This window comes from Panthera pardus, unplaced genomic scaffold, assembly GCF_024362965.1.
Source record: "Panthera pardus isolate Hobbes unplaced genomic scaffold, ASM2436296v1 HiC_scaffold_24, whole genome shotgun sequence".
Taxonomy (NCBI): domain Eukaryota; kingdom Metazoa; phylum Chordata; class Mammalia; order Carnivora; family Felidae; genus Panthera; species Panthera pardus.
In genome coordinates, this window is record NW_026526810.1 from 54,974,108 (window position 1) to 55,036,909 (window position 62,802).

A 62,802-nucleotide genomic window follows, 5' to 3' on the forward strand; every position below is an offset into this window, starting at 1 on the left:
CACCAAAAACCATTAAATACCTAGGAATAAATCTAACCAAAGAGGTGAAAAATCTATACACTGAAAACTATAGAAAGCTGATGAAAGAAATTGAAGAAGACACAAAGAAATGGTAAAAGATTCCATGCTCCTGGATAGGAAGAACAAATATTGTTAAAATGTCGATGCTACCCAAAGCAATCTACATATTCAATGCGATCCCTATCAAAGTAACACCAGCATTCTTCACAGAGCTAGAACAAAGAATCCTAAAATTTGTATAGAACCAGAAAAGACCCTGAATAGCCAAAGCAATCTTGAAAAAGAAAACCCAAGCAGGAGGCATCACAATCCCAGACTTCAAGCTATACTACAAAGCTGTAATCATCAAGACAGTATAGTACTGGCAGAAGAACAGACACTCAGATCAAGGGAATAGAATAGAGAACCCAGAAATGGACCCACAAATGTATGGGCAACTAATCTTTGACAAAGCAGGAAAGAATATCCAACGGAATAAAGACAGTCTTTTCAAAAAGTGCTGCTGGGAAAACTGGACAGTGACATGCAGATAAATGAACCTGGACCACTTTCTTACACCATACACAAAAATAAACTCAAAGTGGATGAAAGACCTCAGTGTAAGACAGGAAGCCGTCAAAATCCTCCAGGAGAAAGCAGGCAAAAACCTCTTTGATCTTGCCTGCAGCAATTTCTTACTCAACACGTCTCTGGAGGCAAGGGAAACAAAAGCAAAAATGAACTACTGGGACCTCATCAAAATAAAAAGCTTCTGCACAGCGAAGGAAACAATCAGCAAAACTAAAAGGCAGCTGACAGAATGGGAGAAGATATTTGCAAATGACATATCAGATAAAGGGTTAGTATCCAAAATCTACAAAGAACTTATCAAACTCAACACCCAAAAAACAATCCAGTGAAGAAATGGGCAAAAGACATGTATAGCCACTTCTCCAAAGAAGACATCCAGATGGCCAACCGACACATGAAAAAATGCTCAACATCACTCATCAGGGAAATACAAATCAAAACCACAATAAGATACCACCTTACACCTGTCAGAATGGCTAACATTAAGAACTCAGGCAACAACAGATGTTGGCGAGGATGTGGAGAAAGAGGACCTCTTTTGTGTTGTTGGTGGGAATGCAAGCTGGTGCAGCTACTCTGGAAAACAGTATGGAGGTTCCTCAAAAAACTAAAAATAGAACTACCCTATGACCCAGCAATTGCACTACTAGGCATTTATCCACGGGATACAGGTGTGCTGTCTCGAAGGGACACATGCGCCCCCATGTTTATAGCAGTACTATCAACAATAGCCAAAGTATGGAACGAGCCCAAATGTCCATCGATGGATGAATGGATAAAGCAGATGTGGTATATATATATATACAATGGAGTATTACTCAGCAATCAAAAAGAATGAAATCTTGCCATTTGCAACTGCGTGGATGGAACTGGAGGGTACTATGCTAAGTGAAATTAGTCAGTCAGAGAAAGACAAAAATCATATGACTTCATTCATATGAGGGCTTTAAGAGACAAAACAGATGAACATAAGGGAAGGGAAACAAAAATAATATAAAAACAGGGAGGGGGACAAAACAAAAGAGACTCATAAATATGGAGAACAAACTGAGGGTTGCTGGAGGGTTTGTGGGAGGGGGGATGGGCTAAATGGGTAAGGGGCATTAAGGAATCTACTGAAATCAGTGCTTCACTATATACTAAATAATTTGGATGTAGATTTTAAAACATAAAAAATAAAGTTAAAATGTGAAAAAAATAAATAAAACGTTAAAAAAAATTTTACAAGAAAAAAAAAGAAAAAGCTTCATAACTTGGCTAATAGGGCCTGGGTCTCCTGTGAGAATAAGGAAAGTAGTCGCCTCCATTCCCATCTGAGCTGCTGAAGTACTTTAATTTGGGTAGCAAAGGGCTGCAATTTTCACAGACAAAACACCAACCCAGAGAATTGCCGAGGAGGTGAATTTCCTCAGGGAACCAAGAAAACTCAAAAGGCCTCGGCAACTGGGCTTCCCCTATCCGAGAAGGTGATGGCGGAAGGCGCTGTCCGCGCGCCAGGAATGCTCAGATGCGCGTGGAATCTACCTGCCCCAGGGAAGTTGGAGCCAAGGCCAAGTGACTGCCCTATATCCCGGCAACAAGTCCCGCCTACCTCTTTCTCTCACTCGGCCCCTCACTTCCTCACTTAGCCGAGCTCCCCTCAACCAATCGACGCACAGAACATCGTCAGGTTGGGCGGTGGTTGGAGGACTCCCGGATCCATCACTCGGAGACTCCGCCCCCCCATTTCTTCACAGCCTTCAGCGACGGAACTGAGCCGAGCGTTTGTGGGCTGCTGGGCAGGCGGTTGTGGTAGGTGAAGAGGGGCAGGGGTACCTACCGTTTTAGATCCATGGTCCGGTCCTATCCCGGGATACCACAGAGGAGCTTCGGGGCCTGACTCGTATTGCCCAGCCAGTTCTTGAGGTCAGAGTGACGGAGGCCCGGGTCTGGACACTGGCATTGCCGGCTCTGTTCTGGACTTCCTAGAGAGAAGGGGGGAGGACTGGGGCTCCGGTGCGAGCAAAGTTTTGGTCTGGGTGGGTTCAAGCGACTTCGGGATGGGAGTGGAGGTTCACTGGGACCCCGGCATCAATTTATCCAGAGCCTCTGTGACATTTCTGCCCCTTTTACTTCTGGGCCCTTGCGCTGGCTGGGCTCTCTCCTGGAATTATTTAGACCTTACCCCAGGCAGCCTTCCTAATCTCAAAGGTCCTTCCTGAAGGAGGGTGTCAGCCCAGGCTGTAAGACTAGATAGTTATGAAAGCCCCAGCAGCGAGGTATTGGATAAGAACATGGATTTTGGAGCGGCAGAGGTGTGGTTTCCAATCAAGGAATCACCATAGATGTCAGTAAGGTACCCTAGACTTTTGTTATCCTTCTGATCCTCAGTTTCTTCATCTGTAAACTGATGGAAATGCCTCTTCCAGTGTTTCTGACTATTAAAATAAGAACTTATAAAATAAGGTATATAGTCCAGTTTCTACATGTAATGAGCACATGGGGCTTTGCATATGACATTACTCTCTGACACTATTTTCCAAACAGCATTTTTATTATCCTCATGTCTATGGAACTGTGCAAGGCCTTTAGTTCATGTCCTACTGAAAACAGAATTTAATTGGCTGAGGACAGAGTGGTTGCATTTTGGAGATCTTTGGAGCAAAGTGCAGAATATTTGTCTCCACTGGAAATGTCCTAGACATTTCTTTGTGTGTGTGCGTATGTGTGTGTTAAAACACACATAATGTAAAAGGGCCCATTTTAACTGTTTAAAAAAATTATTTTTTAAAAAAATTATTTATTTACTTATTTAGGGAAAGGGAGAGTGAGAGGGGAGGAGGGAGAGAGACCAAATAGTCTCCATGCTCAGAGTGGAGCCCGACTTGGGGCTCAATCCCACGACTGTGAGATGGTGACCTGAGCTGAAATCAAGAGTTGGACACTTCACTGAGTGAGCCACCCAGTGCCCCTAAAATTTGTAAATTTTTATTTTTAGAGAGTGTGAGTGGGGGAGAGGGGCAGAGGGAGAGAGAATTCCAAGCAGGCTTTGTGCTGTCAGCTCTGAGCCCAATGGGAGGCTTGATCCCATGACTCTGGGATCAGGGACCTGAGCCGAAACGAAGAGCCAGACACTCCACTGACTGAGCCACCCAGGCGCCCCTCATTTTAACCATTTTTAGATGTACAATTCAGTGGCACTCACATGGGTGTGCAACCATCATGATTATCCATCTCTAGAACTTCCCACTGAAACTCTGTACCCATTAAACGTAACTCCCATTTCCCCCTCCCCCAACCCCCTGGCCACCACCATTCTCTTTTCTGTCTCTATGGATTTGACTGCACTAGGTACTTCTTACAAGTGGAATCACTTGATATTTGTCCTTTTGTGTCTGGCTTGAGAAATTTCATTTTTAAAAACAAACTTTATTATGAAAACAACTGGAATGCCGAGCCAGAAGAGGAACCCAATTGCCCTTTTGTCATCTTTATATCTATAACATAGGAATCTAATAAAAGACATTTTAAGTTTAGAGAAACTTCTTAAAAGCCTATTACCTTCCTTCAGTAGGGAAACAAATATCTCAGTACTGCATACTTATACTGTATCCTTAGAGCCAGTCCTTACAGTTCTGTTTTTCCAGCTCAGATTCCAAATGAAAATGTTTGAGAGTGTTGACTCTACAGCTACAAAATCTGGCCCTGATCTTTGGGCTGAAATCTGTTCCTGTCTGCCTAATCCTGATCAAGAAGATGGTGCCAACAATGCCTTTTCAGACTCCTTTATGGATTCTTACCCTGCAGGCACAGGCCAGAGGGAGGCCCCAGATTTTGCTGATCAGCCAGCTACAAAGCCTTGGGCTCCCTTGCAGGATTCAGAAGTGTATTTAGCATCTCTAGGTGAGTTAAATTACTTTATGTTTTTAATCATAAGCTGGTGGTTTTAAGGAAGCATGTTAAAGTTACATCAAACCTGTTTTTTTAACATGTATTTTTCTAATGTGTATTTATTTTTGAGAGAGAGAGGGAGACAGAGTGAGAGCAGGGGAGGGGCAGAGAGAGAGAGGGAGACACAGAATCCAAAGCAGGCTCCTGACTGTGGGCTGTCAGCATAGATCCCGACACGGGACTTGGGCTCGAACTCACAGACTGCGAGATCCTGACATGAACCGAAGTCAGATGTTTTGACTGAGTGAGCCACCCAGGCGCCCCTCAAACCTGGTTTCTAATCTTAATTATTATTATTATCATTTTGTATTATTATTTTATTTATTTATTTTTATTTATTTTAATGTTTACTTTTGAGAGAGAGAGAGACACAGAGTGTGAGCAGGGGAGGGGCAGAGAGAGAGAGAGAGAGAGAGAGAGAGAGAGAATCTGAAGCAAGCTCCAGGCTCTGAGCCATCAGCACACAGCCCTATCTGGAACTCAAACTCACAAACCGTGAGATCGTGACCTGAGCCGAAGTCGCTTAACCAACTGACCCACCCAGGTGCCCATTATCATAATTTTTTAATGTTTATTTATTTTTGTGAGAGAGATAGTGTGAGTAGGAGGAGGGACAGAGAAAGAGGAGAGAGAGAATCCCAAGCAGGCTCCGTGTTGTCAGCACTGTGCCGGACACAGGGCTCAATCTCATGAACTGTGAGATCATGACCTGAGCTGAAATCAAGAGTCAGCCGCTTAACTGACTGAGCCACCCAGTTTTCCCCCTTAATTAGTATTATTTTTAGTCCTCACCACATGTATTTGTCAGATATAATTCTAGGGGGTTTCAGGTTGGTTGTTGGGAAGGAGCACCCTTTTCCTTGTATATCCCTTAAAACTGTCTTTTTTTTTTTTTTTTTAATTTTTTTTTAACGTTTATTTATTTTTGAGACAGAGAGACAGAGCATGAACGGGGGAGGGTCAGAGAGAGAGGGAGACACAGAATCTGAAACAGGCTCCAGGCTCCGAGCGGTCAGCACAGAGCCCGACGCGGGGCTCGAACCCACGGACCGTGAGATCGTGACCTGAGCCGAAGTCAGCCACTCAACCGACTGAGCCACCCAGGCGCCCCTCCTTAAAACTGTCTTTGTTACCTCCTGCCTCCGACTGTATCATCTGAATTCTCCTTCATTTCTTGCCATTCTGTACAATCCTCTTGCCTACTATTGGTGGCCCATATATTCAGATAACTCAAAAGTGTCAAACATTATGCCATCCTGAAAGAAAAGGGCATGGCCCCAGAGCTGCATTTGGATTTCTGATGAAACTATTATATTGAAAAATTGTTGTACTAAAAAACTGTTGTATTAAATAGGTTGATTGTTGGAATGGGACCATGTTGACATAAAATTCATTCTACCTCTTGTTAGTTGTTTAATTTTGAAAATATTTCCTGAATACATCTTCTGTCCTGTGGCCTTAAGTATTAATATTTAGAGAGACTCCAAATACAGGAAAGAGATTCAGATTGTCCCATGCAAGGGGACAGAAAAATATCAGTCTAGGGCAGTGACTGCTTTAGAATTGTGGTATCCTTTTATTATTAAACACCCATGAGACTCATCTATGTCTCACAAAACCAAACCTAGGAATAATTATTTAAGAAAGGAAAGGCAATTCAGGAAGAAGCTTTTGAGGAAGGACAGAAAGAAGAGTCAGAATAGAGTTTACAGGATCTGTAAGAAAAAGATATGAGAGAAACACAAGAGGAATGATGGATAATAAGAAATATAAGGGTGTAATGTGAAATTTATCGGGAAGCCACCAACATTAGGATAGTAATACTTGCAGCCTGCAGCCCTGGCCAAGGTTGTTGACAATTGTGTTCTTTTTTTTTTTTTTTTTTTCGAGATAGAGGGCACAAGTGAGTGAGGGCAGAGAGAGAGAGAGAAGGAGAGGGAGAATCCTATCAGGGGCAAAGAGAGAGGGAGAGAGAAAGGGGCTCACCCGGGCTCATGTTTTACCCAAAGCCAGACTCGAGCTCACCTGATGTTGGACTCAAACTCACGAACTATGAGATCATGACCTGAGCCGAAGTCACAGGCTTAACGACTGAGTCACCCAGGCACCCCTCTTTTTTTTTTTTTTCAATGTTTATTTATTTATTATGAGAAAGAGAGAGTGGGGAAGGGGCAGAGAGAGAGGGAGAGAGAGCCTGACATAGGGCTCGATCCTACAAATTGTGAGATCGTGGCCTGAGCTGAAATCAAGAGTCAGATGCTTAACTGACTGAGCCACCCAGGCGTCCCACACAATTTTGTTCAGTGGTAGTCAGAATGATGATAAGGAGAAGAAGCAATCATCTGAGAAAGCTGGAGAACCACATCCTGCAGCTTGTTGGTACTCTGTGCCCAGGAGATGTAAGAAACTTTAATGGATTTGGTGATGATTTGATTGGTCAGGACTGGTTTTGGAAGTTAAAACTCCACTGATCTTTTCTAAAATCAGTTAAGAAGATGATTAAAGGGTTCCTGGCTGGCTCAGTCGGTAGAGCATGGGACTTTTGATCTGGGGGATTGTAAGTTTGGGCCCCATGTTGAGTGTAGAGAATACTTAAAAATAAAATCTTAAAAAAAAAAAAGATGATTAAAATTTCATTCTCTGAGGAAGACAGGAGCCATTTCTGTGCCTATGGCACAGTCTGGGAGACATTGGCAGGCAGACTTGGAGTATGCAGTGTATCTATTTCTACCTGCCCAACTTAGATCACAACCGATTAGGGACGCAGCACACTCAGAGAGGGGAAGACTTTGCCAGCCCAAAAGAGTACCTTCCACCTTGAGAACCAAGGCCAGATAATACATTGTTTTTATTGCCAAATAAACCTATATCAAAAAGAATCCACTAAGAGCACCAATTATAAAACCTTAGCCAGCTCATGGGGCACCTGGGTGGCTCAGTCAGTTAAGCGACTGACTACAGCTCAGTTCATGATCTCATGGTTTGTGACTTTGAGCCCCACGTCAGGCTCTGTACAGACAGCTCAGAACCTGGAGCCTGCTTCGGAATCTGTGTCTCCCTCTCTCTCTGCCCCTCCCCCACTCACACCCTGTCTGTCTGTCTGTCTCTCTCAAAAATAAATAAATATTTTTTTAAAAAGTATTAAAAAAAAAAACTTAGCCAGCTCAGTGTGAGATCTACATAATTCTTTTCACATCCTCAAGGAGGCAAAAACTCCTCAAATATTTAACTTTTATCAATTGCAGGTTTTTTACATGGGCGAACTCTTGGTGCTAACTTGCAGCAACAAAAGGTGGTTATTGCTTTGATCTGTGGATGGCAGATGATGTGGCCTGTTTAGAAATGAAAACAGAGGTGCCTGGGTGGTTCAGTTGGTTAAGTGACCAACTCTTGATTTCAGCTCAGGTCGCGATCTCACAGTTTGTGAGATAGAGCCCTGCATCAGGCTCTGAGCTGAGCCTGCCTGGGATTCTGTCTCCCTCTCTCTCCCTGCCCCTGCCCTGTTCTCTCTCTCTCTTTCAAAATAAATAAGTAAACATTAAAAAAAAAAAAAAAAAGTGAAAACAGGGGGCTCCAGACTAGCTTAGTCGGAGGAATATGTAACTCTTGATCTCGGGGTTATAATTTCAAACCCCACATTGGGTGTAGAGATTATTTAAAATAAATAAATAAAATTTTAAAAAGAAGAAATGAAAACAGGATTGCAAATCATAAAGTTTCTGTTTGGGTCTGGGCTTGATATTCCCCACTCCCCTCTCCAAAAGGCCATCATTGACACATTTATTATAGTTGAAGGCAAGACTGAATTAAGGCAGAAGGCAAATGGTGATACTGTTCCTTCTGTTCTTCAGTTGTTCAACAATTACACTTAAAATGCACAGAAGAATAAGTAAACATCTATCATCAGGAAGCCATGTAGACCATTCATTGGAATTAGAAGATGTTTGTTTTTATAAGGTCCCAACATCCAGGCCACAAGTTGAGTAACTGTAAAAAACGTTGGGAGATTTTCTTTTATGAAGAATTTAATCACACATAGAGATCTTCAAGGTCTCTGATTATTGAGTTCCCATCAAGTCAATTTTAGTGTCTAATGAACCATTGGATCTTTCATTATTTTCTCTAATTCTTTCTCCTGAGGTTTGGAAACTACTTCATGTCATTGTAACAAAAAGAAAAACCACTTACTCCTCAGAGAGACTATATTCAAGGAGTTGACACATGTCAAGCCAGGGAAAACAAGTAATTCCTTAGAGAGATACCTGCTGGCTTCTGTGATTTCAAAGAAGACATGCCACTGATTTATTTATGAGAGCCTATGGCTTTTTCCCTTTCTGGGGTTAAATGTTTCTTTGATACAATCCAGAGTTAAGACATTGTGAAGGAAAAAGAAAAATGTACATTTCCCTGTACATGTCCTCAGAAAAAATGAGCTCCTTTGCAGGGAGTGTGAATATACTCATCAGTGAGAGAATTTTTAAGTTGTCATGTTGCATTTTAGATTTAGTTTCATTTTATACTCACTTTCCTTGTTAACTTCTCATCTGTTTTTAGAGAAGAAACTGAGAAGAATCAAAGGTTTAAATCAGGAAGTAACTTCTAAGGACATGCTTCGAACCTTGGCCCAAGCCAAGAAGGAATGCTGGGATCGATTCCTCCAGGAGAAGTTAGCATCAGAGTTCTTTGTGGATGGATTTGATTCTGATGAGAGGTAATTGGTTCTCAGTCCAGTTCCAGGTGACAGTATTTCACTGAGGGCATTTCTCTTTCTCTAAAGAATTCAGGGAGAGTGACATTTGAGTCGAGATATTGGTTAATATCAACATCAGCTTTTCTGAGCTCAAAACTCATCCTTTTTTCAGGTTGCTCTCTTTGCTCTTGGTCCAGTAGCAGATTTTTGATAGTATTTTTGCAAAAAAGCAAATACCCCACCTACATCTTGATCACAGATTGGACAGAATTGAGGATAAAGCATTGTCTTCTTTTCCAAGTATGCAATGTACTTGAGAAAGTAGTAACCAATCATCAACTGGAACAGTATCTTACCTGTAACTCCCTATTGCCTTACAGAGTTTCTATCACCTTGTAGGCATTCAAATTTGTATAGACTGAATTTGTATAGCATGAATTTCCTAAGCATCTACTGTGTGAAGGCACTGTGCTTGATGCTATGGGGCTGGGGGTGCTGGGGCAGAGGGGAGATGTAAAGAAATTTTAGAGATCCCTTTTTTTTCCTTTGGTCCCCACAACTATTTGGAGAGAGATGACAAATATATATAAAGATGAACCTAACAAAATAAGGCAGCATAAGAAAAGAGCCGGGTGAGTGGAAGTGACAGAGCATGCTTTGGGAGTTGAGAGACCACTGAGCTCCCTGTGGGCTCTGGTGTTTGTGCCAGAGAAGAAGGCAGGACTTGAACAGTATCTTCGGGGGGTGGCGGATGCAGAGAGGAGGAGAGGGCATCCTGCCACAAAGAGCTGCATGGTGCCCAACACCCGGGAGAGTCGCTCTGCCACTTATTGGCTGTGTGTCCTTAAGGAAGTAACCTGTGTGTGCCTCAGTTTCCTGCTTTACAGAGCAGGAATAGTAACAGGAATATGTAATAGTAATATGCTTTCCAGGAATAGTAACTCTTACCTCTTGGGTTGTTATGAGGGTTAAATGAGTTACTGTGTATAAAGTGCTTAGAACAGACCTGGCCCCTGGTAAGTACTATATAAGTGTTAGCTATTATCATTGGTCTTGATGGAATTTTAAAGTTCAGTAAGAAATTATTCAAAAAAATGGGTGAGGGAAGTAAAAACCCGAATTTGAAACAAAAGGTCTTAGGGAAACATGACCTAAGTTTGCAACATACCATTAACGTTGATTTTAAAAAGCCCCATGATGTCAGATGAAGCTATGGCTGCTGAAATCATGGACAGTAGGGAAATAAAACTTGATAGTTACATTTTACTTTTTTTTCCAAGTTTGTTTATTTATTTTTGAGAGAGAGAGAGAGAGAGCGAGCGAGCATGGAAAGGGCAGAGAGACAGAGACAAAGAATCCCAAGCAGGCTCCTCACTGTTAACGAGTAGCCCAATGAACTCATGAGCTGTAAGATCATGACTTGAGCTGAAATCAGATGCTTAACCAGCTGAGCCACCCAGGCGCCCCTACATTTTGCTTTTTAATTTGCAAAGTGCTTTTACTTACATTATCTTAAATATTGCATTGGTGTGCCCTTAGATTCTTCAGAAATCATGTGGCATCTAAAGTCAGGCCAACTACCTACCCTCTGAGGGTTCAGAAAATAAAACACATGTTGCTTTTTTCTGTCTCTAAAGACTCAATCCCGTTGAGCCTTCAACTGCCCCAAACACAAAAGACTTGAAGATGTACACATTCCCAACACACTAATAACTTGGTATTCGATTCTTGCTCCCCTTGACGTTTGCCTCCTCTCCAATTCTGAGAAGAAAAGACAAAATTTTCTCCTATGTGATTCTCAAGTAGGAATTCTTTTTCTCTGAAATCAGATCAGCACCAAGGCTCAAGGTCATGTTTCTGTGTGTTTATCAATACCTAAAATGATATGATGTTCCCTTTTCTATAGAAGCAATTGAAACAATTCTATGAAAAGTGTTATAGATGAAGATTAAATGCCCCTGGAGTACCTTAGTCCCCTGAGCTGTGGGCACTTGTTCCCAAGCTCCATCTGTGGGAACACGTCTTTCTATCAGTGTTAGAACAAGCACACCAGAAATAGATTTGCATTTATTTGCAGACTTCAACATTTATGATTTAAACAGGGGCCATTTTGTAGTGGAATTGTGTGGTTCTTCATGTACGTGAAGGCCAGGTAGGTGACCCTCATCATGGCATGCTTTTGGTGCAGGAGTAATGGGCTGAGAAGTCCTATTGTCTACACCAGGATTCCCCCATTTTAGGTGTCTCAAATCTGCTGGTGATGGCTTTACTTCTTGGCTCCAGACTTTGGGCTATTTAAGAGCATAGAATAAGGTTTATATTATTTGTGGTCATTTGTAGTTTACCATGAGTATCTAATAAGCTTTAGAGTGGAGGATCTTGGGTAATTAAGGAAGGTGGGAGGGGGCACTTCCCCTCTCTGCACAGATGCAAAGGAAAAAAGAGCCCTCTGGCATAGTGGCTATTTCTTTGTGGGAGAAATTGCTGTGCAGATGTTTCCATCTCGAGGACTTGCTATAGGATGAAATAAACAAACAAAAAACCCACAAAAATGGTGCTTAGTGCAACTAAGTGCTGTAAGTATAATCGAGTCTCAGACTGCCTCAGGTATAGGAGATTTCAAGATGCTCCACTAATAATTTGGTATTTATTTGAACGTTTCCTCCCTCTGACAGTTTCTCTCCACTCCAGTTTTGAGGAAGAAAAGACAGGACTGAGACATAAGCTCTTCAGCTATTCTCGTCAAGCCTTCAGAGGCTCTGCATTTGAAGGGGCCTGGTGCTGCTTATAGCCAAAGTGCCCACTAGGGGGTAAATTATGCCGCCGAGCTGCCAGGATGCACAGCTGTCAGAGGAAGATCGGCGGCGTTCTCCCCGTTAGCAGTGAAAAACAATTGTAGGAAGAAATTGGTGGTGGGCGGGAAGGCAGCATTTGAGTAACTGAGATAATCATTAAGTGATTAATCAGCCAGGTCTGATGCGGCCACCCTTTTCTCCTGCTTTCTCCTAGCACCTTGGAACATTTCAAGAGGTGGCTCCAGCCAGATAAAGTAGCCATCAGTACAGAGGAGGTCCAGTATCTGATTCCTCCAGAGTCCCAGGTTGAGAAGCCAGTGGCCGGGGACCAGCCAGCAGCCGCGGAACAGTAAATTGTACACAAGCACGCCAAGCAGCTGTCTTGGGTCCAGAGGGAACAGCGGAGCAGCAAGGAGAAATCTAAGGAGGGAGGGTAGCCCACGCTCCCACTCAACAAAGCAAACAGCTGTGGGCCCCTGAGGACTGGCTTGGGGCTGGCATGTGTGACTGTCCTGGATAAAGTGACTGACCCAGCACATGCTGGATCAAAATACCGCTTTCCTCTGTGTCTCACACCTTGCCTGAGCCCTGTTGCTACAGGTGAGAAGTCTGCTAAGAATCTAGTGAAGGAGCAAGTATGAAAGTATTTGGAGAAACTGATATCCTTGTATAGAATATATAAGCTCAGTGAGCCATATTTTTGCTTGCCTTTTCTGGATGTTCCTGCCTGTATCCCAAGTATTTCTTTGGTTAATTGTCAGTGGTAAGTGAGGCCAAGGAGAATCAAATCTGCCTCCTTGGATCCACACCCCATGTGGGGCTCCTCTAAGTTTGTAATAAATATAGAGACTTTAGGAAAAGAGGCCGCACTTTTCCTTTGTCTGATTTGTTCCTTGTGGAGAAAAGGGACAACAGTGTGACAACTTGAGTGTTTGTGTGTATATGTATATTTTTTTATTTCATGCATGGTTTCTCCCCTAACTTCCTCTTGCACTTAAAAAGGGCCAAGCTTCAAATTAGACTTGTAAATTTGGTGTTGGTATTTGACACCCCTTCTGAATAGTTCCAAGCTTCTTGTGGCAGCTTTCCTGGCTGAGCCTGTGCTTCCCTGTTTATAGTGTTCATGTTCAGTCCGTGTTGTCTACATAAAGCTTTTCTGATGAGAATAGCTGTGTGTGTGGTGCTTTTGAACTGCTTCTCTCCCAGAGAGATGCTCCCAGTTAGTGGGGAGGTAAAGACAAGTATTTGACAATGCAGGAGACCTGAGAAACTTTGCAGCCTTCTATTTTTGACATGAGCCCTCTGACAAGCCAAACCTCACCTCGGTGCTCTTAGGGTAGGATTCTGTGGCCAGATTTCTGCAGCTCTGACTCCATGGAGCTTCTTCCCGGGTAACAGGTTTCAATTCCCTAATGATGGAACAGAGTGACCATAAAAATCTTCAGAAAACATGTGGTCATATCTAAATCAAGTATTTGCGCTGTCAAAGGATGGGAATCAACCAGATAATTCCATGTATTTGCTGAATTATATGAATTTAGGGGGAGGTGGCAATTTCCAGATATATTTTCCTTTTTTAAAATTGATAATGGGGGCACCTGGGTGGCCCAGTTGGTTGAGTGTCTCTTAATTTGGGCTGAGGCTGTGATCCCAGGGTGGTGGGATCAAGCCCTAGGTCTCTCTGTGCCCCCCTCCCCACCTCTAAAAATTAAAAGAAAAATTTGATTAATGGTATTAGCTTTATTCCTACTGCTTTTTAAAAAATGTTTACTTATTTTTGAGAGAGAGAGAGAGCGTGAGCAGGGGAGGGGCAGAGAGAGAGGGAGACAGAGAATCTGAAGCAGGCTCAGAGCTGTCAGCGCAGAGCCCGATGTGGGGCTAGAACTCAAGAACTGTGAGCTCATTATCTGAGCCAAAGTTGGACGCTTAACCGACTGAGCCACCCAGGTGCCCTCTACTGCTTTTTATTTTTATTTATTTTTAAATTTTTTTATTTTTTCCTCTACTGCTTTTTAATAGTAGGATACCTTTGACATAGAGAGCGACCGTCTGTGGTCCCCAAACACTTTGGGGAAGGCAGACACTGACAGTCACCTGGCCCTGGACTGAGCTTGCAAGTTTCTGTCTCTGCCTGGGGTTCAGGTGCTGGACCACACTTCCTACGGGGCCATCTGATGGCTCTCATTGGATAGATTTTTTTTTTTTTTTGAAGACTGAGTTTTCTTCTCCCTTCATGATAAACAAAAATGACTCTTTCTCAAGTAACAACAATTTAAGAAAAAAGCAATAAGGTCCCAAAAACACCCTCCTAAAGAGCAGTCAATCATCAGACAGAGAATGTATCTGCACCAGAAAATAGTGTTTTTGTAGTTCAGTCAAGATTCCAGCTTTGCCTTTTCCCTACCTCCCATTTCCTAAGAAACAGAAATTTTAGTATGAGAAGGTGGGAAACTGAGTTAGAGGAACTGAAATGGAGTTAGAGGAACTGCAGAACTGGAAGACTTTTAGCCCCACGTGAAAATCTGGGTGAGGTATGGGATGAAAGTCCTAGATCTTCAGCTGCCTGCTCACTTAACTCTTTAAAAAATTTTTTTACATTTATTTATTTTTGAGAGACAGAGCACAAGCGGGGAAGGGGCAGAGAGAGAAGGAGACACAGAATCTGAATCAGGCTCCAGGCTCTGAGCAAGCATTTAGCACAGAGCCCGACAAGGGGCTCAAACCCACGAACCATGAGATCATGACCTGAGCCGAAGTCAGTCACTTAACCAACTGAGCCACCCAGGCGCCCCTCACTTAACTCTTTAATAGAGGCAGATTTCCACAGAAGGGAGTTCAGCGAGTTGCAACTATGGTTTCTTTTCTTCTTCTTCTTTTTTTTTAAATTTTATTTTTGAAAGAATGAAAGCACAAGTGGGGGAGGGGCCAAGGATCCAAAGTGGGCTCCTCGCTGACAGCAGTGAGCCCAATGCAGGGCTTAAACTCAGGAGCCATGAGATTACAACCTGAGCCAAAGTTGGGCTCTCAACCAGCTGAGCCACCCAGGTGCCCCACAACTATGGTTTAGAGGAGGTGACAACCTGAGTGATGGCTCTTAAAACAAGTGAAGCACAATTTACCAAAAAATTTAAGTTTTTATTTATTTGTAATCTCTACACCCTATGTGGGGCTCAAACCCACGAACCCAAGTTCATCCTCCAACTGAGGATGCTCCTCCAGCTGAGCCAGCCAGGCACCCCATAGTGAAACCAAATTTGATACTAGCTTCCAAAGCTAGTTTTTTAATATAGACTTAACTTAGACTATTAAAATGGTACTAAATTTGAATCTAAGAGTCTCAGGTGCTATCTTTGTCTTGTGGCTTACTGTGTGATCACAAGTCAAATGATCTCTTTATATTCCAATTTTCTTTCAGAAATTGGACTAAATGTAGGAAAAATTCTACTGGCCAGAAACGCTGATCTTTTTTCTTTGACCCTGGAAATTTCCAAGGAACTCCAGTTAGCACTTCCTCAAATCAGATTTGAGTTGAGAGGGCTCCCTAAGTGAAACAGAGCAAACGGAGCAATATTTAATGCTAAACCACAGAGCCAAGGGAGGACAACTTTTGCCAATAGGGCAAAGCAGAAATGATGTGGCATACCCAAAGAAGGTTGGGTTAGAGCCAGGGAGGAAAGGTAAGTGACTGCCACACTGTTCTCTCCTGCCACATGGCACGCTCATCACCCAGGGCTTTGGTAGGATCAGGGCTGGAATGGCACAGGCTTGCATCCAGTACCTGTTCCAGAAATAGGCTCTGGATGTAGGGACAGCAAGTAAACAAACATCCCACCAGCTGTTGCTGAGGTGTGCCTCTCCCAGGCAGGCCTGCCCACCAGGACTGTTGCTGGAAAAGGGAAAACGCCCTGGGGCCACTCCCTGGCCCTGCCTTGGAGTGGCTCCCCAAGATTAAGAAAAGCTCCAGCCACATGAAACAGGCAATATTTTCCTGAAAATTCCAAACCATCCCAGCCAGCTTTGTCCCTACTTGAGTTATAAGATTCAAGACAGGACACTGCCATAGCAATCTTAGGTCTGTGGGAGAGTTGTTTACTTGAACCCAGAAGTGGGTTATCTCAGGCACGGATTCATTCACCTAGCCAATACTTGTTGAGACCCTGCACTGTGCACGGTGGTGAATAAAGCGAAACCACATCTTCCCACACAATGATGGAAGGAGAGAGATGGCCTAGCTAATTAGTGCTGTCATCACTGGTGCTGCGGAGTCAAGACGTAAGCACAGGGATCTTTAGAGCATGGGGAAGAAGATAGGAGAACCCTAGGCCAGTCAGGGTGGGAAGTAGGAGAGAGGCTGTGTTAGGGAAGCCGAGTCCAGAAAAATGAGTAGCAGTCAGACCATGAAAATAGAGGGAGAAGAACATGGGGACAGAGAAAAGTCCCAGAAGAGGAAAACAGCATGTACATCGGCCTAAAGGCAAAAGAAAGTTTGGAGACTAGAAAGTAGTTCAGTGTAGCTGGAGCATGAAGGACAAAGGAAGAAACATCCAAAGGTGAGGTTGGGAAATTAATAAACAAGGCCAGGTATCAAGGGCTTCCTAAGCCATGTTAAGGAGCTTGGGTTTTATTGTGGGGACAAGGAGATAATGGGTCATTTTAAGAGGGGTAGTGACAGGATCAGATTTGCATCTAGAAAGATGCAAGCTATGGTTGCCATGGGTATGACATGATTATACTGATTAGGGGAGCACAGATTCACACTTGGCAATGATATGTCTATATGAAATATGCAATTGATGACTTGTGGTCTTATTTTTATTTTCTAGCTTGATTTCTTTGAAGCTATTGTTTCACGATTACAGAACAAATAGAATCATGTTTGGCAGACCTCAGAGGTGGCCATATCAACATAACACGTCCCACCCTTTCATCTTAAAGTATGATGGGGACATGCCTCTCTTGGGATGTTGGGTCAGCACTCCCTCCCCTTGAACCTGGGTATGACTATGTAAGTGCCTTGCTAATCGAGTACAGCACAAATAATGTGACTTCTGAGGCTAGGTCATGAAAGCACTCCTCTCTCTCTCTCTCAACATGTTCCTTGGTAGTTCTGAGCCAACATAGAAGATGTTTGGCAACCTTGAGGACACCATACTATAGAAACGCCATGGAGAGACAGAGGGGCTGGCTCTCAGCAGTTTAGCCCCCAGCATGAATCTTCCCACCCAGGCATCAGACATGTGAGAGATTCAGATGATTTCAGACCCCAGCCTTCAAGCTACCCCAGTTGACACCAGGTGGAACAGAGACAAGCTGTCCCTGAGAAGCCCTGCAGATTTATGAACAAAATAAATGCCGTGGTTTAAGCCATTGGGTTTGGAGCTGGTTTGTTACACGACAATAGGTAACTGGCACACCATGACCTATGTTTCGGATTTTATGTAGCTAATTTCAGGTATTTTATTTTCCAGTCCCTTTTAGTTTCTAATGGTTACAGAATTTTAATACTTAATTCTGGATGCAGTATGGAGAGGAGCAAAATTGGATGCAGGGGCCAGCTGTGAGGTGACTGCGGTTGTCTAAGAAAGAGATGACTGACCTGAGGACTTTCATCTCCACTTAGGGTAGAGAATCCTGCAAGAAAATGCCACTCCCCTGCCCGGGGATGAGAAATAGCCGAATTATCTACAAAACCGTAGCTTTTCTTGAGTCTGCAGGAAGCTGAGGTCACAAGACAATGAAATAAAGCCTCTTCAAGGAGAGAGAGACACGCGTGAACAGTCTCAACTTTAGCAGAGCACGGAAGAAAGAGGTGGCCATCATACAAGTGGGTAAGAAGAAATCAACAAAAACTTTAACAAAAGCTAAAAGGCTACACATGGGCTAGTGTGTCCGTTTAGAATAGCTGGAGACTATTCCAGACACAGGAGAGTTTGTACTCACAGTGTTTTTCCAGAGGCCTCCCCGGAGGTTCAGAGAAAAACTGAGAGCTGGGCAGGAAATGGGAGAGGGCTTTCCTCCGTGGTGGTGCAAGCATGCAGAAGTTGATTAAGGCAGCTGCTTGGCAAAGGCAAAAAGCCTCAGCTGCTTCCAGAATCCCTCTCTTAAGCAAAAGCCTTAAGCTGCTAAGGAAGGGGCAACAGATTCTTGCTTTAGGGGGAGTAATGAAAGCAAAACTCACCTGCTTTGGGGTGAGGAGTAAAAACATTTCTGTCCTTCTTTGCCACAGGCAAAGATCCACTGCTCTGGTGAGGAAGAATGGAAGCAAAATCCCTCTATCCCAAAGGGAGAAGCGGGCAACTATGGGGCTGGGGATTCAAGCAAGGGTCTGCTCCGTTGGGGGAGCGGGCAAGAAACTGGCCACAAAAACCAACTGCAGATAGTAAGGCAGAATTTGGCTTTCTGAGGGAACAGGGGCAGAAATAATGAGAAAGCCTCACTCCTGACCTTGGGATGTGCCTGAGACTAAAGCTGAACCAGGATAACAGAGACACACGCCCTCAACCCACCCCCACTGCGTGTCTTGCCCCTCCAGGAGCCTGGCTCCACACGACAAGCAAGAGCACTCCACTGCTGGTGTAGGGCAGGCATGCAGGGATGGGTGAGGTCCATGGAGCAGGAACCCAGAAAAATCCTCTGACACACCAGTCCACACTCTAAGCAGCCCACTACTAGAGGGATTCAAAGCCTGTGATGCACTAAGGTAATGGTGGGAACAACATAGCCCAAACCCTGCCTGACCCCGACCTAAACAGACTCAACCCCTCAGACCAACAGAAGAGGCATGGCCACTTCCAGACATAAATACCATTTACCTCAGTCTCTACTGTTTACATGCGATGGGCATTCAATAAAAATTTATGACGCATATAAAGAAGAAAAAAACACAACAATCCATCGTTAAAAGTTACAGAAATCAGGGCACCTGGGTGGCTCAGTCGGTTAAGCGCCCGACTCTTGATTTTGGCTCAGGCCATGATCTCATGATTCATGAATTTGAGCCCCACGTGGGGCTCTGCGCTGGCTGTGCAGAGCCTGCTTGGGATTCTCTCTCTCTCCCTCTGTCTCTGCCCCTCCCCTGCTTGCTCTTTCTCTTTCTCTCTCTCAAAAAAAAAAAAAAAAAAAAGTTACAGAAATCAACAGAACCAGATTCACAGATGACACAGATTTTGGAGTTACCAGATAGGGACTTTAAAATAATAATAACTAATATGTGAAAAGGTCTAGTGGGAAAGGGTGGGCAACTTGCATGAACATTTGGGAGTCTTGGCAGAGACACAGAAACTATGAGAAAGTCCAATGCAAATGCTAGAAATAGGCACTCCTGGATGGCTCAGTCAGTATAGCATCCTACTCTTGATCCTAGGGTCGTGAGTTCAAGTTCCGTGTTGGGCACGGACCCTACTTAAAAAAAATGCTAGAAATAAAAAACGTGATATCAGAGATGAATTCCTTCAACAAGTTTTTCCATAGTAGGTACAGCTGAGGGGAGAAAAAAAACCAATGAACTTGAGAGAGGTCAGTAGAAACCATCCAAGCTGAAACACAAAGAGGAGCAAAAAGGAGTGGGAGTAAAAAAAGAAAACCAAGCTTCTAAGATCTGTGGGAAAATATCAATCAGTCTGATATACGTGTAATTTTAGTCCCAGAAAGAGCGAATGGCGCGGAAGAAATATTTGACGAGATAATGGTAATGAGAACGAGGATGTGGCTCTGAGCCTAGAGAGAAGTGGATAAAGGAAGCATTTGGAGGGGAAGAACCACTGGAACTCAGTATCCTAGTGGAATGAAGTGTGAGAGGGTAGGAGTGGAGCCTGACACCTGGGTTTGGCACGAGGGAGTGGGGGGTGGCTAGCAAGTGGTGTTGCTGTGCTCCTTGGATGCACCACACTGCCTCCTATAGGCTGGACTGGAGCGACAGGTGGGTGGGTCTCTGCTCCTTGAGGCCCCACCCTCCAGCTGGAGGCCATCTTAAGCGGTGGTACTTCCCACCATGAGTCAATGTGTGGCTGAGATATACTCATCTCCTGGCATTCTCCCCACCTCTTTTTCCCAAGTGCTACAGGTCACAGATTGTTCGGAAGTAAAGTTTTTCTCTTCCCAAACAGACAGACTCTTTGCTCCCTTCATGCTGACCTGATCCACTTTAAAAAATCAGTTATTTTGCAGATAAGCAGGGAGGGAGGAGGCAGAGATAGGTAAGAGGGATGGTACCTATGTGGGCATGCATGTGTGCACAGGTAAGGAGATGGGTTACTGAGCGTTTATCATCATTTTATTTTTTTCCTTTATTGTATTGAATTTATTATTATTATTTTTTAAATAGGCTCCATGCCCAACACGAGGCTTGAACTCATGACCCTGAGATCAAGAGTTGCATGCTCTATCTACTGAGCCAGATAGGCACCCTGAGTTTTGAGCATTTTAAAGAATAGAACCAGGGAGCCTGGGTGGCTCCATCAGTTGAGCATCTGACTCTTGATTTTGGTTCAGGTTGTGATCCCAGGGTTGTGGGATCAAGCCCCACATTGGGCTCCACACTGAGCGTAGAGTCTGCTTGCGATTCTCTTCCTCTCTCTCTCCCCCTCTCACATGCCCTTTCTCTCTCTTAAATAAATAAATAAATAAATAAATAAATAAATAAAGGACCACTTTTGGTTTTTTATCTTATGTCCTTTTTGGATGAGATTATCTATTATTTTGAGAGAGGGAGAGAGAGAGAATGAGTGGGAGAGGGGAAGAGAGAGAGGGAGACAGAATCCGAAGCAGGCTCCAGGCTCTGAGCTGTCAGCACAGAGCCGGATGCGGGGCTTGAACTCATGAACCATGAGATCATGACCTGAGCCAAAGTCGGCCGCTTAACCGACTGAGCTACCCAGGTGCCCCTGGATGAGATTATCAATTGGTATCTCAGCAGAATGCCAAGGTGCAGCATAGCCTTCAGCAGAGCATCTGATCAACTAAATCATGAGATCTGGGAGACAGGATGGAAGGTGTAGGCTAGATTAGAGTAAAGTAGCGTAAATTCTTAGTTGTTTGAAAAACCATCTAAAAAGTGTACTCATTGACTAATAAACTGACACGATGCTCATTTCTTGTTTGTTTCCTTTTCTTCTTCTTCTCCCCCTTCTCCCCTACCCCCTCCTCCCCTCCTCCTCCTCCTTCTTCTTCCTCCTCACTCTGCTGAGCTGAACATTTTTATTAATGATTTGGATAAGTGCATAGAAGACATCCTTACCAAAAGTGAGAGGATAGGTAATTGACTGACCAACAGAATCAGACTCTAAATTTTTGTAGACTGAAATGATGGGACAAAGTATGAAATCTAACAAGGATAAATATGAAGCCCTTCGTTTAACATTTAAAAAGTACACAATTAGAGGACACAAAAAGAATTGTGTATTAGTTTGTTCTAGTAACAGAAGACAGACTCAATCTAGATTAAACCATAAAGGGACATTGATTGATAAGGACAGAAGTAGAGTTGGTCTCAAGGTCATCTGGATCCAAATACTCAAGTAATATCTTCAATATCTTCTTTCTTTCACTCTTAACTTCTCTATTTCTTTGTGTGTAGGTATAGCAGATATAGACCTGGGAGTTCTGTACATCATCCCAGCTTAGCAAATCCAGCCCTTCTAACTCCATATAATAAACCCCAGGGAAGGATTCTGATTGGCCTGGCCTGAGTCACATGCTAATCATCAAACCAATTGCTGTGACCAGGGAAAGGACTGGCTTTCATTGGCTGAGCCTAGGTCATGGGCCAAAACCTATGGCTAGAGGCACAGGGTACCGTGGTTGGCAATCCCACCAGAACCATTTGAAAATGGGAAGTGAGAGAGAGTTGCTGTTACCTGAAGAAAAGCAAAAGGGATGCTGAGAAACCAAAACAACAGATATTCAATGTCTTTACAGTTCAGTTGAGTCAGTAGTGTTGTGTACCTGCCAAAGTTTATAATTCTAGGAATCAATAGTGGAAATGTACTTAGGGCTATAATAGTATAAAAATAAATTCTGCACTGGCCATACGACTCTGAAGTATCATTTGGGCACTATGAAAGAGGAACACTGACGAACTCACAGTGCCTGGAGTAGGGGTCCAGGGTAAGGAGGCCCAGAAGATCATCTCATTTGAAGAAAGGTCAAGGCAATAAAATTTGGCCTGGAAAGAGAAGATATGATAAACATGGTTGGCCTTAAAATATTTGGAGGAGTCTTGAGCAGAAAAATGAAACACTGACATACAAAGGACAAACTAGGACCACTGGGGGTAAGTTTCAGGGAGAGCAATCACAATTCAGTGTAAGGTAAACTTTCTAATAGCTGTCCAGTAATATATGTTCAATCAGGCATCAGAGATATTGTAAAGGGATTCCTTTATTTCATAGAAAGTTGGATCAGGTGACCCCTAAGGTCCTTTCCAGTTATGAAAGTCTATGGTTGTCCATCAGAGACCTACAGGTGCTTGCTGCTAATAAGTCAGCCCTGGACTCCGCAAAATCTTGGAGGAGGAGCTGTTGAGCTCTTTAGATGATAATAACCTCCTTAGATGATAATGACCTCTTCCAACAAACATCTGATTACTTACCAACAATCAGTCAGAGGCAGAGCTCTCCAACAATTCTTATCTTAGCCCAGCCATGTGGGACAGGCTTTTTGGCAGGGAAGATCACAGAAAGACAGCCCTTGTGCTATTTTATGTCTTCTGAACACATACCATCAGACAAGGTCTTGGATGTAGGCAGTTTATTTTAGGGGGTAGGCAAGAATAATGGAGCAAAGAGAATGAGATGGTAAAGGGTCTAGTGAGTGGTTCCTTGTGGGTAGTTAGGGCTCAGTCCCTCTGGGATCACTCTGAGGCGCATAAAAGATCACAGCTCAGAATTTCTCCCACTGAGCGATGGGGAAATTTGGCTATAATTCCATCAGTCCCCATCCCTCAGTGGTTGAGGTTTGTCTTTTGGGAGTGTTAATCTCCTACTGTGGTTGAGGTTTGTCTTTTGGGAGTGTTAATCTCCTACTACTTCTAGGCTGCCCTGCAGGGGCTGAGAAAAGCCTCCCACAGAGAAGGATGGTCTATTAGGATTCCTGGACCCAATTCCAACGGGGGTGGGTGGGGTTCTCACACACACAGCACCAAGCAATTCTCATACATCAGCAGGGTGTCCAAGAATTCAACTCAATTCGGACACTATCTTCCTGGAGATGGCATCAGATTCACAAGTTAAGGGTTCAGTCCCACAAAATTGCCTCCCACCCCCTATTTCAGATGCCAGTCCCCAGGCTGTTATTTGTTCTTCCGACCAACTGGCTACAGATTGGAGGTTTCAACTACCTCTTCCTTAGGTTCAATTAATTTACTAGGGTGGCTCACAGAACTCAGGGAAACACTTAACATTTATTTATCAGTTTATTAAAGGATGTGATAGTTAACAGTCAGATGAAGAGATACATAAGGTGAGGTATGAGGAAAAGGCACGAAGCTTCCATGCCCTCTCCAAGCACACCATTCTCCATAATCTTCATGTGTTCACCAACTCCAAAGCTCTCGCAACTCAGTCCTTTTGGGTTATTATGGAGGTTTCATTGCATAGTCATGATTGACTGAGTCATTGGCCATTGGCTGATTCAGTCTACAGTCTCCCCTCCCCAGAGGTTGGGGTGGAGGTGGGAGTAGGACTGAAAGTTCCAACACTCTAATCACAAAGTTGTTCCTCCTGGAAACCAGCCACTGCCTTTGGGTGGAGTCTATAAGTCAACTTCAGTAATTACAAGACACCCCTTTCACCTTTATGGCTGTGAAGTATTTTCAGGAACTGTGGATGAAGACCAAATATATCTGAGAAAGATACTTTGGTCATCTGAATGACTAAATATACATTTCTTACAAATCATTATATCATAAATGGGAAAGTGTGAACATGTCCTGGAACTGTCCATCACAGCCGCAGTTGGACATAGAGGTGGGCTGAAGGGATGTGGGGTAGGGCATCAACAACATCTGCCACAGTCCCTTTCCCATTCAGTCTGGGACCTATCTTCCAGGGACAGCATGGGACCTTTGATTTTCACATTCTAGCTTCTGTGGCCCAAGGAGTTCTCCAAGTTGGCTAATTCAGCATAGCCTTATCTGATGTCCACCCACAGCTATGTTGAGCTGAAGTCTCCCTTCTGGGCCAAGTTTCCTCACTGGGCTGTCTGCTCTGAGGCTACCAAGGCACTAGGCTCTCTAGGCTGCCACCTGTTCTAGTCTACACGCACATGTGAGCCTGGAACATGGTGACATTAGGGATACTGGTAGTACTGTTCATTCTACAATGGTCAAGGACAGAACTGGTTAGAGGCTGGATGGGCTCCAAGTTTCCTCTGCTTATGGGCTATTATTTCTTAAGAAGAAAAGGCTAAGAATGACTGAGAATTCAAAGACCCTGAGAGACCTCTCTCAAAGCCTTAGAGACACTTCTAAGATAGGAAATTAATGACCTAATGTTGGAGGCAAAATTCCTGGCCAGCCCTGGAGGACCAATCCTAGTTGGTCTGTGACTCTAGTTACTGCTCCTCTGGCCTCCTGGGTGAGCACTCCAAACACTCCCCTCCCCTATTCCTCTCACCCTCTTACCCCTGCATTCCTGACCGGTACTCAGTCTTTCCAGTCACCCCTTCTCTCCTCCTTCATATTAGTTAACTGCCCCCCACCCAGGGGCTCCGTCACCTCTGATGGTCATACTCAAACTCCCTAATTTTGCCTCATTTCTTACCATCCTACTCAGTTCTCTAATACACATTCCACCACCTGGGAGAAAGGAGGTTGAGCTGTAGGTATTTATGGTGAGTTTGGGGTGAAATGGAACCAAGGGCCTCCCTAAGGCAAGGAGGGACTGGGTGTGGGTGTGTGCTTGGCGGGGGGGTGGGGGTGGGGTTCAACTTCACCATTGTTAGCTTAGGGCAACACAAATGGATGGCAAATGTGACCCAGCCAGAGCAAGAGCCCAGCCAGCAAATCACCTGAGATCCCACCTGAGACCTTGGGGAGGTGAGACAAATACTGGATCTGAGCCTGGCTCAGGACAAGGCACTTTACTGGGATGGGAGCGAGGCAGTGTGGGCCAACTCCTGTCACACTTGTCCCCTTTCCCCTCTCTGCCTCGCTCAGGCCATCTCCATTACTCTTCAGTGGGGGCTTCTCTCACCCTTGTTGTCATGAGTCCCCTGTGCCTCTCTTTGTCTCTTTTCTTGTTTCTGTCTCAGACTCTGCTGTGCTTTGTTCATCATCCCTCAGTCCTGCATCACTGAGACCCTGTCACCATCTCACTTTTTTGCCTCTTCACATTCTCTGGGTCCCTAAATATGCCTTATTTCTCTTTGTCTCTGTCGGTGTGTGTGCCTCTGACTTGATCTGTTTTTCTATATCTGTCTGTCCATATTCCCAGAAGACCTATAACTCCAGAACAGCTGGCTGGAGTGGCTTTTCTGAGAATGGAGCCTGGGACAGCCACCCAACATGCTGAGTAGAGGTGGCTAAGGACATTTCCAGCCCAGGAGTCGTCATGGTAACAGCCAGGGCGGGCCAGGCAGGGGACGTGCAGAACCACGTGGGCTTGACCTTTCTGTGGTGTCACGTTTGAGCGGGAGCTGGGGAAAAACAGCAACAACTGCTTCCCTCTGGCCCAGCCCTGGGGCTTCCAGGCTGGGCTGAAAGGAGAGAGGGAGAGAGGAAGAGAGAACTGGGACAGCTGGCAACAGAGCGCGTGGACAGACGCGTTAGCCAGAGCCATCCAGAGAATCCGCTGGAGAGCGGGGCGAGCACAGGCACGCACACACAGCTCCGGGTCGTCACCGAGACTCCCATTGTGAACTGACCTGTGGAGGGCACCAGACATCACTGCTGCAGGCTCAGCTCGAGCTTCTCCAGCCTCCGCTCTGGGTAGGTGGTTAGTAAAGGTCAGTCCCCCACACTCAGAGCTCCCCTCCACACTCCTTCAGATCAAATGTCACTTTTTCCATATTGCAAAAGCCTCTGTTGCTCTAAAGAAAATATGCTAAAAGAAAAAGGAACCAAATGATTCTTTCAAAAATAGAAATATTATAAATGCAAAAGTCCAAAGAAAGATACTCAAAATAAAAGGCAATCCTCCCTCTACTTCCCCCAGCTCTGAAGTTCCCTCCACAGTCACTTCCCATGCCTGTCAAGTCAGGGGGGAGAGACGAGGCTGGGTCCCAGATCCACTTCTCTGACAAGGGCACAAGAAGGGAAGCCAGATATTTTGTTTCCCATGTGTGAAGGAGGCTTGGACTCACAGCCCTCCTCCCCGTCCAGATATACCCGTTCCACTCCTTACACCTTTCTCCTACAGGGCAGACATACAGGCACCGGGAAGAGGTGTCCACAGGTGTCCTGTTGACCCTGTGACCCCTTAAGGGAGAGGCAAGGGGTACAGGGCAGCCTCAGGTTAGCTCCGTAGAGAACACAGCTCACCTGTGGATCTCATTTCCAAACTTTTGAGCCATGGCCATGCAAGAGATCTCAAGCCTTTTGGGAAACACTGCCTTGGAAAACAAGACCACCAGCTCAGAATGAAAATGAAGCTTGTGAACTGAAAAATCTACATGCAGGAAAGTCATGAAGTGTGCACTCACCAGCCAAGAGGTGGCTGACTTAACACAGCCGCATTCCAGGCTCCTTTTATTCATCAGTCAGCCCAAAATACCCTTGGAGAACTTCATCATGTCACTCAGATAAGGAAAGGGGAAGTCTTTTGATTCTTGGCAGGAGAGGGGATGGCCATAACCCAGCAGTCATAAGCTACCATGCTTTGGGGTGCCTGAGTAGCTCAGTCGATTGAGCGTCTGACTCTTGATCTCAGCTTAGGTCTTGATCTCAGAGTTGTGAGTTCAAGCCCTTCATTGAGCTCTGTGCTGGGCATGAAGCCTACTTAAAAAAAAGTTAGCATGCTTCCAAAAGGCTATTTGAAATGAGTCCTGATTGTATATATTTGAAAGTGGTCACAATGTTACTGAAGATTCAGCATTTTTGAGGCTAACCTTTCTTTCTCTGACTCATAGGTTTACATGTTTGGGAAGTGGTTGACATAACCTCCCAGTTCTGCCCCTACAGAATCATCACTGAATACTTCTATCCCTTACCTGGGGACAGAGTAGGTTTTGGGGACCTTCAGGTACCTGTGACTCTTGAAGAAGTTGGCAGAGGACAGGAAGGAAAAGGGTAACCGCCGCCCCACATGAGGCCCAGGCTCCAGCCTAGCAACAGGCACCCCTCTCCCCTGGCTGCAGTTGCGTCCCTGTGTGAGCATGGGGCCTTTTCCTTCTGCCTAATCCCCTTCCCTCTAGCTCTGGCTTTTCTCCGTCAGCCCCTCAACTCACCCCTGATCCCTCTCCTGCTCAGCACCTGGGGCTGGGACAGCTCCCCACGGATTCTGATAGTCTGGGAGCATCTGTGCACCTGAAAGTGGTGTAAACTGGGGAATGTGAGTCAGACTGGCAATTGCTCCCACCAGGCCAGTGACCCCTAGAATCCATCCCTCCTCTCTCCACTCAAGCTATGCACCAGGTCTGCCTCACCGTCTGGATCTGAATGCTCACTGCACTAGGACAGGCCATCTGCTATTTCATGCCCATGCCTTCGCTGGCTCTGTTCCCTTTGCCAAAAAGCTCTTTTCTGGTGAATCTGTGTTCTGCTTCAAGACATGACTCGATTGCCACTATACAAGCAGAGCTATCCTCAATCTACCCAGGCTACTCTGTTTCCCTTAGAATTTGTTCTTACCACTATCATAGCAGTCATATCTCTCCACATCTGCCCCCTCTCTGGAGAGTATGCTGTCTGGAAGAGACTGGGTCATATGGATCTGTGGGTCTCCAGAACTTGGCTCAGTGTTGCTCACTCAGTATTTGTTATTGCTGTTGGTCCTCACCCAGAGTGGAGCCTTGGTCTAGGGTATGGGCCAGAGAAGGTCTCAGAAGCCTCCCCAGAAGCAATGGTATATCTGCATGGCAATGAATAGTGGGTGGCATGTATCATGCTGCCCCTACCTTGAGGGACCACAGTCCCATCCTGATGCAGGTCCTGTTGTGCCAGGCTGGTTGCAAAACAGGATACTTCTCACCTCTGACAAAAGCACAGCTTTGGCCCACTGGCGCCTCATGGGATAGAGAAGCAACACCTGGCCGGCATCTGGATGCTTCCTCCCCAGCTTTGGGCAGCTGAATCCTACAGTTATTCCCTCATTATTTGGCTTTACTGACTCCCCCTTGCTGCACTAAACAGAGCCCTGGAGAGTGGGCTCAGAGTGGGAAGAGAAGGCTGGAGGCATCCTTCGTGTCCTCCTCCCTCTCCCTCCTCCTGGCTGGCTGCAGCTGTGCTGTGTGATGGGGAGCTGAGCACAGTCTTAATTACCGCTCAGCCCTGCTCATTAGTGCCTCTGGAAGCCAGAGAAGCCCCGAGTTAGGACGTTGTGATCACAGTGGAGGCCAGGACCTCAGATTTCCCGGGTGATCACAAGTCCCATTTCTCAGGGATTGGGTCTGTGTAACTGGGGATCCCTTTTTGGGCCTCCAGAGGGAGACGCCCCTCTCTGGGATGGGAAATGGGCTGGAGATGGAGAGAAGAGAGGGAAAGCTAGGCCCCCACATGGGTTCTCGCTCGTGTGTGCACAGCATCATGGAGACAACATATGGTGGAATGTGTGAAACTCCAGTGCAATCAGAGAAAAATGAATACATGATTAAATAAACCAAATGTGCTCAAATTCAGCACATTGATGACTTACCCACCTTCTGGGGGACTTAAACAGGGGGCATTGTTCAGCCACTCTGTTTTTCTTTTCTTTTCTTTTTTTTTCTTTTTCTGCAGTGAAATGGAAAAAAGAACTGGAAAGTGCTGAATACTGAACAAAAGGGAACTGAGGGAAGGAGAGGAGGGGTGGACCCTGGAAATTATAAATGAATAGGCCTGCTACAATATCTGGGACAAGTCCTTCACAATACCAACTTGTAAACACCCTAGAAGATCGTATGAGAGAATACGCATGAAAGCACTTTTTGAACCGTAAAAGGCTTTAGAAATATAAGGTATTATTAGGTGATACTTCTGCTCAGTGCAGGCTATAAAATAGATGCTTCGGGGAGGCTGGAGATTTATGATAATGACTCATCACCCACAAAGTACTCGCACAATTTAGGCTGCATCATTTAATTAGTCATTGCCTCTCATATACACTACTGTGGAAGCCTTCTAAAGGGCCTCCCTACCTCCACCTTCTCGCTAGTTGCATATATCTTATATGCCACCACCAGCTTAACTTTCCTGAGGTGGAGCTCGGGTCAAATACTTGCAATGCTCCTCTTACCCACTTCATAGAGCCTGGGGACCTTGTCTTAGCAGTCAAGATCCTCCATACTCTGGTCCCACACGACTCTCCCAGCCTGATTCCCCTCCTTCCATCCTGGCAGATACAGACTTAGGGAGATCAAGTCACTTATCCAACACCACACAGACACTAAGCGGCAGATCCCAAGATCAAGCCATCAAACCCCAGACACTTGACTGCAAAACCATCGCTCTTTCTAGCCCCTCACCTTTTCCCTTTGATGGATACAGATGAATGAAGATCTTCCCACACACAGCTTTTTCTCTTCTTTGGAAACAATTTCCCCAGGACAAATTTCCAGGAGTTGGGATTACTAAGTCAAAAGACATTAATATTTTGGGGCGTCTGGATGGCTCAGTCAGCTAAACATCTGACTTCAGCTCAGGTCGTGATCTCAGAGTCCGTGGGTTCAAGTCCCACATGGGGCTCTGTGCTGACAGCTCAAAGCCTGGAGCCTGCTTCAGATTCTGTGTCTCCCTCTCTCTCTGTTTCTCCCTCTCTCTCAAAAATAAATAAATATTAAAAAAATAAATAAAATAGGGGCACCTGGGTGGCTCGGTCAGTTAAGCTTCCGAGCCCAGGTCATGATCTCACGGTCCGTTGAGTTCGAGCCCCGAGTCGGGCTATGTGCTGACAGCTCGGAGCCTGGAGCCTGTTTCGGATTCTGTGTCTCCCTCTCTCTCTGACCCTCCCCTGTTCATGCTCTGCCTCTCTGTCTCAAAAATAAATAAACGTTAGAAAAAATTAAAAAAAAATAAAATAAAAAACATGTTAGAGATAACAATACTTTAAAAAAAGACATCAATATTTTTATGGCTGCATGAATTGACATATGCCTGGCCAAAGGGCTGAGCTGATTTATATTTTAGCCAGTGATAAATACATACAGCTTTTACCAGACCCTACTTGCCACTGGGGGTAACCTTTGAATGACTTGCATATTAAATAAGGTATTTCTTTGTTTTAGTTTGAGTTTCTTTGACTATTGAGGTAGCATATTTTCCAATGATTCTGTTTCCTATTTGTACTTTACCTTATGCAGAGTGTGTGTTCATATCTGTGGCTCATATAATTATTAAAGTCTTTGTGTTTCCCAAGCTGCAGCTGGGGGTGGGGGTGGGGGTGGGGAAAGAAGAACAAGAAGAAGAAGAAGAAGAAGAGGAAAAGGCAGTCTTTAAGAGCAGATATGGTGGACTCTGTGACAAAAGAGCAGAGATCCCTAACTATAAAGGCAGGTAAATAAATTGTACATTGAATAAATCTGTAAAACAAAATTGAGGTCAAATGATTTGAAATACAGTCTGCAATTAAAGGGAGCATTTTGGAGAAGGCATTTCCTGGACTCAGTCAATACTTTTCCTGACCCTACCAGTGTGTCCTAACACTAACATTCACTACTTAATGTCCGAGTCATTTTGGTGACTACATATTTGTCCTGAAACAGCGATGCTTTATTTTTTTATGGTGTATTAAAGAGTACTTTATTTTCTGGGGCACCTGTGTGGTTCAGTTGGTTGAGCATCTGACTTTGGATCAGGTCATGATCTCACCATTCAAGGATTTGGGCCCCGTGTGGGGCTGTGTGCTGACAGCTCAGAGCCTGGATCCTGCTTCAGATTCTGTCTCCCTCTCTCTGCCCCTCCCCACACTCACACACTGTCTCTCCCTGTCTCTCTCAAAAATAAATAAACATTAAAAAAAAAAAGACTACTTTATTTTCTGACTAGGTAATGTATACACATGGTACAAAGGTCAAAAGATATAAAAAGATATGGAGTGAAAACAACATCTCCCTCTTCTCCTGCCTTCTAATCATCACGTTTCTTCCCCTGGGGATAGATGCTGTTTCCAACTCCTTGTGTATCCTTTAGGGACATTCTATGCATATATGAGCCTGTATGTGTATATTCTTAATAGAAATGATAGCATACGATACAGCACACAATATGTGCTGATCTGTGTTTTACTGTTTTGAGAACATTCCATATCAGTAGATAGAAAGTTTAAATACATTTTTAAAACTGGAATGTCAAGTGGGTGTGCTCTACTCTAAGAAAACCCAATAAACAAAAAATCTACATATGTAAGGCAAAATTTCAGGAAGTATTTACTTCACAAAAGAAGCTTCTATTTGCATAGAAATCCTCTGTTAGGCCAACCTCACATATTTCAGTTATGATTCATTTCATCGATAATATGTTTATGTATTTACACAGACACAGTCTATGAAAAACAAAGGCCATTTAACTTGGAAATTACTTACTAAGCAAATAAATTGTTAAAGATTATACTTTGGTCAAAATGATATCTCCTGCCCCGTCAGAAAGTGCGATTATATGTTTGAAAAAGTTGATTCTATGTAATTCTTGTATTAAAAAATTCACAAATGCAATAATTCTAAGTGTAATAATTCTACCTGTTCAGTTTGCAATTTGTTCGACAAACATCAACAGCATGACATGTAAAAGAAAAGGCTTTCAGTGTTAGCTGATGTGAGATGTGCAGTCCGGGGTCAACAGGGCCTCTCGGTGGCATCCAGCTCACCCAGGTCCTGCGTCCTAACATGGCACAAGACTGGACTTTTGTCCTGGATCACGTCAGATGGTTGGGGCATGCCCTACCAATATCCCCAACGTCTTCCAATCACCAACCACAGGGCTGGTGTCTATGGGTTTACTGAAAACTGTCCTGTGTTTTCAGCCCATGCCAGCTTTAGGGGTTTAAGTCTTAGGTGTTTACTACCTGTGTGTAAAGCAGCTTTTCTTGTTCGCTCTGACATTACTTTGGAGGAGCCAAACTGGCACTGTTTGTGGAATGAGCCATTGCCCACCCTGTCTGTGCTTGGAATGATCTTTTAAACTTTGATCTTATGTCTCCTTAGCATTGACTTTTTCAGACTTAGGGTCCCAGCTTTTCTTTTTAAAAAAATTTTCATTTAAAAAAAATTTTTTTAAACACTTATTCATTTTTGAGAGTGAGAGAGAGCACGAGCAGGGGAGGGGCAGAGAGAGAGGGAGACACAGAACCCAAAGCAGGTTCCAGGCTCTGAGCTGTCAGCACAGGGCCCGATGCGGGGCTCCAATTCATGGAGTATGAGATCATGACCTGAGCTAAAGTCAGATGCTTAACCGACTGAGCCACCCAGGCACCCCATGGGTCCTAGCTCTTCTAATGCCCACTTTCTAATTGTATAGTTAGAATGTATCCTAAAGGTAACTTTATTCCCTCATGTGTTCATTCATGTGGTATTCACTCTCTTCTCCAAACCTTTGCTCAAATGTTACTCCCTCAATGTGGCCTACCCTAATTACTCCATTGAAAATTAAAACACCCTCTCCTCCTGTAATCCCTTATTCTCCTTACCGTGCTCTCTTTTCCCATATTACTTAGCACCGACTAACATAACATATGCTTTTCTTATTTACTACGTATGTTTTTTATTGTACATCTTCTTCTCCTAGGATATAAGCTCCATTTTGTCTGTTGAATTGCTAAGGTGTCCCAAGAATCTAGAACGGTGCCTGGAGCACAGTAGGCCTTCCATAAATACAGTATGTGTTGAAAGAATAAATGACATGAACTTCTGCCATGAATGACCTCCATAGGGCCTAAGCACGTTGAGGCCTCCAAGGGTAAACCTGCTGTGAGCCCTACCCTCAAAGGGCCCATAGGCTAGCCTCAGTGTTGGGGACATGGAATTAATAACTACAGTACAAGATAGAAACTGCAGTACAGAAAAAGAGCCATGCAGTTAGAGGAGGAAGAAGGGGAGGCTTCAGTGGTGGAAGAGCCAAGGGAAGGCATGAGCAGAGGAGTCAGAGAGACTGGATTTGAATGCTGAATCTGCCCTGCGTGAGTGGGGTTGGCTTGTTATAAGCTCTGTACCCACAAGCTGGGGGTAAAAATATTTATCTTAGTGTGATTGTGAGGGGCAAATAAGATAAGTCCTGTGGTGGATAGCCCCTGGTACAAAGTTCATGATGAACTCAGATCAATGCCCTGCTTCCTCTGGAGTGTCCACCAATGGGAAAGCATAAATTATGACCTGTAATGGTATTTTGTAAGTCATTTAGATGATAGTTACCAGCACTGTGTAACAGCAGAGACAACAGTTTGCGACCGATGTCAAGTAAAAACAAACACACAAACAAAAAACAGACTACAAAATTGTCCATGATTACAACTGGGTACAAATAATTCAAAATTTACACAAAAATGAAGTCCATTCTTGGGCTAGTCAGGTGTGAATGAGAATTAATGTACTTAAGTATGCTTCTCTGAGTTTCATAATTCTACTTTTTTGTCACCATTTAATTTTGATACGGTTTCAAACTTACAGAAAAGTTGCATGGTATAAGTAATTTCCAAATACCTTTAATCCAGATGCACCATTTGCACGTGCGCTCTCTCTCTCTGCATATGTATACGCGTTACCTAAGAATAAAGACATTCTCTCACATGACCACAGGATAGATTTCTTACTGTTTTTACAAACAAAAGGGCAGAGAGACTGTACCTTCCTGAGATCCTGGGCCACATTCTCACTAGGCTCAGGATACAAGACTCTTCTCCGTAGTCTTCGGGCCTCTCACATCGGAAAACACCAGCCAGCTACCCAGTGGCAGAGCCCCCTTCACATGGCTGGCAGAGCAAGTGGTGCATTGTGCCCCCCTCCCCCAACCCTCAGGTCATGTCGGGGAGGGGCTGAGATGGTATCACCCTGAGGAGCCTCATTTAAACTAAAGGAGCCCTTTAGTTTGGGGACTAAAATCCTGATGGTGTAAGGCCACAGGGGTTTTTATGACCCCGGAAGTGTGTCCACTGAGCTGAGCTTCCCTGGGGGAACAAATGCACTCTCAAAGGAAAGACGCTGAGCTGCCCGCCGGCTCCCCACTTGGAGTCTGCTGAAAATATTTCTCCAAACCATTGAGTTCTGAGGACCAACCTACAAGTACTGGAGCCAGAAACGGTTAAACAAATCTGCCCTTGGAATTCCTAGGCGTAGAGCCACGGAAATACAAGGACTGTTTAAGTGGATGCTTTGTTTGGAGGAATGAAGTCTATGCTGAGGGCCCTGGGCAGTGACTAGCGCAGCGGCCAGCTGGGAGGGTGGAAGAGATTTCTCATGAGTTCGTGGACAAGGTCTGCACACATATCATCCGTTCATAAACGCCTCTGCCAGCACCAGGGTAACAGTCCTTTCCTCTCTTCCCCTGATGCCTTTGAGTTACTAGACTCAGGGGGGGTTCCTCTCTCCATATCTGTAGCCTCCACCTCATGCCCAGTCAGGACAAGTGCAGGCAGAACAGATCGCACACGCCGCAGCCCATGGGAAGGAATTTAGGACCATTCCAGACCACACAACTGGTCTGGTTCTGGCCTTGACACCCAGGTCAGTACTCAAACTCCTGGGTTAACAGTGGCCTTACCCTTGCTGTTCTTTCCTTCACCCTCAGGGGCCCCTTCCTCCCTGGCTCTGTTACTTGTTAACTTTGTGATTTGGAGAAATTGGCCTCTCTGGGTGTGTTTCCTCACCTGTAAATGAGATAATGGCATTTACCTTAGAGGGTGTGGTGGTAAGGGAGAAAACAGACCGTGGATATAAAAGTACACAATGAATCTGAGCAAGCGTCGGTAATAGCTGAAGCTCACCCATGAGAACAGCTAGAACTTGACCTTTCTTAATTTGTATCCCCGAAGTGCCCTGTGCTGAGGGTTGCAAGCTGCTCGGTCAGGATAAATGGCTGAGGCTGATAACTATCAAAAAGGTTATTGCCCATTTTCACCTATCAACTTGATAATATTAACTTCTAGACCACAGGGAGCAGAATCCTCTCATATACTAGTAGTAGGAGAATAAATGGACACAATCTTGTTACCTGGAAACAATTAGAAATATTCAGCACATTCTCTTTAATTAAGCAATTCTCCCCATAGGAGTCTACCAGAAATATTCACAAATATGCACAAGGTCACATGACAAAGGCACTCATTGTAGCATTATTTGTAATAGAAAAGTATACAGAGACCATCTGAATGCCCCCAATTAGGAAACTGGTTAAAGAAAGCATGGAGGGGGCGCCTGGGTGGCTCAGTCGGTTAAGCGGCCGACTTCGGCTCAGGTCATGATCTCACGGTCCGTGAGTTCGAGCCCTGTGTCGGGCTCTGTGCTGACCGCTCAGAGCCTGGAGCCTGTTTCAGATTCTGTGTCTCCCTCTCTCTCTGACCCTCCCCTGTTCATGCTCTGTCTCTCTCTGTCTCAAAAATAAATAAACGTTAAAAAAAAATTAAAAAAAAAAAAAAAGAAAAGAAATCATGGAGTTGTAATGCTGCCACGCTATCAGGCACCATGCAGCTGTTGAAAATAAGGACAGATCCCAAAGCAACCCACAGATTCAAGGCAATCCCTATCAAAATTCCAATGGCATTTTTCACAGAAATAGAAAAAATAATCCTAAAATCTGTGTAGAGCCATAAAAGACCCCAAATAGCCAAAGAAATCTTGAGAAAGAAGAATAAAAAGCTGGAAGCATCACACTTCTGATTTTAAACTATATTACAAGGTCATAGTAATCAAAACAGTATGATATTGACATAAAAACAGACACAGATCAGTGGAACAGAATAGAGAGTCCACAAATAAACCCATGCACATGAAGTTAATTAATTTATGACAAAGGAGCCAAGGATATACAATGGGGAAAGGGTAGTTTCTTCAATAAATGGTTCTGGGAAAACTGGACAGCTACATGCAAAAGAATGAAATTGGACCACTATCTTACACCATACACAAAAATCAACTCAAAATGGATTAAAGACTTGAATGTAAGACCTGAAGCCATAAAACTCCTGGAATAAAACATAGGCAGTAAGCTCCTTGACATCAGTCTTGGTCATGATTTTTTGAATATGACAGCAAAAGCAGAAGCAACAAAAGCAAAAATAAACACGTGGGGCTACATCACACTAAAAGGCTTCTGTACAGCAAAGGAAACCATCCACAAAATGAAAGGGCAACCCAGGTGATGAGAGAAAATATTTGCAAGTCATGTAACTGACAAGGGATTAACATCCAAAATATATAAAGAAATACAATTTAATAGCAAATAACAAACAAATATCATAAGATGGGCAGAGGAACTAAATAGACATTTTTCCAAAGAAGGCATACAAATGTCCAACAGGTACGTGAAAAGTGAGCACCCCACAGGTGCTCGCTATCACTAATCATCAGAAAAACGCAAATCAAAACCACAATAAGATACCTTACACCTGTCAGACTGGCTGTCATTCAAAAGACAAGAGACAACAAATGTGGGAGGGACGTAGAAAAGGGAACCCTTGTACACTGTTGACAGGAATGTAAATTGGTCCAGCCACTGTACCAGTACCAGGAAAACAGTACGGAGGTTCCTGAAAAAATTAAAAAATAGAACTACCATATGATCCAGAAATTCCATTTCTGGGTATATATCCAAAGGAAACAAAATCGCTATCTCAAAAGGATATCTGCACCCCCATTTTCATTGCAATGTCATTTACAACAGCCAAGACAAGGAAACTAAATGTCCATCAACAGATGAATGGATAAAAAACTGTGAGATATATATATATATATATATATATATATATATATATATATATACACACACAATGGAATATTATTCAGCCACAAAGAAGGAAGGAATTCCTGGCATTTGCAACAACATGAATGGATCTTGAGGGCATTAAGCTTAGTGAAATAAGAGAGAAAGAGAAAGACAAATATTGTATTATCTCACTTATATTTGAAATCTAAAAAAACAAACTCACAAAAATAGAGAAGGGATTGGTGGTTGCCAGAGCCAGTGGGTAAGAGAGTGGGGGAAATGGGGAAAGGGAATCAAAAGGTACAAACATCCAGTTTGTACCCAGCATGGTGGGTATAGTTAACAATAGCGTGTTGTATATTTGAAAGTTGTTAAGAGAGTAGATCTTAAAAGTTCTCATCATGGGGCGCCTGGGTGGCTCAGTCTGTTAAGCATCCAACTTTGGCTTAGGTCACAATCTCATGGCTTGTGGATTCTAGCCCTGTGTCAGGCTCTGTGCTAAGAGCTCAGAGCCTAGAGCCTGCTTCAGATTCTTGTCTCCCTCTCTCTCTGCCCCTCCCTCACTTGTTCTCTCTCTTTCACTCTCTCTCAAAAATAAAATAGGCATTTTAAAAAACTAAAAAAAATAGTTGTACCAATCTAATTCTTTCTACAGATCCACAGTATGAAGCAAAACTGAAAAATATGTTTTAACCCATTAGGGAGAAAGAGTCTATGACTTAAACTCATAACCCTGCTTATGTCTAATTCCCTAACCTTAGGAAATCTGTTCATTGCATCCCACCCAATAATGGTGATAGAAATAGCTAGAGGTACTTCGATCAATTCATATTTATCAGAGCACTAAATACATCAAAATGCTAAGTGTGTTAATGTTTTACAGTGATGAAAAAAATGACAGATCATTATGTATTGACACAGAAAGATTTTATGCTTTTAAGCAAAAACTGCAAGTTGCAGATTTTCAGCGATCTAAAAGTGCCTAGCATATAGGAGGTAATCAACGAATACTTGTTGAATTGAAAGAAAATGATCCCAGTCTGCTGAAAAGAAAAAAACTGACCACCCCAACCCACACTCGTAAACAAGTCCATATATTTTCATGTGCCTAAATAAAGTTCCGGAAGGACAGCAGCCACAGTCAGCTGTGTTTATCCCTGGGTACAAGCAGCTTTAACTTTGCCTGGCTCTGGTCTCCAGAGCCCACATCCCTTGAGGTGAGGTTGCAGTGGGCAACCCACATAGACACCAGGCAGCTCACTAGAGATGCCTTTGTAGGGGGTCTTCAGTTCTGCTCTCTCAGTGGGAAAGAACAGGAAAGCCCAACCTACTCCCAACCACTATTCGAGGTAACTACAGGATCAGGGGGAAAAAAGCTAAGGGCAAATGCCATTATTCGGGATGCTGTTTTATTTATACCTAAGCAGGGACACTAGAGTATGAACCCCCAGCGGCCTGGGTCTTGGGTGGGCCAGACATTATGAGTGGGTGGCTTCTAAGATTTGATGAACCCCCAAATTAAAATTCATCAAAATTAAAACTTAAAAGATTAAAAACTTTTGTGCCTCAAAAGAACACTATCCCGAAAGTAAGAAGACAACCTACAGAATAAGACAGAATATTTGCAAATCAGATGTCTGATAAAGGGGCTTATATTTAGGGTGTATAAAGAGCTCGTCCAACCCAACAATAAAACGGCAAATAATCCAACCAAAAAATGAGCAAAGGGTCTGAACAGACATTTCACCAAAGAAGATACACAAATGGTCCCGAGCCATCAGGGAAATACAACTCAAACCACAATGAGATACCACTTCACACTTAGTAGGAGGACTGTGACCAAAAAGACAGGTAACAAGTGTTTGGGACATGGAGAAATTGGAATCAACATATATTGCCCCTGGAAAATAGCTTGGTAGTTCCTCAAAACGTTGAACATCGAGTTACCTAGGTATATACCCCAGGGGAAAAATGAAACCATGTATCCACCCACACACAAAAACTTGCACACAAATGCTCATGGTAGCATTATTCATAATAACCCCAAAGTGGAAAGAACCTAAATACCCATCAGTTGATGAATGGATAAGTAAAAGTCCACACAATGGAATATTATTCAGCAATAGAAAGGACTTAACCACTGCTATATGTGACAACACGGATGAATCTTCAAAACATAATGCTAAGTCAGCCACTAAAGAGCATATGTTGTATGATTCCATTTACTGTATATGAAATTTCTGGAACAGGAAAATGTATGGAGACAGCAGAGCAGTGCTTGCTGCGGTCTGGGGAGGGAATGTGGGGGCAGGTGGGGAATGACTGCTAATTGATACAGTAGTATAATGACCGTGAAAATTGATGGGGGTGATGGTTGCAGAACTCTGTGAATATATTAAAACATTAATTTTTGCACTTTAAACAATTAGGCGAACTATAAAAAATTGTGCAAATGTCCACTTTTATAAATTATTAAATATGTTCTTAATTGGGAAATGATTTTATAAATACAGTTACATTATTGTTTTGTAGATAAAGCACTTTTTAAAAAAAGTCCACAGAGCATAACACAAAATGATACCATTATTCAATGCACTTCATACTGGTTAGGTCATTTGCTGAAATTATATCTGTATAGTGCATTGATCCTGCTTCAAAGGAAGGTATAGCAAGGATTTCCAGCATGATGAACAATGTGTGGACTGAAAAGCAGAAGAAAGTATGCATAGAATTGGGTATGAAGTAAATATTATGCTTTCTTCAACATTCTATCCATAATTGTTGTTTTGAAATAAAAGAACATATTCTAAATATTAACACACACCAAGAAAAATGACATAATCAGTAAAACATGCAGAATACATTCTTAACACATTCACACACACACACACACACACACACACACACACACACACACTCTGGCGGTCCTGTCACATCTAGAAACAACCAGGCAACTGTCTGTGGGGAGGCTTCCCGGTATCCCCAAGGAAAGAAACATTTCCTGACTTGCCATCGCCACTGCGGGAACTAGTTACACTCCTAACCCAGGTACAGAGTGGGGAGGAGACCCTGTATTCGCCAGATTGCCTTTCTTTTTTTGGGGAGTGCTCTTGTGTTTTTCAGGCTAAGAGGCTGAGACTGGGGTAAGGGAGGCAGAGGACACTCAGGGGTGCGATAGAGGGTGCTAAAGAGCCGCCCTCAGCGAGCAGCACTGCCACCTTGTGGCCTAGGATGGTCCCACCTCTGGGTGAGGCCCCAGGAACCCCCAGTGGGGATGCTTCATACTAGGTAGAAGAAAACATTGGGTAATTCAGTAACATCTCTTCAAACATGATTTTTATCTTCTTAACATAAAGACAATTCATGCTCGCTTTATAAATTCCAGAAAGTTGAAATAAGAAAAAATAAAAACTACCTGTAAATCCAACCTGGAGAGAGAATCAAGTTTGAGTACTTGGATGTATATTTTTCCAGTCTTTTTTTTTTTTAAACAAAAATTGGATTAGACAGTACATACCATTTTTCCTTTTTTTTTTTTTAACTTTATTTATTTATTTTGAAAGAGAGAGAGCACGAGTGAGCAGGGGAGGGGCAGAGAGAGAGAGGGAGAGAGAGAGAATCCCAAGCAGGCTCCGCAATGTCAGCTCAGAGTCCCATTTTGGGGCTGGAACTCAGGAACTGGGAGATCATGACCTGAGCTGAAATCAAGTGTTGTTAGCTTACCTGACCCAGCTACCCAGGCACCCCCATACCATTTTTTCATAAGCTAAATATATTGTACCAATATCTTTCTACTTGTTAAACATGGTTCTGCAATTTTTTTTTCTAATTAAGGAAAAAGAATGGGCTCCTATATACAAGTCATCCAGCCTCAAATATTGTCAACACATGGTTGATCTCACAACATTTTTGATGCCTGTGCTACATTCCTTTCTTTAGGTGACCGGGCCATAGTTTATCTAATCAACAATAAAGAGGTGAGCATTTAAATTATACAGTTTCTTCACCGATGTATTATTATACTGGCATGAACAACCCTGTTGCTGAATCTTTACAGGAGCCCATAGTTATTTTCTTGGGTAAATACCCAAGTTAAAGTTGTTATGAAGTTTGTAAGATTTCTCATATATTATCCAGACACTTTCCAGAAAAGCTGAATTAGGAGCCTTTTTTTTTAAGTCTATTTATTTATTTTGAGAGAGGGAGAGAGAGAGCAAGGGAAGGGGAGAGAGAGAGAGGGAGAGAGAGGATCCCAAGCAGGCTCCTCACTGTCAGCCCAGAGCCCAGTATGGGGCTTGAACTCACAAACTATGAGATCATGACCTGAGCTGAAATCAAGAGTCGGCTGCTTAACCTAATGAGCCACCCAGGTGCCCCTAGGAGCCTTTTTAAGTATATATAAAAAAAATTGAGGACCTTCTCCACATATAACAGTGAAGAGAAACTAGCAGAGAAAACTTAGAATAATAAAAATACTACAAATTCAGCAACATTTTAAAGGGAGTTTTAGTTTTATTAATCACAATTACACCTATATATTTTTCCTTCATATTTTTAATTTTCAAAAATCCAAAACCACCAAAAAGTTGAAATAGTACCATGAGCATCCCTAAACCTTCTATCAAGCATCAACAATTTTTAACATTTTACCACTTTGCTCTTTCTCGCTCTAGATGTATGAATGAATTTTCATGGAACCTTTCTTTAAGTTTTATTCACTAAATTATTTTATTTTATTTTATTTTAGAGAGAGAGCACACACAAGCAAGGGAGAGGGGCAGAGGGAGAGAGAGAATCTTAAACAGGCTCCACATTCAGCCCGGAGCGCCACACAGGGCTTGATCCCATGACTCTGGGGTCATGGCCTGAGCCGAAATCAAGTCAGATGCTCAACCAACTAAGCCACCCAGGCACCCCTAGAGCTTTATTTATTTAAGTAATCTCTGTACCCAAAGTGGGACTTGAACTCCCAGAGATCAAGAGTTGCATGGCCTACCCACTGAGCCAGACAGGCACCCCTTGCTGAACGTTTTGAAAGTAAATTGCAAACATCATGCCCCCTCCTCCCTAAATACATTAGCACGCATCTCCTAAAATAAGGGCATTCCCTTATATAATTACAGAACCATTATCATACCTAAGAAAACTAACAATAATTCCATATGTCATCTAATATTAGTTTACATGAAAATTTCCCCTATTGTCCCCAATTATAGTTTTGAAGAAAATCGGATTCGATCAAAGCTCATGAATTGTTGCAACGTTTAATCCAGATTAGTCACTCCTTTCTTTTTTCCAAGACAGTGTCCTTTTGTAGGCCAGCTTTCTTACAGAATGTTTCACATTCTGGATTTAGTGGTTGTTTCCTCATTGAGTTGTTCAACTTGTTCCTCTGTCCCCTGTGTTTTCTGCAAATTGGAAGTTCGGTCCAGAGGCCTTCTATAAAAGAGGTGTGCCATACTTAATTATATGGTGTCCTGATTGTACACTGTTCTTCCCTCTGAGGTACATGGCTTATATAGTACTCAAGTATTTGTTAGATAAATGAATAATTTGCTTGCATCCTTGTGCAGTGATTTTTAAGAGGCATTATATGGATCACTGGTGATCTTGAAGATATTTTCTCTTTTTTTTTAAGTTTATTTATTTATTTGAAAGAGACAGAGACAGCATGAGTGGAGGAGGGGCAGAGAAAGGGAAAGAGAAAATCCCAAGCAGTCTCCATGCTGCCAGCACAGAGCCCGACTTTGGGCTTGAACCCACGAAACTGGGAGATCATTACCTGAGTGGAAACCAAGGGTCAGATTCTTAACCGACTGAGCCACCCAGGCGCCCCTTGAAGATATTTTCAACAGACATGAGCAAATGAGGAAAACAGGGCTATGGAATGAGTTTTCCAAAAAGCCAATTTTATTTCATTTAAAAGACTTGCTAATTCACCTGACAAATTACTTACCAAATTCCAAAGGGAAAAATAGTAATTTAACAGTGGGGAAACACAGTTACCACCATTCTAACCAAGTGATCAAAATTAACATTTCTCCAAGTATGACAAACCAATGTCATGTGCCTCTTGATGTGATATACTGAGAAAGGACACATCACTTCTGTGGTATTCTTGGCAAAAACGCATTACCTGAATATAATCATGAGGAAACATCAAACTCCAACTAAGGGACATTCTACATAGTAACTGGCCTGTACTGAAAAAAAAAAAAAAAAAAAAAAAAAAAGCCAATATCATGAAAGACAAAGAAAGGCTGAGGAACTGCTCAGATTGAAGGAGACTAAAGAGACATGACAGCTAAATGCAATATGAGATTCTGGATGGGATCCTGAACCAGAGAAAACAATAGCTATTAGAAGGAGGAGGAGGGGAAGCAGGAGGAGGAGGAAGAGGGGGAGGAGAGAGAAAGGAAGAAGAGAAGGAGAGGGGGAGGAGAGGAGGAAGTGGAGAAGGAGGAGGAAGAGGGGGAGGAGAGAGAGAGGAGGAGGAGGAGGTGGGAGGGAGGAGAGGGCTGTAACAGCGGGGTGGGGAGGGACATTACTGGGACATCTGGCAAAATTGGAAGAAGGTACATAGATTAGATAATGGTATTGTATCAAAGATGCTAAATTTCCTGATTTTGATAATAGTACTGTGGTATTTCAGGGTTAAGAGGGGCCATATCTACAATTTACTTTCATATGGTTTAGGTAATACATTTATTGGTATAGAGACTTCTCTCTCTCTCTCTATTGGTGTGTGTGTGCCCGTGTGTGTAGAGAAAGAGAGAGAACAATAAACCAAATATGGCAGAATGTTAGTACTTTGTAAATCCGAGTGAAGGGTATATAGGAATTCATTGTACTATTCTTGCAATATTTCTGTAAGTTTGCAATCATTTCAAAACAAAAACTCAAAAAAATTGTTTTAAGTTTATTTATTTTGAGACAGAGAGAGAGAGAGAGAGAGAGAGAGAGAGAGAGAGGACAAGTGGAGGAGAGGCAGAGAGAAAGAGAGAGAGAGAATCCCAAGCAGGCTCCACACTGTCAGTGCAGAACCCCACATGGGGCTCAAGTTCACTATGAGATCACGACCTGAGCTGAGATCAAGAGTTGGCTTAACCGACTGAGCCACCCAGGTACCCCTCAAAAAAAAAAAACTTTTTAAAAAGCACAATGTTAGTAATGCATCTATGTCATTCCCATATTATTGGAATTAAAGTTTATGGATAAATGAAATGATGGTGATAGTAGATGGTACTTACTGTCAGTAAACTTCTCGGCAAAGTAAAAAGTTAGAAACTCCAATGCTTTTTCCTGGTGTATAAAAATCTGGAAATATGAGAAGCACTATTTTAGTGTATATCCCTGAAAGGATGGACTCCTGTCTTCATCCAGAGGCAGGACACAGTGTGTCCTCAGTAATGGGCCAAGAATAGCCCTGTGGTGGACTTATGGGGCATGAGGGAACTTTGCACATATCTTCTTGGGCACCCATCCATAGCACATGTCCCGAGTGCCCTTGGAAAGGGGAGTCCTGCCTCTTTTGGCATGTGACCTGCTGTCTAGCCTAGGTGTGGTGGGGAGCACCAGAGCTGATCATAGGGACAAAGTTGACAACATTGTCTCTTTTTGGAGACAGCAACAACCGAGAGGGAAAACCATGGCAAGTGATAAAGGTAGGCTCTTAAATTAAGCCCTGGGCTACATGGGGCTTGAGTCTTGATTGAAGGGGTAGGATTTAGCCAAGCTAGGGGAGAGGGTGATGACCTTCCCTTGGGGGCCCATGAATACAGTCAGTAGGTGCTCAGAAAGTGGCAATGTTGCCTCCATAAACTCCAGGAAACGGGCAGCCAAGACTCTGAGAATTAAACCAGCTGTTGCTTCCTTTACCAATTTTTGGTGGGAATGTTTAGCTGACCAAACAGCAACCCAGGGTGTACTAGAGGGAAGGATGAGGCAAGCTCCCCTCCTCCCCCATCATCCCAGGAGGTCCTTGGAAGATGCTGGACCTTCAAAAGCAGGTGAGGTTAGGAAAACAGGGCTCCATCCCTTTGGGCAGAAAAGGCAGGAACCGAAATCTGCTCTGTGAACCCCAGCAGGCCTGCTGGGCAGGAAGAGAGGTTCCTGCCACACCTCTGGATTCCACTGACAGCTCTGTGAGTGAGCACAAGTGAGGGTACAGACTGGGGGTGGGGCCCAGAGCAGGGTGGAAGGTGGAGTCTCAAGTGGGGACACATACAGGTCACATAAATTCCATCAGGCAGAGTCAGGAGAATCTTCTGTGCTCGACTGGGCCAGTGATCCCAGATGCAAGGAGGGGTTTGGGGGGGGGCTGAGTCAGGGACCACGATGGCAGCTGGGAGAGGGCAATGTTTGGAGTCCCTGTTAAGGACGGATAGTGGTGACTTCGAGAAATAGGAAACCAGAAATAACCACGAGGTTGTGAAAACAGGGATGGGAATGGGGTTGGGGGTTGAGCACCAGTCTTATTGCTGAAGGAGCTAAGTGAACTTGAGCTGTGGTGAGGGTCAAGCGTCAAGGGTGGAGCTGAGGAAGTGTCTGGGGGAGACTGGGTCACTGGGGAAGACAGAGTGATGACGGGCGCGGGTGGGATGGGGAGGACAAAGACGAAGAGGGAAACCCTAGGTCCCTACAGATGGACGTTCAGCAGGTGAGAGTGTCAGAGGCCGGAGAGTTCATGCCTATCCTCAAAACAGAAGTTTGGGGAGCAGAGGGTCATGGCAGAGGCGGGTGGGATGTGGTCATGGGGAGAGGTCAGGAACTCCTGACGTCCTCCGTGGGTGGGAGGCTGCCTGCTTGGCCTTGCCTGCAGGAGGGCTGGCTCTTGTCACTGCTGCATCACCAGCTGAGCACACTGAGGCGGTGACCCTGTTTCACACAGGCCTGTCCCAATCCAAGCAACGTCGGGAGAGTAGTTTTAGATCTGCGGTGTAAAACGTTCTGTTCCGACCAGACAGAGCACAGGCCCCCGGGGAGGCACACGGCTACGCTCTCCGCCCGCGGCGGTTATCCGGTTGGCGGCCCCCCTCCCTGCCGGCCGCCGGGGCCAAGAGGGCGCCCAGTCTCCGCCCCGCCGGCGGCGGCCGAACCGGCTGCGCGAGATCCACGCTGAGGCGGCCGGCACGTTCCCGCCGGCTCAGCGCCAGGGGGCGGTGCTGCGAGCGAAAGGAGCCGAGACCTTGACCCCAGCCCGGCCCGTGGGGAGAGAGCGCTGGGCCCTGCGGCGCGTCCTTTCGCACTCCCCCGGCTCGCTGGCTGGGGAGTCCGGGTGGCCGAGGGCCACAGTGAGGACAGCTCGAGGAGAACACAGGGTCCTGTCACCTGCCCGAGCTGTGGGCCTCTGTGGCCAGCTCCCGGGGAAGGCGTGGGCGAGATTCACAGCGGGACGCGACAACTGAGAGGCGGCTCGGGGCTCCCTGCGTGCCGCCGGTGACCGGCACGAAGCCAGAGTGGAGCGTGAGAGGGAATCATTGGCGCCCCAGACAGGGAGGTTTTGCTGGCCCACGGGTGAGGCCAACTGGAGCTCACCTCAGCCACGTCCCCACCCCACGCGCCCACTCCGGGGCGCAAAGACGCTGCTGTTGTCATAGAAACACTCGCTTCGGCGCTCAGACCTCAGCCCACCGTTTGCAGTGAGGCAGGTTCTTCAGCCAGTCCGGTCCACACGACGTTAAATGTCTGTCATTTATTAAGCCTGTACCCTGCACTCAGGACTGTGCCAGACACACAGATACACCAGATTTGGGTGTTTGCAGCCTACCTTTCCTCCCTGTGCCACCCTTGAAGCAGGATTTACCAACTCCCCTCACTCCTCCAAAAGGTCCACTTACACAAGAGCTTTATCTTGTAGACTGTTGTTTTTTTTGTTTTTTGTTTTTTGTTTTTTGTTTTTTTTTTGGAGGTGTAGAGAGGAGACCAAAGAAGGGGAATTTTACGCATACAGCAGGGTGCAGTATTTCCTTCCATTAGACATCTCTTCCCTTATTCGCCTTTTAGGGTGTTCCTCATCCACCCTTCCTCTGAGAGGGCTCTGAATCTTGCCCAGTCCCAAGCACTCCCTCCAAGATTTTCCTCTCAGCTTTGGCATCTCTCCCCCTTCCTCATGCAGAGAAGAGCAGCTAGGTCCTGCCTTCCTAGAAATGCTCTTGAAGAGGCATGCTCTCACCCACGCTGGACATGGTGCTAAACAAAGACCCTCACATCACCAGCGTTCCCCTTCTGCAGAGATCAGCAATAGTTTTTATTTCTGAAACGCAGTACTTTCTCTCATACAATTGTTCCCCCAAATCCACATGGGGTAGGTATTATTCCCATTTTACAGATGAGGAAACTGATGCTTGGAGAGATTAAGTAACATCCTCAATATCACATGTAATAAGGACTGAACCAGCATTTAAACAGAAGCAGTCAAGCTCTTTCTCCTGTCCTAAGCAGTCTCATGGTAAGGCAGTTTAAATAGCTACATCCGAAAAATTAAAAAAAAAAAAGGGGGGGGGGCGCCTGGGTGGCTCAGTGGGTTAAGCAACTCACTTCGGCTCAGGTCATGATCTCACAGCTTGTGAGTTTGAGCCCCTTCTGTGCTGACAGCTCAGAGCCTGGAGCCTGCTTCGGATTCTGTGTCTCCCTCTTTCTCCCTGTCCTTTCCCCACTCACACTCTTGTTTCTCTCTCTCAAAAATAAATAAACATTAAAAAAAAAGATACAGAACAGTTCCATCACTCCAGAAAGTTCCCTTTGCCCTTCTCAGTCTATACCATCCAACAATACCACTGTTTCTGATTTCTTATACCACAGATTAGCTTTTTTTTTTTTTTTTTACAGAACTTCATTTAAATGGAATCATAGTCCAACTTATTTAGCATAACCCATTTGAGATTAGTCATGCTTAAGCATGTAGGTATCATCAGTAGTTTGTTCTTTTTATTGCTGAGGAGTATCCTGTCGTATGAATACATCACAGTGTGTTTTCAGTTATTTGTTGATGGACATTTGAGTTGTTTCTAGTCTTTGGCTGTTGTGAATTAAGCTGCTATAAACATTTGTAGGCAAGTGTTTCTGTGGACAAAGATTTTCGTTTCTCTTGGTACTTACAAGTTGAATAGTGTCTATTTAACTTTATAGGACACTGTCAAATCACTTTCTAAAGGTTGTAAATGTTGATATCATAAAAAGAGGAAACTGAGGCCCTGCCAGATTCATTTATTGCCCCCAAAATAACTTGTCCAAGTATGTGTGTTCTGGAGTCTTTCTCTAGTTGGGGATAACGGAGAAGAGAAAGCTGGGTCCGAGAAGAGGACAGGCTGTAAGGTGTGAGGGAAGAGGATGCTACTATACCCAAGGGGAGCCAGCCTTGAGGGTCCCTCTCCCCGTCCTGGGGGAGGGCCGTGTGCAGTCCAGCTGGGCCCCTGGGATCCAGCCTGGGGTGTGGCCGACCACACCCCCTGGCCCGCCACAGCTCTCTCAGACTTCCGCACCAGGAAGCAAGGCAGTAAGCTGCCCTTTCCACCCCGGCTCCGGTGAAACACCAGACTAGAGCTCTTTGCCCGGGATGATTCTCTGCGGATTCTGCAGGGGGGATGCACTCCACCTCCAGAGGCTGGTGGAGGACGGGTTTCCACCTCTTGGAGGGGATCCGGGAGCCCCCTCCGGCCTTGGCCTTGGCCCGCGTCTTTCAGACTTGGCTGCCCCTGCTGCCGCCAACGCCAGCAGCCTGCACAGCACGCGCTGGCCTCTTACGTCTTTTTGTCTCTTCTCCACTAAGTGATTTTTCAGGAGGCAGCTCACATGAAGCGAGATCACATTTGTATCATAAAATCAAACATCTCAGCTGAATTATCCTTTGGCTGGAAAGACACCAATTCGAAGATTCTAACAATAGCGTTGTTGACATTGAAACAGGAGAGGAGGAAATAGATTTTTTATAGAGAGGAAATCGATTTTTAAATGTTGGCGTTTGATACAGACAGCCATTTGAACCAGAAAATACCATCCAACATACAATAGGTAATTGACTAAATAGAGAGCAAACACATTTTCATCAATGAGATGGAAACTGCCTTTTTTAAAAATCTGAAGATACACTCTCAGGAGGCCCAATTTACCTGGCAACTTTCTATCTTCCTTGTCCTTTCATGCTAATATTTTGATTTATTTGAAAGGAAGAAGGGAAAATGCATAAGCAGTGCTCATGATAAAAGAGATGAAAGTCTGAGAGGCCTAATCAATCAACAAGTTGTCCTTAGACCCCTGCTGGCTGCCTAGGTTAGCCTATGTGGAGGCTCCAGCAGAGGTGAGGGCTGGTGGTTTTGCTGAGAAGACAAGACTTGGGCAGAAGAAGCAATTACTGAGTCATACAAGATGATCTATACCATACAATAAAGTCACTGGCCATGAAAATTCACATTTCCCAAGACCATCATCATCCTACCAACACTGCATTCAAAGTTCTCTGAGATCTCATTACTTTTTAAAATTTAGCTTATTGATTAGGCAATACATTACCCAGGTTCAAACATTAGGAGATTTTTTGAAACATTTTCACAAAAGTCTCCTTCCTATGGTAGGAAGTCTCCTTTCACATTTTCACAAAAGTCTCCTTCCTATGGTAGGAAGTCTCCTTTCACATTTTCACAAAAGTCTCCTTCCTTAGCTACTGGTTTTCATCTGCCCCTCCTCCACTGTTATTTATCTGATCCCAGAGTTTATGTGCCAATAAGCACACAGGAATAATCTCCCCTTTTTTTGCACAAAATGTAGCATACTGTTCACATGGTTCTGCATCTTGCTTTTTCCTCTTAATGTATCTTGAAGATCTTTCCATGTCAGCATACAGAGAGGTTCCTCATAAAAAAAAAAATGTACTTTTCATAGCATGATAATGTTCCACTGTATGAATGAGCCATGAATTAATTATCCAGTCCTCTTATCTATAGATATTTAGATTGTTTCCAGTGTTTTTGCTATTAAAAACAATAAGGCAAGGAGCCTGGGTGGCTCAGTCATTCATTAAGCATCTGACTTTGGCTCAGGTCATGATCTCACGGTTTTGAGTTCCAGCCCTACATCTGGTGAGCTTGTGTCCCGCTTCGGGTGAGCCCCACTTCTCTCTCTCTCTCTCTCTCTCTCTCTCTCTCTCTGCCCCTCAGGGAATTCTCTTTCTCTGCCCCTTGCTCACTTGTGCCCTCTCTCTCTCTCAAAACAAAACAAAAACCGAAAAAAACAATAAGGCAATGAATGACCCAGTATACATGTAATTTTGCACGTTATATTTTTGAGATACATTCCTTGAAGTGGATTTGCTGGGTGTAAAGGTAAGTGCATTTTCGGTTTTGTGGGATATTATCAAATTGCTCTCCACAGAGATTGTCCCAGATGACCCTCCCCTGTTTTCCCATAGCCTCCCCTACACAGTGTCGTATCAAAAGTTTAGATTTTTGCCAAACTCTTAGTGAAGATGTTCTCTCAGTGTCGTTTTCACTTACACTTATGAACGAGGTTGACCATCTTGTCATATAAGTAAGGGTCTTTGTATTTCTTTTCTGTGTATAATCTTTTATATCGTTTGCTCATTTTTCTGCTAGAGTCTTAGTGGGTTTTGTTTCTGGTTTTTGTTTCATTTTCAAGAGTCCTCCGTATAACAGGGAAATTAGATTTTCGTTATTCAAGTTGCAGATATTTCCCCAAATTTTACATTGTCTTTTGAAGCTTTGCTTACAGTATTTTTGCCATGCAGGAGTGTTTCCTTTTTAGTGTGGTTAAATATATCAATCATTTTGTGTGTGTGGTTGCTGGGACTTAGTCATAGATAAAATGACCTTCCCACTTTAAGGGAGGAGCTTATGAAAACAACAGAATATATTTTTAAGAGACTATTTTTAAAAGTTTATTGATTTATTATTTATTTAAATAATCTCTACACCCACCATGGGGCTTAAACCCACAACCCCCAAATCAAGAACTGAGTGCTCCACTGACTGAGCCGGCCAGGTGCCCCTTTATAAGACTCTTTACAAGGCATTTATTGCATATCATTATCAATGCCTGCCTCACATTAGTACATAAGTAAGCACGATATGATAAAAGTGACTGCTCTTTTAAACAGAAAAATGTCCATATTCAGATATTTTTAGATGGTTTTAGTTATTATGTTTTCATCACATAAAGAACAGAGGTTTAATTCCTTGACCAATTGCCAGATTCAGAGCTGGAGAGCAGATTCAGAACTGGAGAGCCCATTCAGAGCTGGGAAATCTCAACTTAGGGTATATTTTTATAGAATGTATGCTTTCACATCAAAGGAAGAAGTATTCGTGAAGGGAATTGATGCCTCTACTCTATATAAAACTATTACAATAAATATTTTTGAACAGAATACTCAGGTAAGGTACAATCATAACAAACTCTGGACCCACCTCAATCCATCAAAAATCAATACATATTTAGCAGATGCCTGCTGTGGCGAGGCACTGCTAAGCACTGTGGGGAATATAGAGAAATTGCAGGGTCATTGTTCATGTTTACCCTTTAATATTTTACATAATTTTGCACATATTTATATGACAATTTAGGCATTAAGTCATCTTTCTAAGACAAATCATCCAGAAACGTTGGCCAGGAGAGAGCAAATATGAATAACGATGTGGTTTTTGTTACTAAAATTAAAAAAGGAAAAGGGGTGATACTTCGCTTCTCTTTTACCAACTTCAGGGGTGATACAGAGGAGGCCAGACTGCAGTCTCCCTTGAATTGATGTATCTCCCTTGAATTGATGTATCTTGAGTTCTCTCTACATCTACCCTCCTAATGGAGTGAATGGAGGTGGATGGTAGTCATTTTGCCATGCCCTCCTTCACTCTCCAATGCCTAATTCATTCCAACTTGAGGGAACACTTTTATGACCATTGCTTTTGGGGCAATAAAGTAGTATCCCTATAAAACATGAGTAATTATGCAATCTTTTATTATCCCTATTTATTATGTAGTGCAGTGTGTTATCGAATGTGCTTGGGGGAAGCAGTGACAAGAGGTATATTGAATGGTGAAGTCTCCAAATACATTCAGACATTTTTGCATTCATCCTTATGGATATAATTTCCATCTATTAGGTAGTAGAGATGGAGGGCAGTCTATTAGACTCCATGCTCCTTTTTCATCATACAGTGTTTTTCTAGAAAGGGGCTCCCCATCCAGGAACTGTATTTCTAGCTCCTCTTATGTCTAGGAGGGACCACGTGCTAAATTCACATGGATGGAATATGAACAGAAGTCACTGTGTACCACTTTCAAGCCAGGTTTAAGAAATGTAGGTTTCTTGCTTCAGATTCTCTGCCCCTCCCCCACTCGTACTCTATCTCCCAAAAATAAATAAAACATTAAAAAAAAAAAAAAAAAGAAATGTAGGTTTCTTAAGTTGTCTCTTTGCTGACTGGTTGCAGAGGATAACAAAGCCCTGGGAGATGGTGTAATGCTGTGATGGTGATGGGGAGGGGTGGGGATGCCCTGGGCCTAAATCACTAGAGGAAGAATAAATACCAACTGAAACCATTAACATTGGACTGTTATGAGGGAGAAATATACCACTGTGGTGTTAAATCTCTGAAATGTTGGGGTTCAGACATTACAGCAGGTAGCATCACCCTAACTAAAACAAAAATCCTTTCATTATAGGGTGCTTTTTCCTGGGCTATCACTTCAATATGGAATGTAGATCAGTCGTCTATCTCAGCTGCATAAGTTTGGTCCCTCGGTCCTTATGAAGGTTATCATTAAGTTGACTGTTCTTTCTTTAGCCATGTTCTCATTTAGTGACCCGGATGAACAATACAAAGTCTAAAATGAAATTTGCAGACAAATACAAAGCTGAAAGGGATGGCATGATGCTCAATGAGAGAATCAAGATCGCACATTTTCTAGATTGGAATGATGGGTCAAGAGTAACAAGATGAAATTTAGGCATGTATTGAAATGATATGCTTTCAGGGGCGCCTGGGTGGCTCAGTTGGTTAAGCGTCCAACTCTTGATTTCAGCCCAGGTCATGATCCCAGGGGCGTAGGACTGAGCCCTGCATCGGGATCCACACTCAGCACAGATTCTCTCATCTTAAGATTCTCTCTCTCTCTCCCTCTGCGCCTCCCTCCATCTCTCTCTCAAAATTAAAAAAAAAAGAGGGGGCACCTGGGTGGCTCAGTCGGGTAAGCGTCTGACTTCCGCTCAGGTCATGATCTCACAGCTTGTGAGTTCGAGCCCTGCATCGGGCTCTATGCTCAAAGCTCAGAGCCTAGAGCCTGCTTTGGTTTCTGTGTCTCCCTCTCTCTCTCTGTCCTTCCCCCCCACTCTTGCTCTGACTCCCTCTGTCTCTCAAAAATAAAGAAGCATTAAAAAAAATTTTGATTAAAAAAAATGAATGATATGCTTTCATAGACAGTGGTTTGAAACAATTGCAGTGATTCATACATTATGATGAATAGGGATGTGCAACATATGATACGCAATGAAAGAAAAAAAAAAGGCATCATTTCTGCCAGGTGTAAGGGAAAAGTGATTTTTGTGCTCCATGAGATGCAGCTTACGCTCCAGTCACCTGAATAAAGAATCTGGGTCAGAATGCTTTGAATTGTCACCTATATACTTTGAGTGGGTTCACTTCTCCAGACACGGAGACTTCCCTCCACCTGGAAGACCTTGTTTATTTGAAGGACGAGACACGCATCAGAAAGACCAGACTCAAAAAGATTAAAACCTACAGCTTGTTTCTAAGCATCGACTATACTCAAAGAAAATAAAGAAATAAATAAAACCTTCATCTTTCAAAATTCATTAAAACTCACATTTATAGAAAAATGGGGACTCGTTCTATGTCAGACTGTCTAGGTGTTGACCTCAGTGGTGAAATGGAATATGGTTCTGTGTGAAATTACCATAACAATAATCACTCATCTTTACAGTGCTCTGGAGTTGAGCCGTCCAATAGAAATATAATGTAAGTCATACGTACAATTTTAATTTTCTAGTAGCCACATTAAAAAAAATAAAGAGGGGGAGCCTGGGTGGCTCAGTCGGTTAAGTGTCTGACTTTGGCTCAGGTCATGATCTTGCAGTTTGTGGGTTTGAGCCCCGCGTCAGGCTCTGTGCTGACAGCTCGGAGCCTGGAGCCTGTTTCAGATTCTGTGTCTCCCTCTCTCTCTCTGCCCCTCCCCACTCGTGCCATGTCTCTCTCTGTCTCTCAAAAATAAACAAACATTAAAAAAAAAAGAAACAGGTGAAATTAATTCTAGTAATATATCTTATTTAACCTGATATATTATCATTGTGACATATCTTCCATGGGAAAAATTATTAATGAGATTCCTTGCATTTTTTTCATACTAAGTATTCAGAATCTGTGTATTTCACACTCGCAGGACATATCAATTCAGACTAGGCATTTTACAAGTGTTCAGGAGCCACATGTGGCTAGTGGCTCATGGATTGGCACAGTTTTTCTTTTTAATTTTTTTTTAATGTTTATTCATTTTTGAAAGACAGAGAGAGACAGAGCACAAGCAGGGGTGGGACAGAGAGAAAGGGGGGGACACAGAATCTGAAGCAGGCTCCAGGTTCTGAGCTGTCAGCACCAGAGCCTGATGCAGGGCTCGAACTCATGAACCGCGAGATCATGACCTGAGCCGAAATTGGACGCTCAACCGACTGAGCCGCCCAGGCGCCCCGGATTGGCACAGTTTTAGTGAGGGACACTGTCTCATCTAATCCTCTGCTGTAGGTATTATTGTTCACATTGTACAGATAATAAAATTTCTGCAGAACTGAAGCGATTGCTCCAAGACACACAGCCCTAATGGAAGAATCAGGACTCAAAGCCAACTTTCCCAATGGGCAGTGTATCCGGGTATTAAGTGGGTTGACGTGGAGTCACATGGAACTGGCTTCAAATCCTGACTCTGACGGTTACTTAACTGTGTTACCTTTGGCACATTTTTTTACCCTGACACTCAGTTTTATTATCTGAAAAATAGTGATAATAAGAACTCTCATCGGCTACTGTGGGATTAAATGAGACAATGCATGCAAAGTGCTCATCACAGCGCTCACCCACGGCAAGTAGCATGGTCATTACCTTGACAACATGCCTGGTGCTCTTTCCACCTTCCCCACACTGCTTCCCAGGAGCTTCACTGCATTCAATGAGGGTTCATTTTATTTTTTTTTTTAATGTTTATTCACTTGAGAGAGAGAGAGAGAGAGAGAGAGAGAAGCAGAGAGAGAGGGAGACACAGAATCCAAAGCAGGCTCCAGGCTCTGAGCTGTCAGCACGGAGCCTGATGCGGGGCTCGAACCCACGAACTGCAAGATCATGACCTAAGCCAAAGTCGGTCGCTTAACCGACTGAGCCACCCAGGTGCCCCAATGGGGGTTCATTTTTGATGGGTAACTCTTACTGCCTGTTCTGACTCCAAAGGGCCTCACCCTTCTACATCACAGCTGCTTTGCTGTCCATCTTGTTTAAATACATTGTTGCCACCTTCCAACAGCCCCAGGGTGCTGACAAACCACAAAGCAAACCCGGAAATGTTGTATGCTAACCACACAGTCCCATTCTGAGATCCCCCATCAAAGAGCCACCTCATGGCTGTGGGGGGTCATAGGAATACCTGGCACTTGGTTCTGGGACTGTCCACTCCTTCTTTAAGCCCTCTGCAATCCGCACAGCGGACGGGAAGAGGTTGAATGTCCCCAGGCAGGACCTGGGTGTTCTCCTAGCCTCCTCCCTGCCTGGCACTGATATGCTCACTTATCTGCAGTGTCGTAACATGACCCCTTCCCCCAGAGCCAGGTTTAACCACCCGCAAGCCAGTAACACAGTGTTTTTTACCGCCCTGAACGAAATACTTTAATAAAATATGGGGTTGGAGTATCGAGCCCACAAGTAGAAATATTGTGGTGCTCACACAAGCCATGAGCACCGGTGAGAGACCGCCTCCAAAAGTGTTTTCTTTGCCATCGTAGAGCAAGGAGTTTGCTGAAGACAGGCTCTCAAAAGCTTGACATGTAATGAAGTGAAATCCTAGTTCATCCACTCGTTCAACAAATATTTATTGAGCCCCTACCACAGGCCAGGTGTGCAAGATGCTGGGGATGCAACAGTGGGCAAAAGACAAAATTGCTGCCTTGCATGGCCTTATCTTTTCAAGGGGGATGTAGATATAAATCAAATATAGGATTACAAACTCTCGTAAGAGCTACAGAGGGGAGGGAGCAAACCTCCGAGAGATCTGATCTGGTCTGTGGGTCAGAGGAGGCTGCCCTGAGAAGTAGCAACTGAGCGGAGGAGGCATAGCCTATGTGAAGGGAGGCATCTTGGCAGGGCGGAAAGTGTAGCAAGGATTATGCTGGAGTCACCTCAGGGTCCAGAATAACAGAGCTGGCTCTCAAGAGCCTCTCTTACAGGAAGGCCCTCTCTGTGCCCTGGGAAAATGGCAGAGCAGAGAGATTTTGGGATTCAGGTTAGACTCTGGGGGCTCCACAACCAGCACCCCTAAGTAAGAAAGGTAGAAAAATGCTGCCCCAAACTTCTAGCAGAAGCAAGCCCGGTGGGCAGGTTGGAGAGAGCTGGGCTACGTGACAGCATCCGGAGAAACTAGCCGATGGCCCATTCACAAGCCAGACTGTTCAGGATTTGGCTAGACGAGAGGGGGGGAGAGAGAGAGAGAGAGAGAGAGAGAGAGAGAGCTAGGCTTAGTGATGGTGGAAGAACCCTCCCACCCCTGAATTGAGAGGGGATGGCAGCTGCAGCTGAATGTCACAAGGGCTGGGGTAGTGGCCCCGGTTTCTTTCAGCACTCAGTGGGCAGAGCAGTAAGGAAATGGTGGCTACAGAGAGTGGCGGATGGGAAAGGCAGGAGCAGGGACGGCAGCTTTAGCTGAGTGTAAGCGAGTGGCATTCACCCAGTGGAGAGGGTGGGCCCGGGGTGTTAGGGTCTCACCCAGTGACGTTAGCGTGTCGGGGGCTGGCCACTAGAAATCGTTGCTTTTTCCAATGCCCTTGACTGACTTCCAGACTGTCACGTTGCAGAAATAAGATGATAAAACCCCCAAAATGTCCACAGTTGCAGGGTATGTGTGGGGAGCGCAGCTCACGTTCCCATGAAGCAAGTGTCAGTCTCTCAGGGGACATTTTCAGCAGCACTGAGAAGCAGCAGGTGCAATAACCACCTGGCACATTCAGAGTTTGAATAAGATCTAGGACATGAGAAACAGCATTTAGTGTAGGCTCTGACTCTTGGGGTGCCCACTCTTCCCTCATTTTTGTAGATCTACCCACAGCTGAGATACATATCAAGAGAAAATAGGTAAGAGTAGGGAACTTTCACATTTATGGTCATTTAAGGAAATGTAAATAGAAACCCATTAAATACTTAAAAATTTTTTTTTTAATATTTATTTATTTTTGAGAGAGACAGAGACAGAACTGCGAGTGGGTTAAGGGCAGAAAGAGAGGGAGACACAGAATCCGAAGCAGGCTCCAGGCTCCAAGCTGTCAGCACAGAGCCTGATGCGGGGCTTGAACTCACGAGCTGTGAGATCATGACCTGAACCAAAGTCATTGGCTCAACTGACTGAGCCACCCAGGCGTCCTGAAACCCATTGAATACTTTCTTAAAGCAAAGTTCAAAAGTCACTTTTATTGTTAAATTGTTTAACATTTTGAGTACTTGTAATAAGCTAAGTCTGCGAGGCTGAACCAAGGGTTGGACATAGTCCCTATCCTCATGAAGGTCACTGGCTAATGGGGGGGAGAGCTATCAATTCAGTAATTGCACTAACAGATATGTAATCATGCAGTCAGGAGAGCCATAAAGATGAGAGATATGTCTCACTGTGGGAGCTTATGACAGGCCACTTGATCTACTGCAGGGGGTCAGGGGAGCTGCTCCCCTGAGGAAGTGACAACTGAGAAGATCTGAATGATGAGGAGTTAACCAGGCAAAATGGAGTGGAGGCCGAAGAAGGAGAACATTTCAGACAGAGGGGACAGCATGTGCAGAGGCCCTGTGGCAGGCAGGGAAGCCGGGGTAACTAAGGAACAGGAGGTGTGTTCTAGGAAATGGAGGTCAGAGAGGAGGACAGGAGCTGGATGGACCATTCAGGGCTTATGGCTGTGTTGGGGATGTTGGGTCTTCACCTTAAGAACAGAGGGAAGCTATGAGACACCTGGGTGGCTCAGTCGGTTGAGCACCCAACTCTTGATTTTGGCTCAGGTCATGATTTCACAGTTGGTGAGTTCAAGCCCTGCATCGGGTTCTGTGCTGACAGCTCAGAGCCTGGAGCCTGCTTCGGATTCTGTGTCTCCCTCTGTCTCTCTGCTCCTCCCCTGCTCGCACTCTGTCTCTCAAAAATAAACATAAAAAATAAAAAGAACAGAGGGAAGCTATTGAAGGATATAAGCAGAGGTGAGTGGGAATGGCACAATGGTGGTTTGGGGAGAGAGAAAGGAGGCTACTGCAATAGTCCAGGCACAAGATAATGTTAGTTGTCCTCTATTTTGGTACTAGGGAGATGGAATGGAGATAGAGAGAAGTGGAGATGTTCTGTAGGTAGAAGGGATGGGATTGGTGACTGACTAGAATCTGCACTTGGGGAGAAAAGATACTAAACAAGATTTTGAGGTATGTGGCCGTGGAACTGGATGAATCGTGGTCATGTTCATGGTGACAGGGACAGAGCACAAAAAGCAAGCCTTGCTTTTTCACCATTCTCTCCTCTCCCTTCCCTTTTCCTCTTTCCCTTTTCTCTCGTCTCCTTTTTCTTGGGGGAAAACCGTGAGTTTTGGACTGAGTTGGTGATGTTAATTAGCAGTTGGACACAAGAGTCTGTAACTTAGAGGGGGAGGCTTGGGCTAGAGATCTGTGTGTGAGATGATTGGCACATATGGTATTTGACATAGGGCTGGGAAGAAAGCATACAGGAAGAGGGAAAGGGGTCCAGGAAAGATCTTGATGAGTTTCAACACTCAATGGCTGAATGGAGATAAGACCACGAGACAGCCAGAGCAGTAGGGTCTGAGAGTGAGAAGAACACCAGTAGAAGGGATGTCCAGAAATCTAAGGGAGAAGGGTGTTTCAGGAAGGAGACAGTAGGGCGCCTGGGTGGCTCAGTTGGGTAAGTGTCCATCTTTGGTTCAGGTCATGATCTTTCGGTTCATGAATGTGAGTCCCACATCAGGCTCATTGCTGTCAGCACAGAGCCCACTTCAGATCCTCTATCCCCCTCTCTCTGCCCTTCCCTTGCTTACTCTGTCTCTTTCTCAGAAATAAATAAACATTAAACATTTTTTAAAATAAAAAAAAAATAATTAAAAAGAGGAAGGAGAAGTGGTTCACAGGACTGAATACTGCTGGGAGGTCAAGCTAGATGCCCACTGGATCTAGTGAGTCAGCAGTCACTAGATTTTGACCTTGGGGAAAGATGTTTCTGTGGAGTGACATGGGCCAGGGTGAGGAATGAATAGGAAGTTAGGAAATGGAGACAGCGAGTATAAACAACTCTTTCTAGAAGCTTGATTATTCTGTTAGAACACACAATTGTGATGTTGAAACCTGTGCATTAGCATTCACTGAAGCAAGTGCCATATTTCAATGGAAAGAGAGCCATCATTTGTCAATGGGAAATCCACATGCTAACAAAATTGGCACCCCCCCCCCCCTTAATGAATCTGGGGAGCATTGATTCTGGTGAGATTGCTACATATATCAAGGCAGCAACAAGACAAATGCCCTTCATTTTGAGTCTGCGTCGGTAAACCTAAACAGCATGATCTGTATGTGCAGATCGTTTGGTAAACACTTACCGATACTGGGGCATTTTTAGCCCCTTGATCTGCTAGAAAACAGGAAGTGACAGGGAAAGAGACTCATCACAGTGATGGATACGTGCATCAGAATGCCTTGCTCATGGCATGTATCAGCACCCAGGTCTCCCCACCATTGCCTGTGACGCTTCAAACAGCACTGAGGCCACCTCGAGACCGAGAGGAAGGGTCTGCTATGGAAACACAGGTATGTGACATTCATTCTACTCTGACAAATGAGAACCACAAGGGACCAGGATTCGGAGACTGAAACACACACTAACACCCTCAGCTTTGATACCCAAAGTCAAAGGCAGAGGATTATTTCGGTCATTTTGGATCCCAATACTTCAGACATTTTGACCCATTTAAAGACATTGACAACACTCATTTGATACTGAATAGGAATAGCACATCTCTTTTTGATCTGTGTGCATATGCCCCAAATCTCCTAACATCTGACTCCCAAAGGCTCTGATTTAGAGGCTGGCACCCCTCTTTCTATTTTATTCTTTTTACCTGGCAAGAAGCAGATCCTGAAAAGTTGAAATACATGTCAGGAGAATAGAGAGTGTTTGAAACTTTCAAACTGGTGTTCATCAGGGCAAGTATCTGTGTGGCACATCATATTGACCTCAGAGATGTTATACACTGAGAGTGTTGGTGCTTAGTTAAACATGGCTTGGGGCACCCTTGAAACATATTTACTCAGCCTGGGTGGCTCAGTCGGTTAAGCCAACTTTGGCTCAGGTCACGATCTCGCGGTCCGTGAGTTCGAGCCCCGCATCGGGCTCTGTGCTGACAGTTCAGAGCCTGGAGCCTGTTTCAGATTCTGTGTCTCCCTCTCTCTCTGACCCTCCCCCGTTCATGCTCTGTCTCTCTCTGTCTCAAAAATAAATAAACGTTAAAAAAATTCTTTCAAAAAAAAAAAGAAACATATTTACTCATAGAGCGCGCATATACTAAAGGGAAGAGTTTTCAGAGACAGTTATTTGACAGCGACAGTTATCTGTGCTCAGACATCTCGTGCTTGCTTCTCCTCATGCCTTAGCTCCTTGTTGGGTTTAAGAAAGATGCCAGAGTCGCCAAACTAGCCGTTTGGACCACAATTCACTCTAATAAATGCTTCCGTCTCCACGTCTTTGGAGGAGGAGAATGAGGTAGGTGAGCTCAGGCAGAACGCCCACGTGGACAAGACCAGAGGACCTCAGGGTCTCCTGGCGGAGCTCACCTGGTACCAGGGGAAGAAGACGACCTCCTTCCCAGGTGAATGTAGAGTGCCTGGAAAAGGCCCCCTGGGAGAAGGGTGGCAATGGTGACAAATTACAATCACTGAACTCCCCCAGTGTACAAGTGAGGAATCCTCCAACAGGAGTTAGACATTAAAATGTAAATGCCTAGGGCGCCTGGGTGGCTCAGTCGGTTAAGCGGCCGACTTCGGCTCAGGTCATGATCTCGCAGTCCGTGAGTTCAAGCCTCGCGTCAGGCTCTGTGCTGACAGCTCAGAGCCTGGAGCCTGTTTCAGATTCTGTGTCTCCCTCTCGCTGACCTTCCCCTGTTCATGCTCTGTCTCTCTCTGTCTCAAAAATAAATAAAAACGTTAAAAAAATAAAATGTAAATGCCTATGGCCCTGCAAGAGGTAATTCTGAGATTTAAATTCACCCTCTGGTGTAAGTGATGCTTCCAGAAAATTGGTCGGGCTTGAAGGAGAGTGGGAGAAAGACCGGAGCAAAAAAGGCGAGGGGTGCTGCAGGTAGGGGTGGGGTGGGCTTTGTCCGTGCAAGGCAGACAGAATCCACATTTTGGTGTTAGCTCAGGGCTGGGTCAGACAGGGAGGGAGGGGAGAGAGAAGGAGAAACCATCAGAGACGGGAGCGGGTTCTTTCCACTCTTGGGCGCCCTGCTCTGGGTTGTCGGACAGTGGGCATGTCAAGGAGGCGCCACCCTTGGGCTGCCCTCTCTGTGAGCATTAGGCACTCATTTGCACAAGGTTGCCTCCGACCGCCTTTTCATAAGTCTTGACAACTACCATGTCAACGCAGGACCTTAACATTTGTTGCAAGACATGGTTTTTTGGAGCCTATGCTCAGAAGAATCAACCTTGTCCACCACCTTCACTTTCTGAGAGAATCAAGGTGATAGTTGGTGGGGACCAAACCAGATTCAGGGGAAGGACCCCATTGAATTCTTCTATCCCTAGTTTAATATGATGGTTTTAGCATTTGCACATGCCCTTTAAATAACATTTAGACTCTTAAAAGTTTCCATGTGTCTGTGTATGCATGGACTTCTCACTATTATAACTTTTATTTGTTAGGAAAAAGAGTTTTTATAATGACCGGTAATATAACCTAGTGTTTAAGGGAGTAGGTCTTAGAGCCAGATGGCCAGTGTTCAAATTCCAGCTCGTGTTTGTGAGCTGTGTGACCTTGGGCAAATTACTAAACCTCTCTGTGCCTCACTTTCCTTCTCTATAAGTTAAGCATGATAATCACACCTGCTCCATGGGGTTGTTACAAAGATTAAGTGAGATCATACACAGAAAGCCAGGACAACACCTGGCATGTAGTAGCACCTAATAAAAGTAAACCATTTTTGTTGAGAGTTGAGGGGCTTTGCTTCCATAATGTCCTCCCAGCTCCCTAAATCACAGTTCAAGATGTTTCTCTGTCCTTGTATTTCCTATAAATTGGCAGTTGGTCATCTCACATTTTGTGAGGTTAGCAGCTGTTGAGGCTCAGTGCCTAGAGATCTATTTTCAGTGGGGGTTGCAAAATGATGATATTCCATCATTGTATTTTTTTTTTATTAATTGGGGTACTTTATTTTTAAAATGCTTCATTTCGTCTACTATTTGGTTTACCCAGTGGTAAAGTTCAATAGAAAGGCAAGATCAATGCTTGATTCTTTGCTTTTATTTACCAGTTTTGAAGATAATGACTATCATTGTCTGAAGATTACTGGTTTT

General features: G+C 44.3%; 1 protein-coding gene across 3 annotated transcripts; it reads left to right on the forward strand.

The window, feature by feature from the left end:
- The first annotated feature begins 2,285 nt into the window (after window positions 1–2,285).
- On the forward strand, window positions 2,286–13,172 carry CCDC32 (coiled-coil domain containing 32). 3 transcript variants are annotated; one of them, XM_019442553.2, is made up of 5 exons: window positions 2,343–2,382; window positions 2,782–2,926; window positions 4,218–4,473; window positions 9,076–9,232; window positions 12,221–13,172. In XM_019442553.2, the coding sequence occupies exons 3-5, from the start codon at window positions 4,230–4,232 to the stop codon at window positions 12,357–12,359; spliced, it is 540 nt and encodes a 179-aa protein (XP_019298098.1). In that variant the 5' UTR covers window positions 2,343–2,382; window positions 2,782–2,926; window positions 4,218–4,229; the 3' UTR covers window positions 12,360–13,172. The 3 variants fall into 3 exon arrangements, with proteins under 3 accessions (XP_019298096.1, XP_019298097.1, XP_019298098.1); XM_019442551.2 differs by lacking the exon at window positions 2,782–2,926 and having other exon boundaries at window positions 2,286–2,382; window positions 4,223–4,473; XM_019442552.2 differs by lacking the exon at window positions 2,782–2,926 and having other exon boundaries at window positions 2,308–2,382.
- Window positions 13,173–62,802: the final 49,630 nt, after the last annotated feature.

Bases quoted from the DNA above. Each gene is read 5' to 3' on its own strand.
- CCDC32 (XM_019442551.2), top strand. From the start codon at position 4,230: ATGAAAATGTTTGAGAGTGTTGACTCTACAGCTACAAAATCTGGCCCT. The intron at 4,474-9,075 runs GTGAGTTAAATT...ATCTGTTTTTAG, and splicing joins AGTGTATTTAGCATCTCTAG to AGAAGAAACTGAGAAGAATC. The intron at 9,233-12,220 runs GTAATTGGTTCT...GCTTTCTCCTAG, and splicing joins GGATTTGATTCTGATGAGAG to CACCTTGGAACATTTCAAGA.